General features: G+C 38.5%; 4 protein-coding genes and 1 pseudogene across 10 annotated transcripts; 2 read left to right on the forward strand and 3 right to left on the reverse strand.

Moving 5' to 3' along the window:
- The first annotated feature begins 4,520 nt into the window (after positions 1-4,520).
- LOC149840360 (LRR receptor-like serine/threonine-protein kinase RPK2 pseudogene) lies at positions 4,521-8,271 on the forward strand (annotated as a pseudogene). Its single transcript, XR_016431548.1, has one exon. The product of XR_016431548.1 is annotated as an LRR receptor-like serine/threonine-protein kinase RPK2 pseudogene (transcript).
- Positions 8,272-10,329: 2,058 nt separating this feature from the next.
- Positions 10,330-11,409, forward strand: LOC149840361 (uncharacterized protein At4g14100-like). Its single transcript, XM_090004409.1, has 2 exons — positions 10,330-10,806; positions 11,085-11,409. The coding sequence occupies exons 1-2, from the start codon at positions 10,338-10,340 to the stop codon at positions 11,285-11,287; spliced, it is 672 nt and encodes a 223-aa protein (XP_089860535.1). The 5' UTR covers positions 10,330-10,337; the 3' UTR covers positions 11,288-11,409.
- Positions 11,410-11,944: 535 nt separating this feature from the next.
- On the reverse strand, positions 11,945-18,388 carry LOC149840362 (uncharacterized). The gene is made up of 15 exons (XM_090005056.1): positions 18,292-18,388; positions 17,986-18,080; positions 17,757-17,870; positions 15,402-15,506; positions 15,202-15,273; positions 14,358-14,470; positions 14,115-14,249; positions 13,907-13,975; positions 13,588-13,675; positions 13,407-13,478; positions 13,204-13,304; positions 12,616-12,733; positions 12,431-12,490; positions 12,222-12,332; positions 11,945-12,037 (listed from the first exon to the last, which is right to left on the reverse strand). Exons 1-15 carry the CDS (start codon positions 18,386-18,388, stop codon positions 11,945-11,947), a joined length of 1,443 nt encoding a protein of 480 aa, XP_089861182.1.
- Positions 18,389-23,304: 4,916 nt separating this feature from the next.
- On the reverse strand, positions 23,305-45,569 carry LOC149840363 (uncharacterized). 6 transcript variants are annotated; one of them, XM_090003115.1, is made up of 10 exons: positions 45,448-45,569; positions 42,686-43,109; positions 42,428-42,564; positions 41,487-41,600; positions 41,303-41,380; positions 40,487-40,648; positions 26,443-26,569; positions 25,689-25,846; positions 25,476-25,602; positions 23,305-25,221 (listed from the first exon to the last, which is right to left on the reverse strand). In XM_090003115.1, exons 2-10 carry the CDS (start codon positions 43,010-43,012, stop codon positions 23,566-23,568), a joined length of 2,886 nt encoding a protein of 961 aa, XP_089859241.1. In that variant the 5' UTR covers positions 43,013-43,109; positions 45,448-45,569; the 3' UTR covers positions 23,305-23,565. The 6 variants fall into 6 exon arrangements, with proteins under 6 accessions (XP_089859241.1, XP_089859242.1, XP_089859247.1 ...); XM_090003116.1 differs by having other exon boundaries at positions 42,686-43,133; positions 45,448-45,553; XM_090003121.1 differs by having other exon boundaries at positions 41,483-41,600; positions 45,448-45,538.
- A 15,241-nt stretch (positions 45,570-60,810) lies between these two features.
- Positions 60,811-66,220, reverse strand: LOC149840364 (protein NRT1/ PTR FAMILY 6.1-like). The gene is made up of 4 exons (XM_090003122.1): positions 65,779-66,220; positions 65,469-65,686; positions 62,143-62,723; positions 60,811-61,862 (listed from the first exon to the last, which is right to left on the reverse strand). Exons 1-4 carry the CDS (start codon positions 66,026-66,028, stop codon positions 61,004-61,006), a joined length of 1,908 nt encoding a protein of 635 aa, XP_089859248.1. The 5' UTR covers positions 66,029-66,220; the 3' UTR covers positions 60,811-61,003.
- Between the last annotated feature and the right edge of the window lie 5,577 nt (positions 66,221-71,797).

The following is a 71,797-nucleotide window of genomic DNA, read 5'->3' on the forward strand; positions in this document are numbered from 1 at the left end:
CGAGAGCCGACGGGCGGCGGGAGGGAGCAATACAGCGAAACAGGGAAAAGAGAAAGATGGATGGGATTAGGGATTTACGCGACATTTAGCGACGGCTTAGCGACGGCAAAATTCCGTCGCGAAGCCGTCGCGAAACCCAAATACCAAAAAAGCGACGGAAAATATTCTGTCGCTACTCCGTCGCTAATTAGCGACGGAGTAGCGACGACAGAGTTCCCTCTCTAAATCCGTCGCTAAAATGGTGTTCTTGTAATCAAAAGTAGCGACAAAAACATGCAGTCGCTAATCCGTCGCTAAGTAGCGACAGATTAGCGATAAAAGTCGTTTCCTCGCTAATCCGTCGCAAATTAGCGACAGATTCTATCTCTAGCTAATCTGTCGCTAAGTAGCGACGGGAAAAATCCGTCGCTAATTTCCGTCGCTAATTAACAATTTTCTTGTAGTGGTATCCTACAAAAACTTAAAAATTGCTAAGCTGATAGAGGACAAAGCAGGGATTTACTAAATGCCAAAGAAACTTCACCAAGCAGGTCTCATTCTGCCTTAGTAGTATTATTAGATATGTGTGTAGTTCAACTTTTTTTCGTTTATAACTCAAAGGTAGCACACCTGAGCATAGAGACATAGTCGCCATTTCAATAGTGTAAAACTCTAAGGTAGGACCCTCGCCTCTGGGACATATGCTGGGTGTTGGCTTATGCGAGAGGGTAGCATCCGCAAGAATTGAACCCTAACTGGTTGTATGACAGCCGAGGCCTGCTCTAACTACACTAATAACTGTACTTTGAACCCTTTATATTAGCGTTAGCATGTTCAACTGATTGAGATCACTAAAACCCTCTCAAAAGCATTGGCTTTGTTAAAAAAGATCTAATTATTAGAGTAAGAAAAGATAATGTTTTAACTTTTAAATTAAAATTACAATATCTTTTAGGTATCCCTTTCTTTTATTGTTTTTTAGAAATTATGTTTGATTTTTTAAATAAATGACTTAATTTATCTTTAAAAGAATTTTATAATTTTAAAATTGTTATCACTTTTAAGTAGGGGTGGCAATTTCTGACACGACCCGCCAACCCGCTTCTTAGGCGGGGTTCAGGTTCGGCTTAAATGAGTTCGCGTCGTAAACGGGTCGACCCGCCTAACCCATTTATTAAATGGGTCAGGTTCATGTTAGGGGTATGCCAACCCGCCAACCCGTCTGACGCGTTTAATAAACGAGTTAGGCGGGCAGGTCAACCCGTTTACCCGAAACCGACCCGCCAACCCTTTTACCCATTTACCTTTGGGTCCTTTTTTCTTTTGAATACTTGATTAGGGATTTAGGGTTTCTCTCGGAGAACGGAGGCTAATCCGGCGATGATCTTGCCTTCCTTGTGGGCACTCTTTGGCTTGATCGTCGGCGGCATCCACTCCGTCACCACCACCCTCATCTGACCACCACCACTGGTGGCGTCCTTTCCCTGGCCGAGATTGTCGCTAAAGCGCAACTCGAACTCGTCGGAAAATCTGGTGGTAGAGAGGCCAAAGGGTTTCACAGCGATGGTGGTGGCGGCCTTCTTCTCCTCTTTGCCCTGGCTCGGCTTCGTCCGCTCGTAGGGGGAGAGCCATTTGGCGCACATGTACTCAGGCTTCCGCCAGGGTGGGAAGTGGAGCCCCTTCCTCTTCAGCGACTGCTTCGCGACCTCGAAGACAATGGTGACGATCTGGTGGAGCTGGTCTGCTTTCCCGACGAAGATGGACGGTAGGGACTGAAGCACTGTTCGGTAGTGGCTCGTCGACCCATTTACTCATTTACCTGAACCCGACCTGACCCGTTAACCTGCCTGCCAACCCGTTTACCCGACCCTGACCTAGTCGCCAACCAGTTTACCCGCTTACCCAAAACCTACCCGCCAACCCGTTTACCCAACCAGACCCATTTATTAAACGGGTTAACCATGTCGTGTCGGGTTACCCGTTTAATAAATGGGTTGGGTTCGTGTTTGCCACAGCCGACCCGTTTAATAAACAAGTCGGGTTCGTGTTGAGGTATGCTGACCCGCCAACCCATCGTGTCGACCCGCCAACCCAACCCGATTGCCACCCCTACTTTTAAGCATGTTTTGATCATTTCAATTAGTTGAATGCTACTAAGGTTAATATAAAAGGATTTTATATATACACGAGAGAAAAATAGAACGAGAGAAAAAGAGAAAGAGAGGTGTTCTACTTCTTAGGGCACGTTTGGAAGCCAGAAAAATGGTATGAAAAAACTTCTATTGGGGCCTCTTTAACATGCCAAAGAAGAGGCTAAAAGCGAAGCCACTTTCTCTTGTGGATTATGATGGCCTCAATCCCACCGGGTCCCCAGCTTGCCTATCCTAAAAACGGAAAAAAGGGGTGCCCTCCAACCAAAAGGACACGCATGAAATAGCTAAGAAATTGCAGACATTCCTCGCACAAATACACTTTCAATTCAAGACGATGTCAAAGATCACGACTCTTGTTTGTTTATTCAATAAGCAATTCAAGAAGCACTGAGGCAGTTTTCAATTCCAAACTAATGAGGACCTATTCAAGCGAGAGAGAGAGAGAGAGAGAGAGAGAGAGAGAGAGAGAGACCTGTCAAAATGAAAGCCCATTTGAATAGTGAAAATATTTTCTAAAAGCCCATTTCTTGAGAGACCAACTTTATTATATTGATCCTAACTGTAGGATAATGCTTTAAAGTGTGATCCCATGTGGGTCATAGCCCCATAATTTGAATTACCTATTGACCATTGTAGCTAATGGGAGTAGTTGGAAACCCATCCTTGATTCACAACTATGAAGCCCTCATGTGATCCAATCCACCCATTGTCGTAAACCCCCCTCTTTACCTAGGGACCATGAAAAACAAGGTGTCATTGAAAGTATAAAGTTGCGTTTATCAAGATTGTCAGTATAAGCTAATTCCAATGAGGAATCCCTCAATCCAGCAACCTTTGTGTTCCAATTGTTTTATTCAATGTTGTTGAGTATGTATGGTATCGGCAGAAAATCGATATGCTTCACTCACTCATTATCGGCTATTTTTAATAAATATAAAAAATGCTTAATCTTTTAATATTAATTTAATATAGCACCAAATTAAAGTTTGTTATATTTACACATTTTCAACGCCAACTTCCAAGAGAGAGAGAGAGCGTGTCTCTCTCTAGCCACTGCCTTTCTTTGTATCCAATCAAACATTGTGACATTTGCGCACTTTTAACACCAAACCAAACTTTGTTAAATTACACATTTTTAACACCAACTTCCAAGAGAGAGGAAGAGAAACTCTCTCTCTCTCTCTCTAGCCACTTCCTTTCTCTGTGTCCAATCAAACTTTGTGATTTTTACACTTTTTTTTAATGTAAAAAAAAAAACTTGGCTGATATTTACACATTTTTAACACGAAGACATTTTTAACACCAACTCCAAAGAGAGAGAGATGCAAAATCAACCAAATTTTGAGTTTTTAAGCATCGGTTGTTAGTGGTAGGTACACCCCCCAAAACTATATATATATATATATATATATATATATATATATATAGAGAGAGAGAGAGAGAGAGAGAGAGAGAGAGAGAGAGAGAGAGAATTATCAAAGTACTAGTTGAACAAACTGAAAGAGACAAACAATCATCAAAGCAAACCAATCCCAACTCCAAGATGGTAAACACCACATACTTTGATCGTTGATCATGATCATGATAGATCATTGTCATGATCAAGAGGCATTAATGAGTGCCAACCACACTGACAAGCACATGTAGGTGGTGATGACTAACGACGATAACGTTGATGATGATGACGACCATGATGACGATGTGTGCCCTTGTCTTTGGATCACATGAGCACTTACATAGCTGTCCTGTCCCAATCACTGCCTGTCATTTTGCCCAGTACTAGTACTAGTTGTGCCAAACATGACTCCTTTAACACTTTAACACCCAAGGACACATGATCTCTCTCTCCAACTCCACAAAAAAATAAAAATAAAAATAAGGTCACATGCAAGAAGGATCAAATCTTGTGGCACAATAGGAGCCCGGATCGGGTGCAATCACATGCACAAAATTTGTGCATTAAGCACCTGATTGTCCTCCATCAGGCCTTGACAGGGCTGTCCTTAACATGGAGGGTGATCAGGTGCTTAGTGCACAAATATTTGTGCAGTCATATTGCACCTGTTCTTTTCACACACAATGGACAACACCATTAAGGATACATCAATCAATGTACCTCAAGAATACCAACCAAATTATTAAAAAAAAACCCATTGAGGATACATCAATGGTCAATCAATGCACCTAAATTTACAAAAAACAGAAAAAAAAAATATCCAGAAAAGAGAAAAACATCCCTCCCTTTCTCAAAAGCCCCATTACATTGAAAATCGAAACTCTAATTAAAAACGGAAAGATTCAAAAGGATTGGTTTTCTGATTTTCTTTTTTAATGTGGGTGTTCATAACTTTATATACTTCGAAGCTCTCAATTCTGTTGTTTGGATTCGCTGACCGTCCCTATTTTTGTAGTTTTTTTGAAGTCTGCGTCATGTGAGAGGGAAGGTTTTAATTTTACTTTCCCGGAATTCTAATATTCGCTGGGAATTGGTTTTCTGGCCGACGGAAAACCACGTCGATCGTGATGCATCCGCAAGTGAATCTCTGCTGGTGATGGATTCAATTAAGTAAAGATACAAAGAGGAGAAAAGGGAAAAAATTCCGCTCACAGAACCCAAACGCCAACCTCTCTCCTCCGGCGAGAATGCACCACCTCCGCCTCCTTCCGGCGTATTTCCCCGCCGTCCTCCTCCTCCTTCCCCTCGTTGGGTCGTTGCTAGGGCTTTGCGATTCACTATCGACCGACGGTGCTTCCCTTCTTGGGTTCAAGGAATCCGTTACCAGAGACCCGCTGAACCTCCTTTCCGGCTGGAATCCGACCGACGAGTCGCCGTGTGGCTGGTACGGCGTTGCTTGCTACCGGCTGTCCGGACGAGTCACGGTGTTGAACATCACCGGCGCGCGGTTTTCCGGCGGGTTTCTGTCTCTCTTACCGCCAGACTCCGGCGGGAACTCGTTCTCGCTTGCCGGAACCTTATCGGCTTCAATCGGGAACCTCACGAGGCTCCGGGTGCTCTCCCTCCCGTACAATGCGTTCTCCGGCGGGGTTCCGGTGGAGATCGGTCGCCTCCGTGCGCTTGAGGTCCTGGAGCTGCAGGGGAATAACTTCTCCGGCGTGATTCCCGGCCAGATAAGTGATCTTCCTTACCTCAGGGTGCTTAATCTTGCTTACAACTCGTTTTCCGGGGAAATTCCGGCGAGGATCGCGCAATGTACTAGCCTGAGAAGGCTGAATTTGGAAGGGAACTTCCTGAACGGAAGCTTGCCGGAGAATCTGATAGGATTCTCCAGTCTTGTGTCGATTGAGTTGTCTTACAACCAGCTCTCTGGCGGCATCGCCAGGAAGCACTTCGGCCATTGTGGGTCGCTCCAGCGCCTTCATCTCTCCGGCAATTCGTTCTTGAACTCAATCCCTCGGGAGATTGGGAATTGCTCGAAACTCCGGTCGCTTATACTGTCCGGGAACATCTTCGAGGGAGCAATTCCTGCCGAGTTTGGCCGGCTTCTGGACCTCCGGCTTCTGGACCTCTCTAGGAATAGTTTCACTGGTAGGATTCCTAGGGAACTAGCCAACTGTGTAAATCTCTCTGTTCTCGTTCTCACCAATTTAGTAGATGTCTCTTCTTTCAGCAATAGTCTGTCTTACTATGATCTCTCTTCGAGTTTCAGAGACGAATTCAATGCCTTTGATGGTGGGATTCCTTATGAGATTTTTCTTCTTCCACATCTTCGAATTTTTTGGGCTCCTAGAGCCAATCTCAATGGAAGATTGCCTTACTATTGGAGGGATTCGTGTGAACTCCAACTCCTCAATTTGGGTCTTAATTACATTGATGGAATCATACCCAGTGGATTGAGCAAGTGTAAGAATCTTTCATTGGTTGATCTAAGTTCGAACAGCTTGCATGGACAGATTCCAGCTGGTTTACCTGTTAGGTGTATGGTTTACTTTAATGTGAGTAGAAATTCATTGTCCAGTTTGATGCCTGAATTTGCTGAAACAGGCTGTCATGGTGGTGTTGGAATGCCATACATTGTTTCTGTTAATTGGTATAATGATTCGATGAACTCTCAGAAACTAGATCAAAATCTTGAGTACCTGTACTCTGTTCTTCTTTCTCAGTCTGTGAATATGACCAATCCTTTCTATTTGTTTTCGACCAATGGCTTCGTCATTCTACATGACCTTAGTTGGAATAACCTTTCTGGTCCAGTGCATTTCTCTTCGATTGCTGATGGGTTATTAGTTGATAAACCATCTTATGGATTGTTACTTAGTAACAATCAGTTTGATGAATCACTTCCTGGATCAATTGGTTCAACATGCCGAGATTTGCAAGGCTTTGCTGTGAATGCAGGTTTTAATCAAATCTCTGGTGAGATACCTCTCGGGTTCTTCCTGAGCTGCCCTCAGATGGTGGATTTTGTCGCAGCCTATAATCAGCTAAGCGGTCCAATCCCTACTGATATTGGTCATTTGTTCTCAATTTCAAATCTGGACTTGAGAGGTAACCATTTGAATGGAACTATTCCTGATCAGTTGGTGAATTTGAAGAGCCTACAATCAGTTCTTCTAGGTGAAAACCAATTAACGGGAGAGATTCCTGCACGGTTTGGTCAATCTGGTTCTCTTGTGACACTTGATCTTTCCAACAACTCTCTCACTGGCACAGTTCCTGCAACCCTGGCAAATGCCTCGAATCTCCGAATTTTGCTGCTTGATCACAATAGACTTACAGGAGAGATTCCTTCGTCTTTCTCAGGGTTGGCCAAACTCCTTGAACTTGATGTTTCTTACAATAACCTCTCTGGATATGTGCCAATTCTTCAACACCAGATCAATTGTGATAACTTCAATGGTAATATCTACTTGCACCCATGCACATATCATTCTTTACCATCACCAACTGAACCCCCAACGAGTCCTCCAGACAAAAGCGATACACATATGAAACTGAACATAGGTGGTGTAGCAGCGATTACTTCAGCTTCTGCTGTAGTATTCACTCTTCTAGTGCTGCTCTTGGTCCTGTACTTTGGCAGAAAGGGATATATCAAGCTTCCAAGTCAAAGAAGAAAGCTGGTTGTCACATTTACCAGCACCTCTGTCGATCTCAATTACGACAATGTTGTTGGAGCAACAGGGAATTTTAGTGTTGCTAACTTGATTGGGACAGGAGGATTTGGGGCGACCTACAAGGCTGAACTAGCCCCTGGTTTTCTGGTTGCAGTGAAGAGGCTTTCATTTGGTAGGTTCCAGGGGCTGAAACAGTTTGATGCAGAGATTCGAACCCTTGGAAGAATTCGGCATGAGAATCTTGTAACTCTAATCGGGTACCATACAGGTGAGAGGGAGACTTTCCTTATCTACAATTACCTGCCAGGAGGCAACTTAGATAGCTTCATTCACAAAAGATCAAGAATGAACCTCCGCTGGCCTCTAATTCGCAAGATAGCTCTTGATGTTGCACATGCGTTGGTTTATCTTCACTATGATTGTGTCCCTCGCATTGTTCATCGTGACATCAAGCCAAGCAACATCCTGCTGGATAATGAGCTCAATGCATTTTTATCCGATTTTGGACTTGCGAGGTTGCTTGAAGTATCAGAAACACATGCTACCACTGATGTTGCTGGTACATTTGGGTATGTAGCACCTGAATATGCCACCACATGCAGGGTCTCAGATAAGGCAGATGTATACAGCTTCGGGGTGGTACTTTTGGAGATGTTATCAGGAAAAAGGTCACTAGATCCTTCATTTTCAGAATATGGAAATTGTTTTAACATAGTTGGATGGGGAAACATGCTACTCAAGGATGGGCGTCTGTCAGAGTTCTTCTCTGCAGGGATTTGGGAAGCTGGGCCACAGGAAAAATTGGTAGGGATGCTCAAGGTTGCAAATATGTGCACGGTCGAGCTGCTTACTGTTAGACCATCAATGAAGCAGGTTCTGGAAAAATTGAAACTGTTGTAGCTGTTCTCATTGATATTTGATGTTGAGCTTCTGCTACTGCAAATTGCAGCCTATGTTCTTCAGCAAAGGGCGTTGATATCGTCATGTAGAAAGATTGGTGCTTAGAGCTGATGTATGAAACTTCTTTTATGCATCATATGAAAATTCTATTTTTCTCCGTCTCCTGGTGATGATGATATTTGCTTCTCTTTTCTCATTCAGGTTAGTCTAAGCTGCAGTTACTGAGGAAGCACAAATTCACCAATGATGGTTCATGGAGGATTTTGGTTCCATCTACTGCTTCAAAACTTTCGAGTCATGGGCGCTGGGTACTGAATAAGTACCACTTCTAGCTTCATTTATATGTTTCAAAGGTTATAGGATGTGGAGTTGATCGATTTTGGCTTCGTTTGCAGTACATGCCATATGCGACCATCACAATTACATGCATTCTGCTGTTTGATTAGTTGATTTATGTGCAACCAACTGTTCCAAAGCCGTGTTGTTGTGGCATCATTATCTTACCCTGCTGCAGTCGTTTTACAGAGGCCCTATGCTTCTTTGAAAATTGAAAGTTTGAGAGAGAGTTAGTGGGGCTGCAATTCATGTATTATATGATAATATTGCTCATTTGTAGAACTGGAATCAGAATTATACCATTTCTTTATTTTATCTGACAAAAATGTACTACAAAATTTGTAGGAATCTCCTTGTATTATGAAATTTTGATTTTGGGCCATCCAATTGATCCTCATAGAAGGCCACAATCCTGTGCGCAGTTTGTAGACAGTCCAGAGGGACAATGAACAAATATATACAATTAGCGCAAAGGCACAAGCTCAATGGGACACTCCGCTGCGTATTGCTAAAGGCAGCAAAGCTGCCGATATGAGAGCTTCTCCACAGGGATTGTGTGGTTCCATGAGTATTTTTGTTTATGGTTCCTTCTTATGGTATCCAATATGCCTATTGGGCAAGGGTTAGAACTTTTTGCGTGCTGTACATTTGAGCAGGACCGCAGGGTACACAACAAGGCTGTGTAATGGGTGGCCCGTCCGATATAGTCTTTGTCACAGAGATACGTATGTCTGACACGAGTTGTAAATTTATAGGTAAGAGGGGGGGGGGTGAATTTTTTTTTATAAATTTATGCTCAGCGCAGCTAGGTTTCTGATACTGAGAGTGATTTCTTCGTGTAAATATTAAAATAGGCAAGACTTACTGGGTTTTATCGAACGAAAGCTGCCAATGTACGGTTGGTGATCGGGGCTTTTCCCTTGGTTCAGGCAAAAGAGAAAAAAAGCACACTTGTGAACGCACACACAGAGGAACCTTTGAATTAAGGATGGGCTGTGGGCATCATTTTGCCCCACCCCTAGGCCCGTTCTTTTAAGCCTCATGCAGCCGGCCTAAATCAGAACTAGGTTAGGCCTAGCCTGGCTGTCAGTGGGTCGGACATGGGCCTGCTCCAATGTATAATTTTATATAATATAATAATGGGAAAAACATATTGGTGGTTTTGTACATGATACATAGAGTGGTATACATTTTTTTTTTAAGGTTATTTGAGAAACCGCTCTAAGCGCAGAGACCTAGCTGCGCTGGCTTAACCTGCCGTACTTACAAGCTTCGCCCATGGGATTTGAACCTAGATAGGCCGTCTAGCCCCCCCACTAAGCCAAATCGCTTGGGTCCAGGTGGTACACACTCTTGTTTGTGTGGATCTAGCAACCAAATCGTGAATCTAACCATAGATATGTGTTTAGCATGGTTTAATTACAATGACAGAAAGCTCTATCATGTTTGATACACCATAAGATTTCATTTTGAAACTGCAAAAAATTAGCTGCTTACAATTCAAAAATAAAAGGTAATTTAGAAATTATATAAAACATTATATTTCAGTCAACTTGAAAACTTAGGATAAACTACTAAACATGATCCAAAACTTAGTTTTTTGCAGTAGTTATGGTGGTACAGTACCACCATAGAAGTACGAGAGCTGATCGTATGAAACGCTGGGTGACATTAACAAACAGAACCGCTAATCCCGTCTTGGCTGGGTCTCGCTTGAGCTGAGCTACAACGGGGCGGGATTAACGGTTCTGGCTGCTGGGTGATACGATCCGCACTCGTAGAAAGTACCCATAGTATATTGCTCAATATTATACTATAGAATATAATATATTTATCGAGTGCGATCGCTCGAAGACAGCCACACAACCCCCCCCCTCTCTCTCTCTCTCAACAATGGGTGCGACTAACATCGTCGGAATAAGGGCAGTTGCCCTCTCCTTTGCTCTCCTCGTCCTCATATCACATGGGAAGGCACAAGACCCAACCCCAATTCCATGGCCTGAGCAATTCCACTCCTTGCTCTACATGAACTCCACCGGCAAACTCCAAATCGTTGACCTATGGTATGATTGGCCCAACGGCAGGAACTTCAACATCATCCAGAACCAGCTCGGTAAGCTCCTCTATGACCTCGAGTGGACCAATGGCACCTCCTTCTACTACACCTTGGACGCCAACAAGGAGTGCAGAACCATGCACTTTGAGGTAGGGATCCTCCCAACCAACTGGCTTGATGGCGCAACCTATTTAGGTCAAGAGCATGTAGATGGGTTCCTGTGCAATGTGTGGACCAAGGTTGATTTCATTTGGTATTTTGAGGATGTTGTCACCAACAGGCCTGTTCATTGGATTTTCTTCACAGGTAGTGATCATATAATTCTTGTTATCTTTACTCTTTTTTCTTCTCTATCAATGACTTCTGATTGTTGGTATTCTGGTTTGCCATCTTATAATCCTTGTTATCTTTTTTTTTTGTGTGTGTGTTCTTTTAATTACGTCTGATTGTTGGTATTCTGGTTTGCCATCTTATAATTCTTGTTATGTTTTTTTTTGTGTGTGTGTGTTCTTTTAATTACGTCTGATTGTTGGTATTCTGGTTTGGCCTTTGTTTTGAAAATGGTGGTGGTGTAATCTTCTCAGGCATGTCTGCTCATGTGATGACATTTGAGGTTGGGGCTGTGCTGGAAGATGCAAAGTGGCAGGCCCCTGTTTATTGTTTTGATAAGGAGAGGGAAGAAATGGAAGTAAAAACGAGCCTGCACTCTGTGATCGATGAAGTTTCTATGAAGAATTTGGCACAGAAAAGTGGTGTCAAAGGCCTGTTGAATTACTCTGTTCTGTAAATGCACGGTCACCCTTTGTGGGGTTCCCTAAAATTCCATAAATGATCAGTGTAGCTTCGTTTTTTTCCCCATTTCTGTTGATGAAATACTCTTTCTTTCCCTCATGGCTTTGTGTGTGTGTTTGTCCTTCTATCAGAACAAGTTTTAGTAATCCTTGTAGTAAGGCGTAATGCTCTTCAGATAAGGGATGGAACATGATACATGTTCATCACAGGGGATAATCACTCTGAAGTGCTTTTGATTACTTTTTCAACTACCCAATGGTACGGTTGTATAACTGGTGGGGGTCTGCCTAACCTAGCTTGCCTATCACAAAAAAAGTACTTTTTCAACTATAGATACAACTGTGAAGCTCGTCCATGAAAGAATGTGCAACAATGGTTTTGCAGTTTTGGAAAACAGATAGATCCAAAGCACATATATACACTCATACGGCAGGAAAACAGACCATTGACAAATAAACAAATTGCAAAGAGAGAAAAAAGATCATCTCCTGTCCATAGAAGATGGTGGTTGACTTGATTCTTGAAACTCTTTGGAGCTACACCTGCAATTCGGTTTATAGGTTCAAGTTAGATGATTTTATGAACACAAGTGCCCAGAACTGAAAGAACTGCTTAACAGAGAACATTCCTTTTGGAGTAATCAGGAGGAAACCTACCTTGCTTTCATTACCAGTTCTTCTGTCGTAGTTCCAATGATCTCATTGGCACGCTGAAGTCCGACAGAATAAATTTTTCCAACTGAATCCTGAAATGTGCAGAATTTTCAATTGTTAGGAAGCCAAAGCAGACAAAACCCAGCATACCATCATATGAAAATAGGCTAATATCGTAAAATATCAAGTCAGATGCATCTCAGAAGATCTAAAACAGTGAATTTTAGTTTAATATGCTGCTTTCTTTTCTTTTTGGGCTGCTAATGTGAAACTCACCCGACCAACAATCCCAAGCTTCTCTAACTTCTTAACCGCATCATCCACTTCAAAATTACATTTAAGACCAAACTCTGAATCGATGAGTTCTTCACACCGCATATCAAGACCCTAGGAATAAATAATTCAAGTTGTAAGAAAACATGACCTGGGGAGATAAGGTTTGTCAAGAAAACATGCAAAAGACTAGTATCATTAGCCTGAGATACCTGTTTTGTTGCTTTACCCTGTTCCATCAAAATAAAGAATGCTATAATCACCTCCTTCACCTAATTAAACATCACAAAAAAAGTTATTACAAAATTAGATTTCCTTGTAAATGAAAAACAAGACAGTTGTTTCCTTTGTGAAAAAGATACAGTACAGCGATAAAAGTAACAAATATAATACTTACTTCCTGCTGTATAACATCATCACACAAATGCAGAAGGGTTCCTCTCCCACTATCTAACTGTTTGTCATACATTGATTTTGTGATCAAGTTCTGGTATGTTGCCATATTTTGTTGGAACCTGAAAGGGTGTATGGATACTCAAAATATCCACAAAATGAAAAACTGACTAATGCAAAATGAACTTTTAATCACACACACACACACACACACACACACACACACACACACACACACACACACACACACACACACACACACACACACACACAGAGAGAGAGAGAGAGAGAGAGAGAGAGAGAGAGAGAGAGAGAGAGATGTTACATCGAAGGTACATCTTAAAATATGCATGATGGTACATGATTAGCTTATGATTCAGCAAATTGTTTCACTTTATGTATGATAAAACAATTATTCCAGTAACAATGTGATCTCTCAATCCTTTGGAGCTCCCAAGTATAACAAATAAAACAGGAAATTCATCTGAAAGAGATAAAGAAGCTGAAAGACAATTCAAAGATCAACTAATATTGGTTCCACAGAACACACTAAAGACTAGATCAAAACCCATTTTGTCAATGGAAAACTTACGTGAAGTATATCTTGGCACAGTAACCCACAAGTCCAGAAAAAATAGCAATTATAACCCAAATATCAGCTTTAGGCATTTCAAGTGAGCTAACAAGGGCAACCTGAAGGGAAACAGCAAATTAGTTCACACTAAGAAATGCAGGGAAAAAAAGATGCAAAATCAAAACAGAAACTAATCTGCCTGATTATATGAAAAGACTGACCAGACCCAAGACCGCAGAAATGATAAACTTGACCCAGTCCATAGGGGTCAAGCTTGGATTTTTTTTCTCTGGCTGCAAAAAAGATTCTACTCGTTTACAGCTATAGAATCAAATACAGAATATTTAAGGTTATGCCTTGAAGAACAATCCTCTTTTCATAATATCACTTGCTGAAACTCACCAGAACCAGCTCCATATCAGCCATAGGGATATTTTTAAAATGCTTGATGTGAATTCCACGATCATCATGGCCCCTCTTACTTGCAGGCCTAATAACAAGAACATTCAGATTAAACTAACCTGCACTTAATCGTGCCTGTGTATCTTACCTACAGATAAGAATATATATCAACGGAACTGATTTACAGCCATCATCAAATAGACTAGCTGACCGTCTGAGAAGAAATATTCTCCAGCATGGAAATATTGTACCTCATACATGAAAAGTTGGAACACATTTTGTTGTTGGAAACACACTAATGAGATAATACAGTAATCACCTGTAGACTACAATCATCCTATCAAAAGTTGGCTCTTGAATAGTGATCTTGCTCAGCAAGTTTTTGAAGCTGAAAATGCACATAACAGAGTTCAAATAAGTGAACTGAAAATGAATTGCTGAAATATGTGCTTTATTAGCAAATTAAAATTACTTGATAACACGAAACAACAAGAACATAGATGGAACATCACTGTTTAGAATCATACCTCAGTTCCATGTTCTCAATTCGAATTCGTTCAACATACAGGTCATCATTCTCTGATTGCCCGCTTATTTCATCAGTTTTCTTCAGATCTTTTGGTAATCCTTGCCTAGGCCTTCCAGATAGTAACCTTTGTAATCTATAAACATGAGACAAATAATACACCATATAAAGCTTGAATCTCTCTTTTAAAGATAACAAGTACTTAAATGGACTGTCAGGAATCTTACTATGACAGACAGCTTACCTAGTAACGCCCAGGAGCCAAGCCCATATACGGGAAATGATCATATCCAATTTCTCCATGACAAAGTAGTCACTTGTGCGATCAATCCCAATTCCCCGATGAAAAACTATATACTTCAGACAAGAACACAGGCAATACAGAAAACAATATTATATCAAACTTACCATCACAAAAACAAAGACTATTACTACATCATTGCAGATGAAGAGCATAGATAGGTAGATTATAAAGTTACAGCTATCTCATGTAGAGGTGGCTGATAACTACAGAAAAAGAATGCACTTGTTTCCCATATCAAAACTACGTAAAAATGCAAGTGACAAGATTAGCTTATTCTACAATTTTGAAAAAAATAAATTAGGAAATAAAATCTCTACAGTCAAATATGAAATGCTATTATGTCGAATTTTACTTTTTACTTTGGCATCATATGCAATTCCTTTTTTCTCAGTGAAGTTGAGCCTATAGCACGACTGCACATTTAGTTGGAATAAATTCGAATAAACTGTATGTCAAAGAGATGGCATTAGACTATTATATACAGTGCAGAATTTGAAAAACAATTAAAAAAAAAATCTAAACGCCATTAACTGATCCCAGGCCGTATATAAATTCAAGACTTGACTATGAAAAAAATGTACACTGAACATCAAGTGGGTCAAAATTATAAGGCCTAAGGTGTCACCCTGGAAAATAGACATAGATGTTGTAGATATAGAGAATATACTAATCAGACAGAATGGTGTATTCAATTAACCAAGAAAGGATTTGACTGCAGACTATTCAAATTTCAAGGGGCAAAAGGCAGAAAATCTGTAGACTACTTGAGGTGAAACATTACTACCTTGTTTGAAAACTCTGGAAGGTTATCATGAGGATGCTCAGCAAAAAACCTTGATAAAAGCTTGCTGTCCAGCTGCATACCCAAAAGATCCAGCAAAATCTCAACATTGAGAAAATGGAAGGGACACAAGAGAGAGAGAGATGATTAAAAAAACAACGGTATAGATATATAGGCAATGCAAATGGACAGGAAGTAAGAACCTTTGATTTATCAACTGAAATGGGAAGATTCAGAAGATATTGCCCCGACTGGGCAATCTCTATTTCCTCATCAGTAACAATCTTGAAATTACTTTTGTCCATGACCTGCAAAACAACATCTACAAGTTGACATAAGTCAACTCCATAACTAGGATAACATGAGCAATAAAAAATCCATTACTTTAATTAGACATGGCTCCAAAATAATCAAAAGCAACTTACTAAACATAGCTACTGACTTTTGATTTTTGACAAATGAAAAAATCTGGACTCTAAAGAAAATAAAGGCTGATTAATGACTGGGACTTGGCACAGATCGAAGGGGCTGAGCCAACTAAGCCCATGAAACTCAAGTCTTATGTGGCTTGGCCAAGCAAAGCTACAGACGTGATCAAATCACCTGAGGCTTGGCTACTTGCCCAACCAGATCAAAACTCAAACCAAGACTCAGGTGACTAGGCTGTGTACTGGAAGGCCTAAATGAGTCTACAATCCCAAGTCTGCAGAAAAAAAATTAAATGGGCCAATGAAGTCTGCAGGTTAAGTTCCAAGTCAATTGCAACTCTAGATTCTGGAACCAAAATTCAAATTAGACACCATGAACTTCTAGCTCTCAAACCAAATTACAATAAGTAACATGATACAAATCAAAGATCTCTAATAAATGATAAAAATCACAGAGCAATTAGAGACATAGTCAACTAGGAAGGGGAGCTGGTAATCCCTGTAGTCTAAATTTCATGATGTATTACTTTAGAAAAGCCTACTAATGTATACAAAAACTACAAGAGCTCAACCACACCTACCACAATGGAGAAATGCAAGTCTCCTGTAGCTCACACAGTCTAGCAAATTCAATTCATGACCATACAAAGTATCAAATAGCAAAATATCAGGGATATCAACTTCAGTGTGAATTATATTATCAAGAAAAGCTAGAAGAGCCTTCAAGTACATGCAAAAGATCAAAACTAACACCAGCTAACACCAACATTTGTCCTAAGTGAAATTCCAACACTGAAGCTTTTCTCATCCTGCATTTATATATCAAGGTCACCTGCAAGTCATAAAATTTTCATATCATTGTAGCTAGAACATCCTTAAGGAAGCATGACAGATTAAAACCATTCTGAGCAAAGAGACAGATACACTACAACAAGGTAACCTGAGGTTTGAAGGATGTTGGTGTGTGAGGATTTTATTATTTTCTTCCTTTTATTGGCTGGGGAATTGAGAGAGGGAAGGTGGAGCAAACACCTTATGAAGTTATGAAGCAAGCCTTGCAAAAATAGTTGCTTGCGGCATTGACATCCTTACCCAAACTGCCTTTCAGGTAACAGAGAGACCAAAGAACTCAACTGCGCATACTTCAAACTACAAGATCCCCATCTTAAGCAATTTTTCAAACTAAAGTATCACCTGGATCTAGGATCGACATCACAATGCAGCTGATGCCAGGTACGTTGCACTTTTTGCCCAATACACAGACTGCAATTCAGACATGATGGGCCAACATATTTTATCTAAAATATTTTTAATTTTTATATTATTTTATCTAAAATATTTTAATTTTTATATCCAGAAAATATTTTTAATGTTATTACATAAAGAGCTTTTTCATGATCGTCAAGCCAAAACCAAACCTTTCCTTATCCCATTTTCCAAAATCTTCCCTGCCTTTTTGTCAGCCATGGCAAAACCATCCTTAAGGCAACTACACGTCACATGAAGGAAAAGTGCATTTGTCCTAACATTTTCAAATGTAAGGATGATTTTGGAAAATCAAATAAGGTAGGGATGTTTTGGGGTATAGTCCATAAGGTAGGGACGATTATGAAAAAAACTCTTTACAATAAAACACATGCACCAATCATATACTGCAATGGATTGTTGACATAGACCAACTAACTAAGCACCAAATTCTTCTATTTTTTCCTAATTCTATGTTAGTGGGTACCATAAACTTGTTGGGATCATAATTGTACATAGCTGATGGTTGGTTATATTCAATCTCCACAGCGCAACTCACTTGGAAACAATGAGATTTCTGAGAGTGGAACCCATGCACATCTACATCAAGTGAGATGGTGATAGAATATAACATCGTATATACAATCATGATGAAGCTTTCCAGGTGCAGGCATAGCAAAGCTGTTGAATTCAACCAAATAAACTACTCACAACCCTCATATGCCATTTAGGCACAACATTAATAATTTAACATAGTAAATCATTAGATTCAGTCCTTTGCAGATGCAAATTTATTCGAGACAACAATTCAAACATATCATAACTTGTTGCATCCCAATTCAAATATAAATTGTCAAAAAAATGTCACAAATATAAGAAGCTAACCTGAAACAGATAGTTCAAGAATTTCAGTTCAAGTTCATCAATCTCTTTGGGGGATAAATTCTGCTGCTCCAATTTCTGAGCTCCGTGCAGGGGATCGAACAGAGAGTGCAGTTGCTGCAAGATCACCGAAAACCCCCCATCAAATGCTCTTAATCAAGAGAGAAATCCCCATCAAACAACCCCAGAAAAAAAGAATAAATTATAATTCGTTGAAAATGAAGATGATCACCATCAAATCCTCGAATTGCAGAAAATACCAAGCACGAATCATATACTCAACCCTCTTGCAGAGCTTCAAGAACTCCACGCGATCATCGCAACGTTCTGCAAGAGAAAACTGAGATCCTAAGACCCTCTGGAGATAGAAAAAATGTCAATTCCAAATTTCCAATACAAACTACAAAAAAACAATTTGCATTCATTGGAAAAGAAACCACAGAGGCATCCACATTCTGATCTTTAAAAAGCAAAAAAAATCCGAGTTGAAAAGGAGGGAAAGAAGAAATTCTCACGAAAACGCGAAAACGAATCATACCCAAGAGATTAGCCAACGTCATGATAAGGTTGGGCTTGAGAATAGGAACGACGGATTCCCGCTTGAGACAGATGACGTCCTTCACCTTGCTCGCCATGAGAGAGATTAACGAAGCCTAAACTTCTCACAGAGAAGAATACGAAGAAAAAAAGGAGGAAGGAATCGTAGGAATTTCCATCCCGGGAGAGGAATCGAAGCGTTTGCTTTGCTTAGGGAGAGGGTGGCGGACAAGATTCTCTCTCTCTCTCTCTCTCTCTCTCTCTCTCTCTCTTAGTGGTGTCGGACCTGTCGGTTGGTCTTTTAACGGATCTTTGAAAAAGTAACGGCTCATGATCTTGAAAAGAATTCAGGTTATAATGGGTATTGTGTATCGGGTCGGATACGATCTGGATCCGGATATGATCTTCAAAAGGGTTGCCTCCTTCTACTTTGGGTTCGGACACTACAGGTGTGAATCATCCAATTTGAGTAAGTCATGAACATCTGATGGGAAAGTGTTGGCTGATGTTGATTGGCTCTTGGATAAGGACCCAAACATGATCCAGATAAAATTTATAGGATGAAGATTCGGCTTTTGTATAATCAGCACATATTTGGGTCAATTATATGTAGGATCCACAGTGTTTTTTGTTTTTTATTTTTTAATTCTTGATAATCTGACTCTATGAATGTGATATGCATGATTTGTTTGGCCACTAAGGGTGTTTAGATTGTTGTATCCTAATGTATGAGCAGGTTTTTCTGGCAACTTGAAAAGTGATGTCAATAAACGCACTAAAACTTTTTCAATTTAAAGAACATATTTTTTGCTTGTAAAAATATTATCTTAAAGGTCAACCCCTATCAAATCAACGATGTTGAACACATCTATCGCATCAGATTGAGTCGAAACAACTTGCATCCATCAGACTGAGTTGATTCTCTCTCTCTCTCTCTCTCTCTCTCTCTCTCTCTATATATATATATATATATATATATATATATAGAGAGAGAGAGAGAGAGAGAGAGAGAGAGAGAGGGTAGTAGCTGCCTACCACATATTTAGCTTACTGTCAGCCTACCATGGCTTTTGAAGGTTTTTTCTTAAATCAGTTCGTACAAATGTGTTCTACATGCTTGATTTTATAGAAATCAACTCTTGAATGGTTTGATTCCAACATGCAGGAAGGTTTTTATAAGGTTTAAAAATCAACGGTCTAAGATTTTCATTAACAGTAAAGGCTTAAACAATTATATTTTTTATCAAAAAAATATAATTCAAGTGTAGTTCCTTTGCAAATCGACCACCAAACACATATGCAAGGTCAGATAAAAAACAACGCTCCAGGTAGGCTGGTGGTAGGCAGCTGCCACTTTTCATATATATATATATATATATATATATATATATATATATATATATATATATATATATATAGAGAGAGAGAGAGAGAGAGAGAGAGAGAGAGAGAGAGGCACACCTGTAGAAAAAGATAAGGTGATTTTGTATCATGACATCATCCGATGATATACACTCTTGTTTGTACGAATCTAACCACCAAATGGTAGATCTAATTGTAGAGATGTATTTAGCATGGTTTATTTACTATGATAAAAGATTTTATCATGTCTAATACATTATAAGATCCTATTTTGAAATAGTGAAAACCAAAGGCTCACAATTCAAGAAAAAAAGGTAGTTGAGAAATGTTATAAAACATCATATTTCAGTTAACTTTAATACATAAAATCAATAAATATATCATATTAAACATAATCCAAAGGTTAGATTTTGCATTTGGAGCTTAGATCTAAATCAAGTGTGGACCACCACAAGTTATATATGTGCATGTATATATGAATAATGGGTACGTGCTAAATGAAACATGCTAAATGAGGTTTTTTGCTCTTCCAATGTTTTTTTTTCAGTTCCAACCCCATAAATGTGTTGGGCATGGTTGATTTACAAGGAATCCACACCTGGATCTTGTATTTTTGATGAAAAAAATGATATTTGGAACCTAAAAAGTTTACAAAGATTTTGGACCGTTGATTTTTCAAAAACATTATAAAAACCCACTCATGTGTCTGAATCAAAAACTTCAAGAGCTGATCCCTATAAAATAAAGTACATAGATCACATCAGTAAGGTCAGAATTTAAAAATAAAACAAAAAAACCTGCAAAACTCATTTAGCATATTGCATTTATCACTACCCATTATATATATATATAGGTGGTAAAGGCCTACTGCCAGCCTACCATTCTTTGAAAGGCTTTTTCTATTTTTTTCCTAAAATCTGACCATATAGATGTTATCTACATGCTGGATTTTGTAAGAATCTACTCTTGGATCATCCTTTCCAACATGCAGATAGTTTTTTATAAGATTTAAAAATTGATGGTTTATAAATTTTAAAAATATTAAATGCTTAAAAATCATGGTTTTTATAAAAAAAAAACATGATCCTGAAAACACCTATTTAATAGTGGTAGGCTGCCGGTAGGCTCAAAACGTACTAGGTAGCTACCACTTTTCATATATATATATATATATATATATATATATATATATATATATATATATATATATATATATATATATATATATATATATTTTACACTCTTATTTGCATGAGTAAATAGCTGCCAAATATGGGAACTAACCATGGAGATGTGTTCATCATAATGCATTTACCATCTTATTGTGTTTAATCATCTCTAATGCATCATTAGATTCAGTTTTCCAAGTGGCATAAAAAATAATGGCTCATACTGTGTATCAAAATATCACCAATTTTTTCTCACTGATTCAAACAGAAAGCTAGCTATACGGAAAAAAGCTGAATTGCATTATTAACCACCTCCTTTTAACAAAACAGGTCTCAATTATATATATATATAAAAGGCAAGCTGGGGTTAGGCAGACCCTACAAGATATCTCTTAAGCCCCGTGTTGCAGAGGGAATCGAACCTGGGCTTCAGCTTGGCACAGGACCCCGCTTACCACATGGGATAACACCTCAGTGGTAAACAGGTCTCAACCCGCGGGCTGACCACTTGTTTATAAAGACACACCCACGGGATGGGACAGCCTGGCCCGTGCCAAGTCTATTTTGAACCGAGCTACCCAGCCCTATCGTGATGTGCGGCCCTGCATGTCTGCCATGGTTGCTGCATGACAGCTTTGAAGCTAATTATCCCCAAGTTTTTGGATCTCCTTATCCAACCGAAGAATCGTGATTACTTGGGTGTTCGAAAGTGAGACAAAATCTCACACGAAAGGAAACATTTACATGCGAGAAGTTCTCATATGAAAAGTTTACATATGAAAATTTTTTCTTTTGTTTGTATCGAATTGAGAGAGAGAGCAGTTTTTTCTTTCACGGGGAATTGGAAAAAGACCCTCATGATCAATGACCTAGCTGTGCTGGCTATTGCATGCCGTACCGAAAGTTGCTGTCCCAACGGTGTAAACCTGTGGTGAACCCCTCTAGCAACCAAGGCACCCTCCCACTACACCAAACCCACCCCTTGGGGCTGAGAGAGAGAGAAGCTTGTCATGTGAAAAATGTTCATCTCTTGAGATGGAGATTTTATATGAAAAACTTTGGTTTTCAGTTATGATAATAAGTAGAGGTGTCAACAGGCCTGGTTTACCCAGACCAGGCCCGAACCACACCCTATAGGATCCGGGTATGGTGATAAATAAGAATACCTGATTAAGACCTGGGTCTGGACCCAAAGGTTCGATTAATACATTGATCCAGGTATAGTTTGTAAAATTTTATACCAGACTTGGACCCGACCCAAGTTCCGATTAAGACCAGCAATTTTTCAATGTAAAATTGCTAAAAAAAATATGATTTACCGGGTTTGGTTTATGTAATTCTTATCAGGTCCAGGTATGGTTTTCCTTATAGTGGACCTGATTAAACCCAAGTTCAGACCCAATACCATACTCAAAAATCCGATCCAAGTTTGGTTTGACCTGGTTCCGAACCAAACCTGACCCGTTGTCACCCCTAATAATAAGGCAATGTCAGCAACTCCATGTCATAAGCATCACTTTTAGAAACAAAAAAAAAAAAAGACTGTTCCCAGCAAAAGAAATAGCGAGTGTCAATCTCCCCCGATCCCCACCACCTGAACCAGGGTATCCCCTCGTTAAATATAAAAATGATAATAATAATAATAACAAACAAAAGGAATGCTAGAAGCAGGTTCACTAAACTTGACCTCTTAAGGCAAGTTAAGACTTGATCTGTGTTCACCCAAAAATCTGACAATAAATCCAACAAATTACAAGGACAGATAAAGACAAACCACCAGTATAAAGTTTCTTGCATGAATATAGCATACATATAGTAAAAGGAACAAGAATGAACGCACTGTGCAAAAGCGGTCCTAGGCTAAGTCAGACCTGGGGTAATCAGGGCCAGTTTGGCCTGCTAAGTTATCAGGAAGATATTAGATAGGATTAGGCTCCAAAACCATTCAATTTACGTATCTTGTGGGACCAGTCTCAGGTAATAGCTGGTCTGGCCAGGACTTCTACACCAAACTCAGAACAACAGGGTTTATATACCACAGACTGGGCCTTGGCCCTGGTCCCATGAGATAGGGCTCTAAAAAGCACACCGAACCAAGTCCGCAGTCCTCACTAATTTGCAGACTCACCAACTCAAATGATGACTATCGTCTGCAGTAAAAAGGTAAAGAAAAATTCAATGGTTTGAGGGCAAGGAGATCAATATTGTTAATGTTATCAGCCACAACTAACAGCAAACAGAAATTAGTAAAATTACAACTCAAAAAGTTTCCCCATATCACAATTCTATAGCAGACAATTCCCATCCAAGGACCACAATTGTAAGAACGGATATAAACATGTAAGCTTTACTATTTAGAGTCCTTCAAAAAATATATGTTTATTCCTTCAAAAAAAGTTTTATTAATTTAGAGGCTGCAAAATTCATAGGACCCACTAAAATCTTCATCTAACCAAAAAGAAAATGACCACAAATGGCACTGGTTAGCTTAAATATTGAAGAGCTTTTCTTCAGATATATGTACAGAAAGGAATTTAAGGTGTCATTCTGTACCTGCTAATATTTACAAAATTTTCTTATGTTTTGATCAGCCCCCTCGTTGGGTCTTTTTTCCATGGGCTTCAATGGTGCAAGCAGGCATCACTGTGGCCCAAGCACAAAAAAGACAAGTAATGTGATCTTTGAGGAAAAGAACACCACCATATTATCTTTGAGGAAAAGACCATCACCCATAAGATGAAAGACTACCGGTTCCAAGGACCCAAAAATGGCTTACCTATTGAATCATGCATCACAGAATTCTGATGCATCAGCTCAGAGTTCACACTGGCAGCTAAAGGCATGTTCATCCATGCCATGCTGACACTCTTCTTCTGGGGGATGGTAGAATTATGCTGATTCACATAGTTGTAATGCTGATTATGACACTGGATCCCATTACCAACTGTAGTTGCCCCACCAGCATATGAACTAGAAGGAACATACTGATCAGAGCTGAGAGAGTCATAAGAGGACCGTGCCAGTCCAGTCCACTGCGGTGGAAAGCCAAACAAGGCCCCATGCCCACCACCACTTGCATCACCTCGGTGACCTTGAGAGGAAACTGTAATGTCCAAGCCAGACAAGTTAGAGTGTGCCCGGCTCTCACAGGAACCCCAGTGGTGATCCAACATCTCTCTGGTAGCAGGTGACTGGAAAGGCAACACACGTGAAGAATCAGTTTCCCAGTCAAGGGAGCTTGTTGGTGCTGGAAAGACTTCACGATTTGGATGCTTGTCAGCAAAACCATACATGTTCTTCTGCATGAGGTCAAGCATGTAGAACTCTTTCTCTTGGGCCTGCCTCTGCTCAAGCATCTGCTGATGTTGCTCCTGGAGATGCTGAGAGTAATGAAAACCCTCTGACAGATTGTTGCTCGTCAACGAGAACTGCAGTTCTTGTTGTTTCATCCCCTCTATATTGTGATGTGGATATGACTGCTGCCCCTTGAGAACAAGGGCCGTACCTACCAGCTGACTATGTGCTTCATCTGCATATGTATCAAAAAAAGATGGCACATTACCCATTTGCACTGCCAAACTCACATCATCAGGTCTACATAGGATCTGCCCTTCATCTTCCTCTCTTAGAATGTCTTCCTCCAGATTAATCACACGAGCAGGTTGCTCTTCAACTAGTTGATGGTGTTTGATTGATAAATTATTTACAGATGAGTAATTATGGCTTGCTCTAGTATCATAGTATGTTGTGTTCGTCGTGCTCACTACTGACCAGAAACCATTAGTGGCATCTCTTCCTTGAATCATACTCTCATTTGATTTGCCATTTTCTATAAATTCAGAAAAAACAGGTGGAGTCAGAGGCTCATCCCCAGTACTCCGATCAGTTTCCATGCTCACAACCGATGATTCAACATTTTCCTCACAATTTTCAACCACAATCTCATCTGAGTTCCTGATACCCTCTCCAGGTTCTTCATAGACAAGTTCAGGCTCACAATGGTTTAGTGAAAGAGTCCCTTCCAAAGTCTGATGATCAGTGGAACAAGGAACAGATTCATGATTCTCAGCAGTCATCTCATTCGGGTCATAAATATCATCCAACTCCTCAGAGGCAACATCAGATTCATCATGGCTGTTGAGTGAAGGAATCCGCTCAAAAGCTTGATGATTGCTGGTACAGGGGACAGACTCTTCTTGCCTACAATTCTGGATAGCAACATCAGTCTCCTCAGCATCTGAAGCATAGTCTTCTGACTCTTTCTGGATAGCAACATCAGGCTCCTCAGTATCTGAAGCATAGTCTTCTGACACACACATTTTATGGATAACAACATCCGGCTCCTCAGCATCTGAAGTATAGTCTTCTGACACACACTTGTTACTCTCTCTCTCCTCATCCTGAACATAGAACCGTTGAACAATTATTCAAGTACCATATTTTGAAATAGTATTTCTTATGGCTTTCATTGACATGGATAGCATTTATTTTCAGAACTAGCCAACAGCAAGCAGAATCCCAGAAAGCATTCAAAAGAATTTACCCAACTTGGCAATTTCAAAGTGCTAAGCAGATAATAGCCTTTCTAAAGAACCACTGGCAAGTCGAGCAATCATAAAGAATTCCACAACTTCTTAACAGGATATCAACAAACCTCATTGACTGTAGGCCTATAATCTGCGATTTCTTGACACAGCAACATCATCAATTGTTTTTTCAGCAACTGTTTTTCTATGCGAGCCACATGAGCCTTCAGTATTTCAGTGCAGGCAATTTGCAACCTATGTAAACAGGTTTGCAGCAGTAAGATTAACAAAAAAACACAGGTAATAATAGTTCAATATTACAAATGCAAATCTTCACTGACCAATGGTCATGCAACTTCTTTTTCTCCTCCTCAAAAGCACCATGTGGTTGTACTTCAAGCTTTTTGATGTCACCCAACACATGGTTAAGAGATTTGAACTTAAGTGATCCACCTGTCTGCTTTAGTTTTTCGTCCATTTGATGATGTGTCTTGCTGATCTGCATTCCCCAAGGCAGCTGTAATCAGTTAGAACCTCCAATGATATAACCAAGGACTAACCAATCAAGTACAATTATAAATTTTCTAAGGATAAACAAGGAACATGGTTATAAGCTCCAAACAAGCAACACCTGCCCACATTTCCTTATATCCTTAAAGAAGAAAAAGGAAATGAAACGTATGTTTTTCAGCAGAAACTTAGCTTTTAACAAGTGTGTGCACTTTAAGGAAACACACCCTGACAAAAAAGTACAGCTAATGAATGACCACTGACGGAAAAAACACAAAGCATTTATCAGCTTATACATGGTAAGATTGGTGGATTTTAAAATCTACAACGCTATTGGGAAAAAAAACTTGCTTTACAAAAACCAAAATTCAGTTTCATCTAGCAATGCTGTTAAACTTTGTCTCTGCACACACACCCAATTGTTGTGGTTCAGCGTGCATGCATGTTGTGTGTGTGTGTGTGTGTTCTAAAAAGAACACAATTATAACAAAAACCGACCGAGACAACTTAGCCAGCAAAGGCGGGGTGACAGGTTTCAGGCTTCTGAGTTCTGACCCAAATAAAATATGAGAAATTAGGTCATACCTTATATGAATCAGGATCACGGGAATCAAATGACATTTTAACCCGTCTATCCTCTTTTCCCAGATTGCTATCCAGTTTCTTCTTTGCCGAAATGCTTATGGATCTCCCACCTTTAGGCTTTAATAACCTATTCCAACACAACCAAAAGAGACCATCTGGTTATGCTTTATTCCAAAAATGTGAGGCATCCAATTAGAATGACTCCTCATACATATCCAAGTATGATGTTCATGCTGCAAACAAAGGCATCGAGTAATATCCACACGCATTGTCCAGAGGGAGAGGAAGCCACAGGTGCTGAATGACACATCCTAGGTTGGTGAAGTACGCAGGGGCGGCATGGAAGCCACAGGTGCTGAATGACACATCCTAGGTTGGTGAAGTACGCAGGGGCGGCTCAAGAGAAGTTGAGGCCCTAGGCCAAGCTTCCAAATGAGGCCCTAAATTGTTTTTTCATTGTACATAAAAATTCTATTATTTATTAAAAGGGTTGCACCTTTTTTTTCTTAAATTCTTAATATATGGGACACTGCAGGCCAAGAACGTTTCAGGGCAGTCACCTCGGTATACTATCGAGGTGCTGTTGGTGCTTTAGTTGTATATGACATTAGTAGACGGCAGACTTTCGACAGCATGGTAGATGGCTGAATGAACTTCAAAGTGAGTCTCTCTCTTCTGTTGTGTGTTGCATTTTATAGCAAGAAATGCACTCATTATTTCTTTTATAATTTGAACAGCTCATTCAGATATGAATGTTGTTACAATACTTGTTGGGAACAAGTCTGATCTCAAGGATACAAGAGAGGTAAGTACAGAGGAAAGTAGGGCTGTAGCAGAGGCTCAAGGTATGTTCTTTATTGAAACATCGGCACTTGATTCATCCAATGCAGAGGCTGTTAAAATGTAATCTCTAATATATATATATATATATATATATATATATATATATCAAACCCGATAAGGGTATTTATGTAATTTTACAGCTTTTACGCATATTCTCACTTGAGAATATGATTGTACATTTTCCCTTTTTCTTTTGTTGTATTTTTTCTCTTTTTTCTTTTTCTTCTTTTTGGTTTGATGTGACATGGGGGGCTCTCAATGCACATGTTGGAGCCCCCTCCAACGGTTAGAATTCTAACCATTGGAGGGGCTCCAACATGTGTATTGGAACCCCCCCCCCCCTCCCGCATTTGCTTCATTCTCTTATAAATAGGGGTGATCCCCTTTAGGTTTTTCTATCCTTTTGTAAAGCCCCTCTTGGGACCCAATATATTAAAGTTGATATTTTTTATGCTCTTGAGCATTTGTATTCATGCCTTTGTGCACACTTCGTGTTTTAAGCATTGTGTTTATACACAAAATCTCTTTTTAGAGAGATTTTCACAAGGTATCAAAGCAAGGTCGCTCGGAGGAAGAAAGTGGTGCGGTTCTTAACAAATATTGAGTGCCTCAAAAAGCATGCCTTCAACATTTTCGAAATTGGCATGAATACTTCTCTTCATTCAATATTTTACAAGGGTTTTTCATCAAGTAAGACTTATAAGTCTTGTTGTGGTACGCATTTCTTCTTTCATCTTTCCTCTCTAATGGGTGAAAAAGATTCCCATTTTTCTCTTGGTTTCAAGTTAAATGGCTCTAATTATCACGTGTGGGTCGGAAATATGAAAGCTCACATTAAAGGAAAAGGGCTTTGGGGTTACGTTCAAGGCTCGATTCCAGAACCGGAGCCTAAAATCACTTTGGTTGAAAGAGGGGAAATAAAAATTCTTGAGAGAGATGAAGAATATAGCAAAAAACACGAGGGGTGGAAAATGAAGAACTTTAAAATCTTGTCATGAATTTTCTCTTTCGTTGAGACAACAATCAATGTCAATATCATAAAGTTCAAAAAGGCATCTCAAGCATGAGAGTATCTTGAAAAGATGTACACCTCTAGGGACTTGTCCCATAAGTATTATCTTCAAAAGAGGGCATTAACTCTCCTCCAAGGGGAAATGACTATAAGGAAGTATTTTGTCAAACTCTCTTCTGTTTGGGATAAGCATGCTATGCTCGAACCAAAGTGGAGTGGATAAGCCATAGAACTTCGTCATAACCAATTAGAACAAGATCAAATTTTTTATTTTTTGAATGGGCTAAGGCCCGAGTTTGAGCAAATTAGATCCTCTCCATTTATCCTCCTTCACCTCTCCATCTCTAGAAGACGTCATTACAAAGTTAAGTGGAGAGGAAACTCGTATAGGCATTTGCAAGCAAAGTCCAAGTGTTCTTGCAATGCCCATAAATAAAGAAGAATGTGATGAAGTGAATGTCGTTTCTAGGCCCGGGAACAACTCGAAAACATATAAGCCTCCTCAGTTTAAAAATCAAAATCAAGGATCCAATGGAGGACAAGGCGGAAGAAGGGACTATAGCAAAATCTTGTGTCACTTTTGCAAGAAACTGGAACACATCAAACTGGTTTGTCCCAAATGGAAGAAATTATTGGTTATGACAACCACATCCCAACCACAAAAGGAAGAAGGTACATCTACTTCCATAAATGAAGCTCTCTCTCTCTAAATCAAATTATGGAAGCTCTTCAACTACTTCTTAAGAGAGCCATTTCCAGTGCTGCCGTATCTACTCCTTCCCCTCCAGGGGAAACTTATTGGCTTCTAGACTCGAGTGTTTCATTTCATATGTCTCTAAACATTTCTTTTCTTTTTGAATATTCTAAAAGTTTGTCACCATCTTTTGTTTCAATCGCGGATAGCACTTCTCTTGAAATTAAGGAGATTGAAAACTTTGAAACTCAAAATTTCTTTATTCCCCAAATTAGATTTATACCTAAATTGAATTTGAACTTACTTTTTGTCTCTCAACTCTCAGACCTTGGATGTGACATTCAATTTTTATCTAATAAATGTTTAATACATGATCACTGGTCCAAGAAGTTGATTAGGGAAGGCTCTAAGAAGGGAGACTTATACTATGTAGATTCCCTTCAAATTCCTAAAACCCCTTTTTGTAATGTGGCCCAACATAAAGACAAATGTTTGGCACAAAAGACTTGGTCATCCCAACATCACCAAATTATCCTATTTGCATTTTATTAAAAATCCTTGTAAAAGTACTTTTTTTGTAATAATTGTATTCTTGGAAAAAATGAGAAGTATGTCTTTTGAACAAAGATCTATGTTTACCATAAAACCTTTTGAAATTGTTCATTCGGATGTTTGGGGACCAACACCCGTCATATCCAAGGGAGGGTTTGTCTATTATATGATTTTTGTGGATGATTATTCTAAATGTTGTTGGATATATTTTCTTAAACATAAGCATGAAGTGTTTTCATGTTTTAAAATATATCATATGATAATTAAGAATCAATTTAATAGTAATTTGAAAATATTTAGGACCGATTCCGGAGGCAAATATCTTTCCAATGATTTTAAAAAATAGCTTGATAAATATGGTATTGTCCATCAAAGATCGTGTCCTAAGACCCCACAATAAAATGGGTTAGCCGAAAGGAAGCATAGGCATATCGTTGAAACCACTAGAACCCTTCTTATTTCCCAAAGTATTCCAAATTTTTTTTGGGCCGAAGCGGCTCTTGCTTCAGTTTATCTTATTAATCGTCTTCTATCCAAAAATTTAGATAAAATCTTTCCTTTCAAAACTCTATATGAAAAAGAACCCGATTATAATAGATTGAGAGTTTTTTGTTGTAAGTGTTTTGTCCTATAAACTCTCACCAAAAGCCATTCTTTGTGCTTTTCTTGGCCACTCCGAAACCCAAAAAGGGTTTCGATGTTATGATACTAAAAATGATAAGTTATATGTCTCAAGGAATGTAACCTTTTTGAAAAATGATAATGGTTTTGAAAAAAATAAATTTCACTTAGAAAATGTCGATTATTCCTTTCTTTTTGATCTATTATCTAAAGATGATTTCTTTAGTGATGATGAATCAACATATAACAGTGACAATGAAGTGGTTGAAATCAACAATAACTCTAACCCTTCTACCTCTCAAGAAGAAAATATAACTAAGATCCTATCACCTATACTCATAGAGATAGACGCACCTTTAGAAGTGCTATTGAACAATATAGTGAACCTAGTGAATCTATCTCCCCACATGATTCAAACCCTAGAAGAACCGAAAGAACTAGAACTCCCTCTAGATTTGTATCTTTTGATTCTTTCTTTCCTAAATATCGGGCTTGCTTAAGTGTCATTTACTCATATTTTGAACCAAATTTTTTTTAAGATGTCAAACGATATGTTGAATGGAGAGAAGCCATGGAAAGTGAACTCAAAGCGCTTAGGAAAGCCAACAATTGAGAATTTCAAATGTTTCCCAGTGGAAATAAAACTATAGGATGTCGATGGGTGTTCAAAGTCAAAACCAAGAGTGATGGATCTCTTGATAGATATAAAGCTCGTCTAGTTGCTAAAGGGTATAGTCAAGAATACGGGATTGACTATGAAGAGACATTTGCTCCAATAGCTCGTATGATTACTGTCAGATGTCTCATCATCATTGCTTCAATTAAAAAATGAATATTTATCAAATGGATGTCAAAAATGCCTTTCTAAATAGTGATCTTAATGAAGAAGTCTACATGGATGCTCCACCTGGTATGGAAATTCCTAAAAATAAAGTCATTCGTCTTCGTAAGGCTCTTTATGGCTTGAAACAAGCTCCCAAGGCTTGGCACGATAGGTTTAACAATGTAATGACTGAAAATGGTTTCACTTCATGCTATACTGACACTGCATTGTTTGTTAATAAATCGGATGCAGAGATTGTTATATTACTATTATATGTTGATGATATGTTAATAACAGGTGATGATGTCAAAGGAATCAAAAACATTAAATCTATCTTGACCTCAAGATTTGAAATGTCAGACTTAGGATTTCTGATATATTTTTGGGGAATTGAGGTTGTCTATTCTCACAGAGGCTATTTTTTATCTCAAACTAAGCTTGCTTGTGAGATTATTGACAGATCAGAAATCACAAATGACAAGGTCTGTGAAACTCCTGAAATAGTAAGTTCAAAGATGAAGATTGATGATGGGATTCTCCTAAAAGATCTGACACCTTACCGGCAACTGGTTGAATCGTTAACGTATCTCAGCATTACAAGGTCTGATATTTCTCATGCAGTGCATGTTGCTAGTCAGTTTCAACATGCACCTACTACAGTTCATATGAGCGTCATTCTCCGCATCATCAAATACATAAAGGGTACAATAAACAAGGGGGTATTTCTATCTTTTTCTTCTTAATTGAATTTAATTGCTTATACTGACTTTGATTGGAGAGGTGATCCAAATAACCATCACCCCATCACTGGTTTTTGTATTTTTTTAAGAAAATTATTAATTTCTTGGAGATGCAAGAAGCAACAAAAAGTATCGATTTCATCCACCGAAGTTGAGTATAAAGCCATGACATCTACTACCATGGAGGTTGTTTAGATTCGCAGCTTGTTGGAAGATATGAATATTCAAGTTCTAGGGCCCACAAAATTATGTTGTGATAATAAAAGTGCAATCTATATTGCCAAAAATTACACATTTCATGAGTTCACGAAGCATATCGAGATGGACTGCCACTATGTTCGTGAAGAATATTTAAGAAGAACCATTGACCTTCCTTATGTTACATCGAAATATCAACTGACAGACTTCTTCACCAAGGCGCTGTGCTCTCCAAGATTTAACTTCCTTCTTGGCAAACTTTCGGTTGTAACACCCTAAGTTGGAGGAGGGTGTTAAAATGTAATCTCTTATATATATATATATATATATATATATCAAACCCGATAAGGGTATTTATGTAATTTTACAGCTTTTATGCATATTCTCACTTGAAAATATGATTGTACATTTCCCCTTTTTCTTTTATTGTATTTTTTCTCTTTTCTCTTTTTTCTTTTTTACTTTTTCTTCTTTTTGGTTTGATGTGACATGGGGGCTCTCAATGCACATGTTGGAGCCCCCTCCAACGGTTAGAATTCTAACCGTTGGAGGGGCTCCAACATGTGTATTGGAGCCCCCCCATTGCTTCATTCTCTTATAAATAGGGGTGATCCCCTTTAGGTTTTTCTATCCTTTTGTAAAGCCCCTCTTGGGACCCCATATATTGAAGTTGATATTTTTTATGCTCTTGAGCATTTGTATCTGTGCTTTGTGCACTTGTGAGAGTTCTCCTTTGTGCATACTTCGTGTTTTGAGCATTGTGTTTATACACAAAATCTCTTTTTAGAGAGATTTTCACATATGCTGCATTTTGGACTGTCGTCAAAGAGATCTATAGCATATTGAATAGGAAAGTTTTCCAGTCGCAAGAGCTGAAGAAGCTAGATAATAGGCTAAGAAATGGGAAGACTGTGGTCTTACAAGGAAACGAGAATGAACCTAGAGCCAAGGGATCATGGTGTTGTTCTTCCTAGTACAATATTATTTTATTTTGTTTCTTCACATTCTTTTTGTGCTTCATTGTTGGTTGTTTTGTTGCAATGTTGGTCCAAACCCCTCACTAATGTGTGTTAAAATATAATAATATTATAATAATAATAATATTATATATATTATATATTTTTTCTGTTTTTATTTTTATTTTTATTTCATTTTTTATGTAATATATATTATCTAGTTCATATTGAACTAGATAATACAGTTTGGTTAAGTTCCAACCGGAACTTAACCAAACTGTCTAGTCGTTGGAACTAGTCCAACAGCTAGATTTCTACCGTTGGACTAGTCCAACGACTAGAAGGGCTCCCCTTTGCTCTTGTATAAATAGGGGTACAACCCCCTCTTGTATAATCACTTCTTGTAATGCTTTTCAAGCATCCCCTTACATAAATAAAAATATTTATTTATGTGTGTGTTGTTCCTATTTTACCCTTTTTAAGGGCTTTGCTTAAAGTGTCTTTTAAACACTTCTTTTGAATATTCCAAGGGCGATCGTGGACAACTACCATTTCATTACATGGTATCAGAGCTACAGGAATATTAGATCTTGGAGAAAAGTTGTATCCGTTTCCATGCCCTTTGCAAAAGCATTTCGCCACTTGAAGAGAAGTGTTTTATCACTTCATTGGAAGTCTCTACATCTTGTATCTCTTTCTTTTTTGTTCTTTTATTGTTCTCTTCTATCCCTATTCTTTCTCTTCCTTTGTAATTGATGGATGACAATGATAAAGTCACCATCATTCCCATGAAACTAAGTGATACGAACTATGTAACATGGGCTTCAATCATGAAGCACCATATATGGGGAAAAGGTCTTTGGGAAATTGTGGATGGTTCCGAGTCGGAACCTAAACTATCGCTTACCAAAAAAGAGGGAGATAAAGAGATTCCTCTACTGGAAGAGGAGAAAATCAAGGCCCTAGCCTCTTATGAGAAAAAATGGAAGAAGTGGAGAATGGCTCATGCAAAAATAATGTCATAGCTTATCAATAGCGTTGACATTAAAAAGTGTTGAAGTCTTGCCAAGTTTGATCATGCCGATAAGGCATGAGAATACCTTAAAAATATGTATTCCCTCAAAGATATTGCACATGTGTGCAACCTCCAAGAAAAGGTTCGAATAATGACCCAAGGAGATAAAACGATTCGTGAATACTACAACGGGTTGTCGGAACTTTGAGAGGAACTTTCTCTCTTAGAACCAAAGTGGCATTGTGTCGAAGACATTGAGATTCGTCAAAAGCAACTAGATGCTGAACACTTTTACCAGTTTATAACTGGATTAACGCCGGAATTTGAAACCACCAAATCGGCCCTTTTTCACCGGGGAAAAATTCCGTCCATTGTTGAAACTATTGAAGAATTAACAATGGAGGAAAATCGTCTCAGGAAAGGTTCCTCTAAAGTTGGTGATGATTCTATCCTAGTTGTGTCTAGGCTTGGGAATCATACTCGCACTTACAGGCCACCTCATTTTGGGAGGCAAAATGACGAGTTTGATAAAAGAAAAGTGATTTGTCATCATTGTCATGAACTGGGGCACTATAGGCCTCAATGTCCAAAATTAAAGAAAAGAGATGAAAAGGTCGCATCATTTGAAGAATCAAAAGACCAAGATCCACCTGTTTCTATGACTCAACTCTTGAAGATTCTTCAGCCTCTTCTTCAAAAGGCCTCTTCTTCCGCTGAAGCCTCAACTGGAGCGGCAGTTACATCTGTTTCCGATCCAGGTAATTTTCCTTGGCTTTTAGATTCTGGTGCCTCATTTCATATGACCCTGCATTATAAATGCTTATCTGAATGTTTTAAAAATAACTCAAGTATTTCAAAAGTTTTTACAGCAGATGAAACATCTCTTGAAATAAAGGGAATTGGGTGTTTTGAAAAAACCAAAACTTTTTGTGTTCCAGAAGTTAGATATATCCCAAAACTTAATTTGAATCTCTTATCTGTTTTTCAAATTTCTGATTATGGATGTAATATATCCTTCTCCTCTAATGGTTGCTGGATACAGGATCGTCAGTCAAGGAAGCTGATTGGGGAAGGCCATAGAGAAAGAGGATTGTATTACATGGACTTTTTAGAACTACCCAAGAATGTTTTTTGTTTAAATGCTCAGAAATTGGAAACATGCTTATGTCACAAAAGACTTGGCCATCCTCATATGTCTAAAATCCAATATTTTCCAAGTTTGGGAAAGTTTTGTAAATCTGAAAATTTTGCTTGTAAAGACTGCATTCTGGGAAAAATGAAAAGATTACATTTCTCTAGTAGAATTTTTGTCTCTTCAAAACCTCTTGAGTTAATACATTCGGACATTTAGGGACCCGCACCAGTGATTTCTAAAGGTGGTTTCTCATATTATGTCATTTTTATAGATGATTTTACTAGACATACTTGAATTTATTTTCTTAAACATAAATCCAAAGTTTTTACTCACTTTCAAATATTTCCTAAAATGGTCACAAACAAATTTCAAAGTAATGTCTCCATTTTTCGCATTGATTCAGGGAAACAATTTATGTCTAGAGAGTTTAAAAACTATCTTAATTTATATGGCATTATTCATCAACGATCTTGCCCAAATACCCCGCAACAGAATGATCTTGCAGAACGCAAACATCGTCACATTATGGAGACCACTCGGACCTTGCTAATAGCAAGTCAAGTGCCAAAAAGATTTTGGGCTGAAGCAGATTTAACTGCTACTTATCTTATAAGTCGAATGCCATCTTCTTCTTTAGAAAACATATCTCCGATTGAAAAACTTTATACCTCGGCTCCAGACTACTCCAAGTTAAGAGTATTTGGTTGCAAATGTTTTGTATTTACAGACAAAATGATAAGTTCACTCCTCGTGCTATTCAATGTGCCTTTTTAGGATATGCCGAAAATAAAAAAAGGTACAAATGTTACGATGTTCAAAATAATAAGCTATATATGTCAAGGAATGTGACCTTCCTTAAAAAAGATTTTTTTTTTAAAAGTAAAAAACCCAAGGATATTACTGAATATTCCTTTTTAATTGACTTAACCTCCAAATCCGATGAAGAGGATTTTGAATGTATTTTTGACAATGATCAAATCCCTACTAGCTATGAAAATGATATCGAAGATCAAACTAGTAGGGATGTTAGTCTTCAGTATTCAAGACGAAAAATTGGAGAGCAACGCCCTCCATGTGTTAGAAAGATTTTTCTGAAGCTCCTCCTCGTAGGACTTCTAGAATCGCTAGACCCCCAGGGAAGTTTGTCTTATGAGTCCTTTTCACCCTCATATAGGGCAGCTCTTGCTTTAATTCAATCCTATGTTGAACCTTCCTCGTATCTTGAAGCCAAAAATCATGCAGAATGGATTGAAGCTATGAAATTAGAGCTAGATGCTTTAGAAAAGGCCAATACTTGGTCCATCCAAGATCTACCTCTTGGAAAGAAACCTATAGCTCAAGAGTATGACATTGATTACGAAGAAACCTTTGCTCCTGTGGCTCGAATGAACACAGTTCAAACTTTAATTGCCTTAGCCTCTATTAAGAAATGACCTATATTTCAAATGGACGTTAAAAATGCTTTCTTAAATGGGAGTCGTGTTGAAGAAGTGAAGCTCCTCCTGGTATTAGTCTTCCTAAGGGTAAAATTCTTCGTCTTGAGAAAGCTCTTTATGGTCTTAAACAGACACCAAAAGCCTGGTATGATAGGTGAAGTCATGTTACGATTGATATTGGTTTTCGTTCTTGTTTGACTGACACTGCTTTGTTTATTAAGCAATCTGATGCAGATATCATCATTCTTCTTCTTTATGTGGATGATATGATCATCACTGGAGGTGACAAACAGGGAGTTGCTAATATCAAAACTCTTCTTAAAACTCATTTTGAAATGCCTGATCTAGGACTATTACAATATTTCCTAAGAATAGAAGTTTCTTATTCCCCCAGAGGGTATTTGATATCTCAATCTAAATTTGCTTCTGACATTGTTTTCAGGTCTGACATCTCAGATGAAAAGAAAGTAGATACTCCAAAAATAGTTAATCTTAAGATGAAAATTGATGATGGAGAACGACTTGAAGATCCTACTCCATTTAGACAACTTGTTGGAGCTCTTTCCTACCTTTCTATCACTTGGTCAGACGTTGCACATGTCATCCACACGGCTAGTCAATTTCAACATGCCCCCAACTCTGTTCACATGGGAGCAGTCTTACGCATTATTAGATATTTAACGAGTTCTATTTCACGAGGACTCTTCTTGTCTGCATCATCCTCTTTAAATTTAATTGCTTATACTGATGCTGATTGAGGGGTGATCCTAATAATAGACACTCAACCACTGGGTTTTGAGTGTTTTTAGCAAGGTTTTAAAACTCGTGACTCAGGACTCGACTCGTTCTTTATTGACTCGTGACTCGGCGGGTCAACTCGGTGACTCGGACCGGGTTTTGTTAACTTTTGATTTTAAAAGAAAATAATATATAATTTGTCTCAAACCATGTTTTTCAGTAAACAAGAGATGATAAACTCATATACAGGGGCTCATGTTAAGCAAAATATGTCTGTAGTTGGGACTTTTTAAACTCATGTTAAGCAAAATATGTTTGTAGTTGGGACTTTTTAAAATGGTCCATGCATGGTTTGTACTGAAGTTGATGAGACTTGACCAACTCATAAATGTTGTAATGGCAAGTTCACCAGGTTCTACCTTTTGTAGGCCCAATCCACTTTAAAATCAGAGTTTGATCCCGGCTCATAAAATATTGGACTTGTGCTTTATGAAACATGCCCACATATCAAAAGTAACCATGTACAATATAGAATTACACTTTTAAGCTACACTAGGATGACTGCCAGAAAAAATTAGCCACAGTATCTGATTATACAGAATAGACTCACAAGGAAATCATCTAATAAAAGACAATATTGAACAGCAGAATGAGGGGCCGAGGCTTATAGTTTTTGAGATGAAACTATGAAGGATATCCAATGTGCTTTGTAAGAGAAATTCAGCCATACTATAGGCTCAAGAATCACAGTCATAACAAGCACATGAAACTTGCTCATGTAGTGTACACTTCCAACTACACATAGCTAAAGACAAGTTCTTTTCAAAGTCATGATCCTATTCAGTCATAAAAAATAAATTAACATTATAGCCATTTCAGTAATTTGAAAAATAGAAAGATATTTGAAAGTATGGGTTACATACTATGTGTGAGAAAATCCATAACAAAATCAAAGAAGAAATTCTCAAGACAATTGATCAAATTATACAAGCCAATTAATTATTCCCTATTGATGCAAGAAACAAATTTTTTTTATTCTGAAATACCCAAAAAAATCAAATTTCAAACATCCCAGAACTCGCTCGAGTCAGGCTGAGTCAGCCCGAGTCAAGCCCGAGTTTTGGCAAACCGAGTTTGCCTTGCCGGGTTGACTCGTTGGAGGGTCGAGCCAAGCCGAGTCAGCCGAGTCAACGAGTTGACTCGACGAGTTTTAAAACACTGTTTTTAGGTGAATCTCTCATATCATGGAGGTGCAAGAAGCAGCAAAAGGTTTCTCTTTCCTCCACTGAAGCCAAATATAGAGTCATGGCAACTACCACAATAGAGGTTGTTTGGCTCTGAAGACTCTTAGCTAACATGGGAGTTGAAGCAACACAAGTCTCGGGCATGTGTTGTGACAATAAGAGTGCAATCTACATCGCAAGCAACCAAACCTTTCATGAACGCACCAAACACATAGAGATGGATTGTCACTATGTCCGAGAGGAGTTCCTGCATGACACCATTGATATGCCATATGTTACATCAAAATACCAATTAGCAGATTTCTTCACCAAACCTCTTGGAGCTCCCAGATTCCACTTCCTTTTAGACAAACTTTCGCTCATTGTACAGTAAGTTTGAGGGGAAGTGTTAAAATGTAACATATATATAATAATATTATATATATTATATATTTTTTCTATTTTTTATTTTTATTTTTATTTTTCTTTCATTTTTTATGTAATATATATTATCTAGTTCATATTGAACTAGATAATATAGTTTGGTTAAGTTCCAACCGAAACTTAACCAAACTGTCTAGTCGTTGAAACTAGTCCAACGGCTAGATTTCTAGTCGTCGGACTAGTCCAACGACTAGAAGGGAGAGCTTCTTATGAGTTCTCCCCTTTGCTCTTGTATAAATAGGGGTGCAGCCCCCTCTTGTATAATCACTTCTTGTAATGCTTTTCAAGCATCCCTTTACATAAATAAAATTATTTATTTATGTGTGTATTGTTCCTATTTTACCCTTTTTAAGGGCTTTGCTTAAAGTGTCTTTTAGACACTTCTTTTGAGTATTCCAAGGGCGATCATGGACGACCACCATTTCATTACATAGAAATTTGTGAGACGCCTGCTATTATCAAGTTTTGGTGTCGTTGGCTGAATAACATATGAAGGTTCTCTGTTTGCATCTTATCACTGGATTCCAAAATTTGGAGCCCCCCTCAAATCACAGAGGCCAGCCGGCCATGGAAGTACGTGAACAAACACCGTTATCTTTCTTGGCTCTCCTACACTAGTGTATAGCAATATTTATCTAATTGAGAAGATCTTAGATATTTCATATTTGAATTCAATATGAGAGTTGCAACTTATTGAAGGTGAATTTTAGTGTTCCTGCATAACTGAATTACACATTTTTGAATAAGATGAGTGAATTATATGTATCAAGTATCAACTATGAAAATCACATCCTACAAGTCAATGGTATTAGAATTACGATGTGATATCAACAATACCATGATGGAAATTGTTGCTGGCATTGACTTGCCAAAACTAGGATTGTGCTTAAACCAAACTCAAGAACAAGAACTGACAAAATTTCAAAATAAATATAAACAAAGCCCTGCAAAAATATAAAAAAGCTCAATACATCAAAGAAGTACATGCACATAAATGGGAGTTATTTGAACTAAATCTGTTTTTAGCCTCTTTGATTGCATGGAAGCAGTCCCTGGATGGAACCAATAAGTCCACAAATTATGAGAGGAAATGTTTAAATACAAATCAAAACTAAATCAACAAGTAAAACAATGGATTTCTGAAGTTCCATCTGTAGTAATTTTTGCTATACATGGACCATCTGTGAGTCACCAAATCAAAAACACATTGGCAATCAAGTTAATTACACATTGTTACCCAAGTTTCTAACTGAATAATCTTAAAATTCTCTGACACAGCTCATTTGAATTTAGCATCTTTCATTTATAGGGGCAAGCTGGGTCATAACAATCACAAGAATAAAGTCACTCCTGGCAAGAATCACACACACACATGCATGCACACACACACATGCAAACTACATAATGCATATGAAGATATACTAAAATATTAAGATTGCTCTATTCAATAAATAGCACAAAGATGCTACACAGAAGAATCTATTATGCTCTCCAGCTCAAACAGGTGCATGAACATCCATAACACATTTCCTGATGATCTTCAATTCATAAAAGGTATAATGACTTGAAAATTGAAGAATAAAAAATTAATTCAGTTCATAGAAGTATAACTACCTTTCTTGAGAATATTCACATTTTTTATCCAAAACATCATTTTCTTCATCTCCAATTGAGGAACAGGAATCACTAGTCCCTCCAAGATTCTCTCTCATGTTCAACTGTGTTGATTCTTTTGCATGAGATGATGCACTGTTCTCCGGACGTTTCCTCCCACATCTGGTTTTGTAGAAAAGAAATTGTAATTATGATAGTGTGGCATTATAATAACAAAAAATAGAAAACATGGCCAAGAAGATGAAAACATCAATCATTTTGACCATTTGTATCCTTTTTGGGCAAAAGATGTAAAAACAATCAAACATCATGTTACTTGCAAGTTGAAAAAGAATTTTTTTTATGTTCGCCAAGAACTTCACATGAGGTTTAATTGTTTTCTGATACTCAAAAGCTGCCCTTGTCCAGAGGAACAGGTCTTACTGACAAAATCAGACATGCAACAGATGGAAACATAATAGTTGTGAGCACAATCAATCATCATGTTACTTGAAAAAGAAAACTTTTTATGTTCATCATGAAGTTCACATGAGGTTTAATTGTTTTCTGATATTCAAAAACCCCCTTTCTCCAAAGGAACAGGTCTTACAGACCAAAGACATGCTACAGATGGAAAATAAAAGTTGTTAAACAATCAAGCAGCATGTTACTTGGAACTTGAGAAAGAAAACTTTTTATGTTCATCATGAACTTCACATGAGGTTTAATTGTTTTCTAATATTCAAAACTTCCCTTCTCCAGAGGAGCATATCTTACAGATCAAACCAGACATTTAGAAACATAAAGAAAAATGCCTTTCATGGTAAAATAAAAAACCTTAGTATCTTCTGGATATTTGTTGGATCATTGCAACTTATCCATCTCTCCTTCAACCTCTGCAATTCTGATAACATACTGAATTGAAAAAAAAATCAAACAATTTAAAATCACAAACTGCACCACCACTGCATCAGATAAGGACAAAATTATAGCAATATAATATGGATAATTAGGCACCTACTCATTGTGATATTTCTGCAACTCTGAATAGTAACCCTTCTTGTTGGCCTTGAAGCTTAGCTCTCTCTGAACCACAGCATCTGGATGAACACTACCAGAACAAAGCAAAGAACCCCTGCAAACAGCAATCTTTCTTTCTATTAATAACTTCACACACACAAAAGAAACACAGAAGAAATTAGAAAATTATTTATCTTTTAAAGGTTTGTCATGCCAGGTGTAAGCATTCATAATTTCATATTTCAGGATTCAGTGTGACAAGGAGAAATTGTAAAGCTATACAACAGGATTTGTAAGAAAACAATGTGTTTTCAGCATAACCATGGCTAAATGGAAAATATAGTGAATTTGTAACTCTGTTTACTTTGCAAAGGCAAGAAAGATATAATTTTAGCATGTTGACAGCTGACAGAAGGGTGAAGTTTTCTTAAACAATGAAGTAAATAAGAAAAGCTATTATGAAGCGAAGAAAAATATAATCCACAGAGAAATTGACTGCACTCAAAGAACAGCGAACAGTTGAAACCAAAGAACAGTAAGGTTAAGATTTCTCAAATAAGAATGAGTATATGATTAAGCATCACAACATGCAGAGCTGCACAAAGTACTCAGGCATATTGCCGCATATGGTGCATTACACAGTGATGTACAAACTAATATATGAAAAAATGGAAACCTAGACAAAATTACAAAGCACATCTTCCTTGGTAGACATATAAATTCATTCAATCTATTTCACACTTTTCTGGATATATTAACCATTTTTCCCACTGCACCTTACAGTAACAAACACCAAGAAATGCACAATGCCCAAGTTTGGACTGAAAGACTTCATGTTTAGGCACCATGTCTCAATTTACTGAACTATAAGAAAAGCTAGCAAATTATATTTACCACAAATGATGGTAAAAAGATATAGTTATTGAAGAGAATTATACTAACCATTCAAGGAAAGGATTACCAAAGTGAAAATTTTCCCCCTCAAGCAATAATTCCACTGTTTGATCTACATCAATTCCTTTAGGAAGAAACTGAGACAGAAGCGTCCTCTCTGACTCGGAAAGGAAGGTTCTCCAACCCTGTAATTTTATAGAGGACCGAGTAAAATATGCACAATGGATGCGAATTACCAAATGCTCTACAAGCACATAAACTTAAAATATACTGAAAGGATGACACAACAGATCATCGAGTAATTACCTCATAAGAAAGTAGGCCTTTCAGATTGTCCAACCCAACGATTTCATGAGGAATGGTGAAAACATCAGCCAACCCAGTGCTAGAAAGAGACAAGGAGGCTGCCTCAATAAAAGGAGATAAGTGTCTTCGTGAAATTCCAATCTGATCCTTCCTTGCAACAACTCTTTTTTTATTCTCTTTCCACTCAAGGGAAATGTGAGGATTCAATCTCAATATGGAGGGAGATAACTCCACATCCCGCCTCCTTTTTTCTCTATGTTGCTCTGGTATATTGCAACTTGCAAGATTTACTGCATTCAGGCGCCTTTTTGGGTGACCAGCTGCCATTCTGCAGCTAATACAAAGTTCACTCAAACAAACTCAGCATATCTTGAAGCAGATACTTTGACTGCCTCTGCGTGTAGCTTTTCTTTGAGGCAACAAGCTGCATCCATGAGGCAAATGGTACCTGATCAGCTCACCTTTTGCATATTAGTTTTCTATTATTCATTTAAAAAAAATCCATCAATGTCTTTTGACAAGTGCAACCAATTACTCATGATATTAAAAAAAAAATCATTTTTCTTGCATGAAGATTCAGAGTAACCTTTTCTGACATAACTACCATATATCCATCCAAGGGTGGTACTATCCAATAAAAGTAGTGGAAAGAAACAACACAACCAGGTGATATAGGAACTTCATTTCAGGTTAATTATGCTTAGTCTATATTTAGATAACCAATTGTTGACTTACCAATCCATTGTCTTAATATACCTCTCTCGATCCCCCACCCCCAAATGTTTTGTTCAACATTCACAACCTCACTGATCATTTCCACTGATGCAGTTAGGAAGATGAGAGGAGTTAGGTGGGTGACCTCCATCAAGGAACACCACAAAGAAATGAATGGGAAATAAATTGTCCAAGAAATATTTATCAGCTCAACTTATATCTAGTGATCACTTTCCGAACATGAGATGACCAGAAATAGAAGTCGAAATTTGCCAGTCAGTCAGGCAGGCAATCCATCAATGTCGGTTCTCTCTGCTCTCATGTCAGGAAAGCTATGAAAAAAAAATGAACAATGAAAGGAAAAGCTTAGCTATTTAGCATTATTTTGGATTTTGTCCATAAATTTTCCACAAAGGCTATGAGTAGTGACATTTCTCACAAGACAAACAACAGAAAAGACATTCAAGGCATTCCTTACCTTCCATGCAATTCCTTGTATGAAATGATGAAAGTACATAATGGAATCCTGCCCAACCAAACAGCCCCTTAAAATATTCAATAGCAACAACATAAGGACAGTTCTGAAAGCTTTGGAGTGCTTTTCATAAGAAAGGTAGTTGTCTTTTCAATGCTTACCCAGAGATGAGGCTGGTATAAGTTGCTTATAGAATAAACAGAAGCAGAATGGACACATAGAGATAGACTCCATTTCTTTCCCGTATCCATTATGTGTTACTAATAAAGAGGGGCAAGATATACTTTCTGTGAGAAATTCAATGTGGGAAGAGTAATTGACATAACAATTCTACAGATTCCTTTCTAAAGATTAAGCATATAAAGGAACTAAGGGAAAGGTTTACATGAAAAGGTTGCCAGAAGTCTAATCGATGAGAGTTAGTAAAAGGAACAGAGATTGGTCATGTAGTGAATTTTCAGGTCCTAGAAACCAGAAATTCTGGATCCTTTAGCCTCAAAGACATTCTTAGAGCATTGCTTTTTATATGGCTTTTGGAGGTAAAACCACGTTGACATCTTCCATACTCAGAATTTAACTGATGAAGTTCCCCAAAGTGCAGCCCCATATAACGCTGCTAATTCTAAATCAAGACTCCTTCTATAACCTTCAAGAATGCACACGTCCAGAACTAACAGAACTAAGAACTTTTTCTCGGATTAGAATGCATTACTGAATTACCAACAAAATTTAAAGCCTCAATTAGGCTGCATGGAGCAATATTCCGAACACGGACAACTCAACATCCAATAATAGAACGGGTCCAATCAAAACTAGTTAACAGCTTTAGAAGACACGATAACTGAAAACATTATCGAGGGCAATGGCTCAATTCTGAGGCGAACACCATGACCAGGATTGGCCTTCACTGTACACTCTTCCAAGTTTCAATATTCTTAAGTTAGTTGAAGTCGACCTACTCGGCACAACTAAATCCGCCCACTGAAAGAACCCCTTCCGGTTATCCTTTTCCATCTAGCATGATTCATTAACTTCCCAATTGGGTCTAGATAGAATGCCTAAAACTATTAAAACAAAAGACGACAACGAAACCATGATGACGCTCTATAGCTCATTCGCCTCAAAACCTGCATAAAAGCCGAACGAAAAAACAGTCTTTTCGAAACATAACCTACTCCCCTGAATGCCGCCAATTATTCGATCCAGCAATCCCAAACCAGCGCAACGAAAAAACTCCACGCCGTAAAGAAAACAACATGAACCAAACAGAAAACTTCGAATTAATCCAAATATTCCACAAGAAAACTCAAACCAACAATCCCAACGATACTGAATCTCAATTTCCACAGAAACCGCGGATCCCCTCCATCACAGTCGATTTAAAAACGAGACCTTCAACCCGAAAAAGAGCTCCCTCGAAACCACCAATCCCTTCCATGCAAACAGGACCCAAAATCCATAAAAAAAAACGATAGATTTCAACCGAAACTCGATCAAAAGGAATAGAAAAACGAATCGAGAAGAGTTGGGAGCGCTAAAACTGGGTCAAGAAGGAATCGTGAAGAACACTCACCGGCATCTCCGTCGTCCTTGGCGGCGAAGGAAAAAAGCGAGGCCTTCCCAGAAGAAGGCGAGAGATTAGGGTTTCCACAATTCTTTACCTCGGGGGGAAGAAGGAGTCCTCAGAAGCAATTTATGGGTCGTCGAGCAGGGGATTCCTTTTATCGCAGGCAGCGAATAATATCGTATTCATTAGAAAATATCGAGTTTTTGTCATGATATTTTTAGAATGCGATATTTCATAAACGCGATATTCTTCAATATATCATTATATCCAGTTGTTTTAAAAATCTGCGATAGTTAATTTTTATATTTTGTAAAATTTTCACCTTCCTTTTTCCGTTATGTATTGTTAATAGTTTAAAAAACTGCGATATTTTCAAAATATCACCCTTTTTGGAAGCACCGATAAGTCATCTTTGTTATTTTTCATTTTGTTATCATTTTTATAGTATTTTGTATATATATATATATATATATATATGTGTTTTTATATATGACGATGTTTTTCAGATATTTTGGGAAAAAAAAGCTTTTTAGATCTATCGTGATATTTTGGTTCCCGATATTTTCCCGATAAAGAAATCTGTTTATCCGAGCCATCAAATAAACCATAAAAGAAAAAAAAAAGGAAAATCATAGAGCGAGACGCTTGTCTTCGCAGAACCGTTATGCTCGGTCCCAAATTTCGATTACACCCTCGGGATTGACAACAATTGCATATATGAGCGAGAAGAGCGTCATGTAAATATCTGAAATGCCCTTGAAGTTATCTTGTATTGGCACTCAGGGCCTTTTCGCTGGGCCCCCACGCACCCAAGTTGCTAATCTTGTACCTCAAAAAGTTAAGGCTCCGAATAGATGGGGCCCACTCGATACGGACCAAGGTTGGGTTGGTAAGGTTGGTGGGTGGACGGACCTAGCCGCCCTTTGGCTGGGACCAGTTTTGAGTTAGTTGGCTTAGTTCTTTACTTGGCCCCCACTGCAAGGCTAGGGTTGGGGGTTGGGTCTGGATCAGGTATCTGACCCGACACCGACCGAAGCTATTTCCAATGGATATGTTAGATAGAATAATAGTGTTTTATATACAGATCAGATTCAAAAAAACAGGGAGCGTTTGATTGCATGGATGGCAGACAGGACGGGACACTCCATCCTGCGCATCTCAATGGGATGCATTCTACTGTCAGGGACAGTTCTTCCCTCCCCCATGAAACAGGGGAGGACAGGACACCCCTGAACACCTTTCCAAAAACTATGTTTTGAGTGTCCTTTTACAGGGCGGTCTGCAAACATGACATGACATGGTGTCCTTGTCCTCCCCTGTTCTCGAATCAAACGCTCTCAGAGTGTCAAATTTAATCGAGGTTGCAATGTGGTGGGACAAAATCGAATTTGGTTCAGATGTTGATCTGAAACGAGACTTGCACATTGATAGTCGGATTTGGTTCAGTTCAACCCTGACCTTATCCATTTGCAGCCTTATAAAGTTCATGGATCTGAGCTAGGGCTTGAATAGGGTTGGGGGGGAAAACCCGAATTTGACCAAGGTACATTCCTCAAAAAAAAAAAAAAAAGTTAATAATTGGGCAGGAGATGCAATGTGCAAAACGTGAAGCAAAAATGGGATTTTTCGAAATCCAAGTACAATCATGCAATCACATTGGCAAGTCGAAGGGTGACAACTTCCTACATTGTCAGAACAGCGACCCTAAGTCGGGCAGGCAAAGCCAGTGCTGCTAGGTCTCAGATCTCCAGGATGGTTTCTCTGTGTAAATAAAAAAAAAAAAGGTACAATAATGCAGCCAGTGAGAGGTAAAATAAAGCTGGGATGACCAACCTCATCAGCTAGAAGGACAAGCTTGTCATCTTCAGGTAGATTTAAAGTTCACAATTGAAATTGAAATTAAAATTATAAAAAAAAATAAAAAAATTCCAACGTATTATTTATTTACTAAACCAACTTCATTAAAAGTTCAAATGGTTTACCTTTTCTCTTTTTCATGAGGATGAATGAATACTTTTCAAATTTTCAAAGGACAATACAAGAAACAAAAATGATCCACATTTTACAAGATGATAGATGTTGACCTGGGGTCCTATTTGATTGTTTTCAGGAAAAGTTTGCCCTATATTTGAAATTAGAATCAAAAGGTTGGCCCTTAAATGGATTTTTCCTTTAGTTTTATGTTGTTTTCTCATTCTCTAATATATATATATATGAGGCACTAGGTTATGGAGGTACATTCTACATTCAAGCAGATTTAACCTCCAAAGCCAAAATTTAAACTTTGAATCATGATTAACAAGCTTTTACTACATTCATGTGTTAATGTTGGCTTTGACACTTCTCATTTTCTCACAATGACTTTGTTCTCCAATTGGCAGATGACCAATCCATGGGCGTGGTCAATACCCAGTTATTTTCTCTACAATCAAATAATAGTGGATCACATACAGTACACTATCTTCATCTACAAATGGATAATACTTTGATGTCAGTGTATAAGAGTCGTTAAAGAAACAATGCCCAACCTCTTGGTTGGGTATTGTTTGGTTCTACTAAACTAATATGTCAGGCCAGGCCAGGCCCTTTAGACCCCGCTCAGTTAGCACGTGGGGCCTACCGGGTGCTGTTACACAGGCTCAATCAGCCCGAGTCTGACTTCGTAACGGGCCTAATACCCAACAGCGCATTAGGCACCCGAACATATGGCCACCTCTACACACGATTTAAGTGTATGGTAGCAACATATATGAAAACCTGCTCAATAGAAAACCTCTCAAACTTATCCAATAAGAAACATTTGTAAAGTGACAAACGTGAAGATGAGAATGAATGATCAAAAGGTAATACTTTGTATTAGTATAGACAATATTAAAGGGAATAAGGAATTTTAAAAAATACAATGACTTTCCAAATGTAGCTAATCTTCAAATCTCTTTGTTGTCAATGTTATCCCTAATTTATCGTATTTACTTGCCAGAGGTAAATCGAATAACTCCTACCATTTACTTTTACATATTTACTTTTACATTACCCCCTCAAGTTGGCGCCTCTATACTTAGCAGACCCAACTTGCTAACAAGGTGCTTGAAGCTTTCTTTACTTAGTGCCTTGGTCAGAATGTCTGCTCTTTGATCTTTGCTTGGAACATACGAGGTACTGACAGCCTCTATTTTTCTTGAACGAAGTAACAATCTAATTCTATATGTTTTGTTCGTTTGTGGAATACTAGATTGACCGCTATATCCATTGCGTCTTGATTGTCACAATATAAGATTGTTGGACTTTCTTGTTTACAACCAAGATCTTCAAAAAGATATGTCAACCATACAACTTCACTTGTTCCTGCTGTCATACTTTTGAATTCCGCTTCTACCGAGGATCTAAAAACGATGGCATGTTTCTTTGTTTTTCAAGATATGATGTTGTCACCTAAGAAGGTGCAATATCTTGATGTTGACTTCCTTGATATCGGATAGCTTGCCCAGTTTGAGTTTACGTAATAGCTTAATTTGAGATCATTTTCTGCTTTTAGCATGAACTCTTGCCCAGGCGTTCTCTTTAGATATCGTAATAATTTAATAGTTGCTTCCCAATGTTGCACTTGTGGCTCATGCATGAATTGACTCAGTATATACAAGATAGATGAGTCGACCAACTAACCTCTTAAAAGTAGCTGCATTTGTGATTAAATTTCCACTATAATCAAACTTCTTTTGAGGTTCCATTGGTATTTCTGAAGGCTTTGTTTCTAGAACACCTGCTTCCTTTAACAAATCAAGCATATATTTTCTTTGATTGAGGAATATCCCCTCTCATGATCATGCTACTTTGATGCCTAGAAAATATCTTAATTTTTTTAGGTTTTTAATGTGGAAGGTTTTGTCAAGGTGATCTTTCAATTTTTCAATAGCCCTATTATCACTTCCTGTTATAATCACGTCATCTACATAAACCAAAATAAATATTTCATGTTCACCATGTTTCTTGAAAAATAAAGAATAATCTGCACGAGATTGAGTGAAATCAAACTTAATAAGAGTTTTTGAAAACTTGGCGAACCATTGTCTGGATGCTTGTTTCAGCCTGTATAAGGATTTATTGAGTCGACATACTCGATTTTTCCCCTGTCAACGATATCCGGGTGGTAATTGCATGTAAATCTCTTCATCAAGATCCCCATGCAAAAATGCACTATTAATGTCCAATTGATGAAGAGACCAATGGCGTTTGACAACAATGGATAATGAGCATCACATGGTGGCTAACTTGGCAACTGGGGCAAGCATGTCATGATAATCCAAACCTTTCTGTTGAGTATAGCCTTGTGCGACGAGTAGAGCCTTGTATCATTCTATGCTTTCATCGGATTTGTATTTAATTTTATATACCTATTTTGATCCAATCGCACACTTCCCTGGTGGCAAAGGCATAAATGTCCACGTGTTATTGTCTCTAAAGGCTTGTAGCTCTGTCTCCATGGCAGATTTTCATCCTTCATCCTTCAGAGTAGTGAGATAGTCCTTAGGTTCTTCATAAGTAGAAATAGCGGCTAAAAAAACATGGTAGGAGCGAGAGAGTTTGAAAAATCTAGGAAAGAGGATATGGGATAAATGGTAGAGTTGGTGGAGATAGGCAACGAATGGCCATAGAGAAGAGCTTGATTACATTTATAATTTGATAGATAAGTGGGTCTGAATCATTGTCGTGTAGAGCGTCGAACCTCAAAATTAGTGTTAAGACCTGGAGGATAGTTGTCACTAGACTTTGGACATGGATTCTGATATGGAAGAATATGTTCAAGAAGACAATTGAAATGAGACGTGTCCGCAATGACATTTGGTAAAATAATATCATTATAAAAGTTATTTTTTTTTTCAAAAAATGTGTCTCCTGGAAAGGAAAAACACGTTCATGAAAAATAACATCTCGACTAACAAAAATGGTATTTGTTTCTAGATCATATACCTTATACCCTTTTTGGCCAAAAGGATATCCGACAAACACGCATTTCATGGCTCGAGAATCAAATTTATTTTAGAGCTATGACGGGCAAAACACAAACAACCAAAAATTTTGAGATGGTCATGTTTTGTCTTGGTGCCATAAAGAAGCTCATAAGGTATATGATTAGTTGATAAAGTAATAGTGGGAGTGCGATTAGCCATTTATGCAGTGGTAAGAATATATTCACTCTAAAATTTTGTCGGCATATGGGCTTGAAATTTAATTGCTCAGGCGATTTCTAACAAGTGACGATGTTTCCTTTCGACAATGCCATTTTTTGGGGGAGTTTCGACACAAGAATGTTGGTGCAAAATCCCATTTTTACGCAGAAAAGTTTGTATTTCATGTTCACATGTTTGTTGAATTGAACTTTTATCATTTGAATGAAATTTCTTAAAATTTCTTGCGTTTGAGATTTGTGTCATCAAATAAACCCACGTAGCTTTGCTAAATTCATCAACAATAGATAAAAAAAATTGGGCTCCCATGAACGACACCATATTATAAGCACCCCAAATGTCAAAATGGACAAGTTCAAAAATACCTTGAGAACGACTTTCACTGATGAGAAAAGGCAGTCGTATGAATTTAGCTAGAGGGCAAATTTTACACCTGACTTGGTTATTTTGCATCAAATCATAATATTTAAACAAATGTTTTAAATGTAAATCAGAAACATGCCCTAAACACATGTGCCATATGTTCATATGATCTTTATTTACTGAAGTGGCGGCTACCAGACTTCCACCATCGTCAAGAATATAAAGTCCCAAACATTTTCTATCTGATCCAATCGTCTGCTTCGTCTATAGGTCCTGAATTTTGCAAGAGGAAGAAGAAAAAATAACATTATAATTATAGGATTGACAAAGTTGCGATGTGGATAGGAGATTTAACTTGAAGGAGGGAACATGTAAAACATTATAAAGAATAAGTTTTGGAGACTAAATGACTTGACCAATGTGAGACACTGGAGTAGTCTATCTATTTGGAAGTTGGATAGGTTTAAGATTAGTATACTGTTTGACATTGGTCATTAATGACAAAGAGCAACTCATGTAATTTGTGGCTCTAGTATCCAAAATCCAACTAGAAGAATAAAAATAAGAACTTTTATTACGTGACATGTTTACCATCAGACTATCTTTACCTGCTGCAAGAAGAGATAAAAGTTTGTTGTACTGATCCATAGTCAAATAAGGACCAATGGATTCCTTTGAAACAAATCGGCAAGTGATGCATTTGCAGCGAATTGAGTATTGGAGCATGGTGGAAAACTATGCAAATTATAACATATCTTGTAAGACCTGCAAACTTTTTGAGAAATTATTCAATATAAGATAGAATTTCATAATTTCAATTATCGATGTATTCATATATACATATGTATATGCATATGTAGGTGTGTGCATTCGTATATATATATAATTCATAATTATACCTAAGTTTTGTTTAAAAGCATTTAATTAATTGAATTTCATCAACGAGACCTCTAAATGATTTAAAACCCTTCCATTTTACGTAATTTGGCAAGGAAGGTGTTTTTAAAAGATTATGGGTTTTACCGGAATGAAACATGAGCAATTCAAAAAAAAAATTATCTATACAATATTTTTCAAAGTGTCAAATTGTGATAAACCAAAAATTGGTTTGTGGAATGTTTGGGCTCGACTTAGGGAGCTCAAACATGGACCTAGTTGGGCATGTTTGACCAACTAGAAGGTTTGACCAGCTGGGCGGTGGCTCAGTTGTAAATAACACAAGGATTTTAAGAAGAATTAATACTCATTGGCCATAGGGGCGAAAGCCCATGGCACTCTTGAAAGGAATTAAAAGTAGCATAAAGGATGCATTTTCATTGACCACAAGAGGGCGACAACCCTGGGGCACCTTTTGAAGTTTTTTAAAAGCCAAGAGGGCATTAAAGACCAAATGCAATGGATTTTTTAAAAGAGTTTTAAGAAAATTTGACTACTTGAATCTCATAGGGAGCATGGGAGGTGTGTTTGAGAAACCACAATTATGCCATGTCCTAGATGGGTGTGCAACTCATCTCAGCCCTTCCTTTTTTTAGAATTAATCACAGTCACTCATTGATCTAACCCTACCTACTTAAGGTTTTGAGAAGAAAGAGAGAGAAAAAGGCGATTTTCTCTTCCCTCTCTCTCTACTCTCTTCTCTCTCTCCCAGTCGTGGCCTCCATTAAAGATTCCTTGTGCTCTAGTGTAGGGTGTGGTACCGAAAGAGACTCTCCCCTACACTACCAGTCAAGTGAAGAACATGTTCCTCCTCTTTTTTGGAAGAATCAATGTGAGTATATACCTTTTACTTCCATTTTTGTTTGAATTAAAAGAGAAATGTATGTTCTTATTTGTTTTGACCAAGCATGTAACCGATTTCCTACTATGCATGTTATGACATGCATAATGGATTTCGGTGGACTAGGAGAACGATATCAGTTATTTTCGTGGTTTACTATCTCACAATTTTGACTCACACACGTTCACGTTATATTTTTGTGTGCCTTCAAACTGGTTCTTCATTTTTCGTTTAGCTCAAGCTCAATAAAATCTTGTTCTGGCCGTTTGGCCATGTGATGAAGTCTAGCAACATGGGGAGTAGGCTGGCTGGGTTTTGGCAATGTCCTTGCAGCCTTGGGTGCAGGAGAGGTCGGTTCCAACATCCCCATCCTGCTGCCATGCATGACCGAGCAAGCTTTCTTTTTTTGTTTAGCCTTTCTTCTTTTTTTGCCCACAGTTTCAGTTGTTGTTAGAGGGCTTGGACCAGAGTCTGAACCATGTGGTTTAGACCTAGATTCTTTGCTCAGATCAGAGAAACCTTGGTCTGGTCCAGTCAGATCAGACCTGGGTATTTTTTTTTGCCCAATCGCACCTCACATAGCTGCCAGACGGCTGGCGCCTAGTGGGTGCGCCCAATCGGCTGGACCGAGTTGGGTGTAGACTAGTTGAGGTCCCTAGCTGCCTAGCACTCTAGGGTTGGCTCAGATGCGGAGGTACCTGCACACAAAAAAATAATAAAAATAAATACATAATAATGCACAACATGCTCGAATCATATTGTATTTAAAAAAAATAGAGATGGGCTTACGCTTTCGGTTGTTTCTTTCCCATTGTTTCCAGACCATAGGATTCAATTGGGATGTTCAGACCAGGGTCTAAACCATGTGGTTCAAACCCAGTCAGTTGGTTTGAACTAGCCTAATCCTGGTCTGAATCCATTCATTTCAGACCAGGGCACTTAGTGGTTTTGATTTAGGTGGTTATCGCATGGCAGATGCACCACTCGGCTGGGCTGAGTTGGGTGCACCAACATGCTGGTCCTAGGCTAGCCCAATAGTCTGAGAACGAGCTTAGTACGTAGGTCTACCAGTGTAGTAGGTTGTAACCTATTGTTTCAAAAAAAAAATAACATATAGTCAGCATGTCCTGAATCGCTACTCAAAAAAAATAGAAAGGGACCCATATGCATTTGGTGTGTCATTCTTCTCGCGTTCCCATACCTTGAGTCTTAGCTGGGAGACTCAGACCAGGGTCTGAACCATGTGGTTCAGACCTGGTCAGTCCATTGGACCAGCACAGGACTAGTCTGAACCCATTCGGTTAAGACCAGGGCGTTTTGACAACCAGTTTGGGCAGCTGTCGCATGGCAGGTGCACCACTCGGCTGGGCCGAGTTGGGTGCACCAACATGTTGTCCCTAGGGCAGTTCAACACCTACGGGATGTGCTCAGTCCTTAGGTCTACCTGTAAGTATAGACTGAAATCGAAGTTAAAAAAAAAAATAGATGTATATTATTATGAAATGCAGTGACAAGGGAGAATCGGGTAGGCTTAGGCAAATTGGTTGCATGCAAACCGATTTGTAGTGTTCAACTCTTGGTATTTTGATTGTGTTGCTGAGCGGGTGAGCTTAGACCAAGTGGAGGTCTACCCCTACTTGTTGCAACCATTAGGTTATGTGGTACCAAACTGTCCTAGTGCGAGCTACGTAGGTGAAGGATTCGGTTGACCCTCCTTCCAATCGTCGTGGTAGCACCTTGCGTGCTCCCATACTTTGGCATCTCACTTTAGCATGTGAGATATGCATTGTAATATGTGTCAAAGATCTTATTCAAGGAAATTTTATAGTTATTCGTGCAACAAGGTGGTTGCTAAGTTACGCTCCACATTGTGGTACGATCTGGATGCGAAACACTTATGGCATGCTTAGTTGACACAATTCATGTTGAATACATTTAAGAGATGGTCAAAAGCATGTCTATGGAATCAAGAGACTTACGCGAGCACTTGGTTCATGAATGGTGTGAATGGAATTAATGCGCTTTTTGCATCGCACGTGATTATGCCATATCACTTGTCGCACATTCCGACACGATTGCAAGTATATAAATAAACATGATGTAACATGAAAATATCAATGTTATGGCACAAATGAATACTTTTCACTTGCACATCATGTCACCAAGCTTAGATGAATTGAATGAATTATGTTTATAATTCAAGTGTCTTATATTCAATAACCTTTCTTAGCATTTAATGAATGCTTGAATGTTTTCGTGTACGTTTACATTGGACACACGATTCATTCTTGACACTTGATTCGTCCCGTAAGTACAAAGGAGACTCGATGCACATTATAGGGGTATACTTGTCTTTGAGACTTGGTTGAATGTTAAAAACTGTGGTGAGTAAAGCATAGTCGACAGACCCACCTCGTGAGTCAAGCTCACTTGTTTAAGTATGTCATACACCCCTGAATGTTAATTGATTGTTATCGCCTTCACCGGCGAAGTACTCATATTGGCTTGTTGTGCTAAAGCATGTAAATGTACGAGCATGACCTTGACATGTTGATCGTGTTGCCCTACGGAAAACACAAGGCCGGATGAGCCTAAGTACCTCAGAAGGAGGGAATGTTGCTAGATATGCCCAATTAAGATTAACCGTTGACTTATGAATTTGATGATTTTCATCATAGTAATTGTTTAATGGCTTACTTGCTCAATTGATTAGTTATTTGATTGTTTAATAGTTAAATTGTTTAACTGCTTAAATGCTTAAGCACACTGAGTTATGTATCTAGATGCACAATGATGTTATTCATTATTTAGTATTAACTTTGTGATTTAAGGTTGTATGTCCCTGCTCTTAGTGATAATTAATGAAATGCTCATTGTTGCCATTGAATGCTAATGTTAATTACATAATCATGCTAGTCGCTTGATAAGGACTCTTACTGCTTATCTTCGATCATGTTGCTTGAGTTGTATCATTCCTGCTTAGTTGTGACTCTTGACTGCATATATGTTATGAGAATGCTTACATACCCAATTTCACTGTCAAAAGTATGCTATTACTTGTTATCACTTATTGCTCAGTATTCATTCTGCTTATTGCCTTTGTACTTGCTTATAATTGTACTTATTTAATCATTTTGAATTAATGATAATGATAGTTGCATTATGTTAACGTTGTTTCTATTTTTTTATATAAATAAATATTGTGGATATTCTCTCACCAACTCGCAAGAGTACTAACCTCGTTTTATGGGGATACAGGTGATTGACAGGTTGTGCGATGGGGCTCGATGTGCTGCAAGGATTGAATCCCACACTTCTAAACCTCTCATGATTCTGACAGTTATTTGGAGAAATGTCCCATCCTTTCTAGAGACATTTTGTAAAGAAATAAATTATAGATTTTCTATCTCATTTTGTAAAATAATGGCAATGTGTTGTTTTCCTTTTATTGATTCCTTCTGTAACCCACTCAGAATTTCCAATCGATTTCCTTATGTTTTTTCGCTTTGCACAACATTTTTAATGCTTTAAAAAAAAGTTTACTCTAAAAATCTAAGGATTTTCCAAGTTGGGATTTGGGGGCATTACATTTCTCTTTTATGTGGCCTATTTTTTCACAGTGATCACATGCAAGTCGTTCTTTTCCTTTGAATGGAATCATGTTATTCTTTGGAAATCAAACATTTTTCTCAGCAACTGCGACTACATTTCCTTCAATGAGTGAATGAATATGAATATCCCTTTGACGCTCTTCTTGAAGAAGAAGGTTACATGCTCTATTAACAGTCGACATGGGATCCATAACAAAGATATTACTTCGAACCCCATCATATGACTCATTTAATCCCATGAAAAATTGAATTAAGTTCTCATTTTTCCTATAATTAGACAAGGCTTTTGCGGCTCTGCATGCACAAGTCGGCAAAGTGAGTTGAGTACTAAGCTCATCCCAATATGTTTTGGCCTTATATAATAGGCCAAAAATGGACAAATTATCCTCATGAAAGGTAACAATGGACCTTTGTAATTGAAACATACGAGGTCTATTTATTTGAGCAAAACGTTCACGAAGGTCGCACCATACTTTTGCTGCGGTTTTGGCATACAACACACTTTATACAACTTCTTTGGTGAGAAAGTTGAAGAGCCATGAGAGAACCATATTATTACATCTAATCCCTGCCAGAGCATTTAGAGGAGATATATCTGGTTCAGGTAGGCTACCATCAACGAAGCACATATTATTTTTTGCTGTCAAGGTGACAGTCATGGCCTGAGTCTAAGATGTGTGGTTATCGCCTGTGAGGAAGCTTGAAACCAAAATTTGTCTTGGGTTGTCAGAATGATGGAGATAGTAGGAATTGTTGGTATTATCAACAGACATGACATTACTGGGCATTTGGTTCATTTGAGAAGATGACGCCGAGTCGCTGCTCATGGTGACAACAAACGAAAAAAGCAAATTCCGTTCTTGTTCGGCAAATGCAAAACGAAAAATAAAGACAACAATGTTGTTGTCAACCAACTACAAATGAGATGCAGAGATCGTCGACTACTTGTGCTGCAATTATTTTATGCAGAATATAAGTCGTGATCAACAAAAAAATTCTGTAAAAAAAAATGCAGATGTAGCAACAAATTAGAAGACCCAACAGGAATCAAGTATGATCTTGATCTACACAAACTGAAGCACTGGATGGACATACACACAAGGTAATAGGAACAAACAGACCAAACTTGCCTATGATCTTACTAGTAGCCCGACGACAAAATAAAAAAAACAAAAAAGAGCTCAGTGAGCAATTTCTGCGATAACCAGAAATGAACTGCAGACGGAATGCTCAATGAGAAGGATGCCAAGACGGAATGCTCAGTGAGAAGGATGCCAAACAAAAATGTATGCTCCTGCTTTGATACCATGTAAAACGACAGACGTGAAGATGAGAATAAATGATCTAAAGGTAATACTTTGCATTAGAATGTACATGATGTATATACAACATTAAAGGGAATAACAAATTCAAAAAGATACAATGAGTTTTCAAATATAGCTAATCTTCAAATCTCTTTGCTCTTAATCGTATCCCTAATTTACCGTATTTACTTGCTGGAGGTAAATTGGATAACTCCTACCATTTACTTTCACATATTTACTTTTACAACATTTATCATATTTTCGATGTTTTTTCAAAATTTTAACCTTACATATGTGATGATCTATGTTCTTGTTTTTATAGCGATCGGTTTTTAGAGCATTTGATTCAAATGCATGGATATGTTTTTATAAGGTTTCAAAAATCAACAACGTACAATTTCATAAATTTTAGAGGCTCCAAATATCATTTTTTACATTCAAAATGCATGATCCAAGTGTTGATTTAGTAAATCAATCATGCTAAACACATTTGTAAGGTTAGAATTTTAAAAAAAATACTGAAAATCCCATAAATGTTTCTTATTGGGAGGTTTTCTATTGGGTAGATTTTTATTTTCATATATATATATATATATATATATATATATATATATATATATATATATATATATATATATAGAGAGAGAGAGAGAGAGAGAGAGAGAGAGAGAGAGTCCATCCTGACACATAATTCCTAAAAACCGTTTAGTCTCACCTAATTTATTTATCACTTTGTCTGGTGTCCGATTAAGAAAACGAAAATGTTGCTTTCTATGTTACTAACCCCTTAAACTCCGGAAGCAGATCAGGTCATGCTGAACATGAGCGTTTTTGCTCATGCTGACATCGTGGCCATCCGATTTGCATTTTAAAAAGCTCAAAAAGTCAACAAAACCACGTGGCAGACGGCCACGATGTCCTCGTGAGCAAAAACGCTCATGTTCAGCATGACCTGATCTGCTTCCTTAAACTCCTAGTCGGATTATTCAAAAAAACCATAGGTAAAGACCAAAAAGCCCTAGAACCTTATGATTTTATCAAGTTGTTTTTTATAATCCATGGAAAAACCCTCATCATTGACCGCATATTGGATGGCCTCTGGTTGGTAAAACCCTTGAGGTCCTTCCTGCCCACCTGGAAGTAATACCCAACTTCAACCTTGGGGCAAGAAACACCAACTGTGGGTTTCGAACTTGTGATGTCCTGACAACTTTATGACTCCCACAAGTCGCCCCTACCAGATGAGCGAAGCCCTTGTCGGTTGTTTATTAAACTATTGATTTGAACTCTATATGACTTGTAATTATCAAATTCACTCATGTTATTGGTCAACCCATATCTGGATTATTGTGGATACAGGTAACATAAAATTCATATATTTCAAATGAATACTTAAGCAAAAAAATGATTTGGTTGGATATGGATTCAAATAAAATAATGATTGAGCATGATGTATCCAACTAAATCTGACATATCCATGTTTGCTAAATGGTCTTACTAATCTCAAACCAAACTACTCTTTAAAAAAAAAACTATATCTGACATGTATTGGACTTCTATTACTTTAGGTTTGGTCTGTTAACCCCTAACCTAGGCTTGAGTTCATTTTCAATTCATCAAGGGCAGACTCAAGTTCAGCTCAATTAAGTTCATTAAGATTTTTATTTAATTATTAAAAATTAACAGCAATGTCCCGCTTTCAAATTTAGTGATTTACATTAAAAGTTGTTTATGTTATAAAGCCATTAGTCCTTTTTCTTTAGATTGGGGGTGTCAGACTCCATTAACACTGGCACGCAAGAAATCTGTGGGAGAGTAGGTTTTGTTTAAGGTATCCTTCCCTACAAACTTTGTAGGGCTAGCTTGTTTCAATCTCATGGATGGAAAGGGGCTTTCGTGGGGAAGGACACAAAGATCTAACAAATCTTGTTAAATCAGCCTTTCCATGAAAATGCTTTCATAGGGGAGAGGTATGGAAGGATTTGGCATGTTTGGTAACATCCTCATGAGATTCAGACTCATGCAAATAAGCGGACGAATCTCATTTTGCACAGCTAGTTAAACATCAGAAAACGAGTTACGAGAAAATCACATTTGGGGTGAAATTTCTCACATCTCATATGATTTTAAATCACATATTCCACCTTATGATTTGGAATCATATAACTCCAAACTACATGAAATGCAACCAAACATATCCTAAAAGTGATAGGTGGTGTAAAAAAACTAAGGCTCAGTTGTACTGACATGACACTTTCCTGCCATGATGATTTGATGTTTGTTTCGGTTATGGTGAGAAAGGGATGTCAGCTTAGCAACTTCTTTATGAAAATTGCATGAAACAATCAGGCCCTTGAGCTTAGACAAAGGCCAACACCCAAAGGTCAGAGAGAAAATAATGTCAAACTACCCAACAGAGGCCTGGCTCAGCAGAACTGAGGAGCAGCAACTTATAGCTAGAGTGAAACCATCTAGTGAGTGGGTGCTCAAGAAAGTTAGCGCCATAGACGTTGAGGCAGGATCAGGTGCAATCACATTGCACAAATGCAATGTGCCATTGCACCTGATCACCCTCTATCTTCTGTCATACAGCCTGTCAGAGTGGAAACCAGCAGAAGATGGATGGTGATCAAGTGCAGCGGCACATTGCATTTGTGCATTGTGATTGCACCTGATCTCAACACAAACGTCATGCCCTGTCCGCTAATGAAATCAATCAACATGAGACAGGCAACCTGGATTGCAAACAGGGTTGTGGCAACAGGATGTCAAAATAGTTGCCAGCACTTGCCACCCATCCGGGTCACCCCAGTGGTAGCAGGCCTGGGGAGAAGGTGCTGACCCCTTCTTCCCAGGTTTGACTCCCACCGATAACTGGTGGGCTCCGTAAGGAGCTCGAGTATCAGTGACCCCATCCGGAGATTACCTGCTTCAGCAGGGAACTTTGACATTAAAAAAAAAGGCATTTAGGCAGGATGACAGTATCCAAAGCCAGCTCCCACCAACAGTAGTTCTTTCCACAAACAAACATATCATTGCCCAGTGACAAGAGGGTTAGCTGCATTACATGGTGGCATCCTGTCTAGCACTACCACATATTGTAAATTCAATTGTAAACATCACAATGATTCAATAAATCAATGCATTGGCCTCCCCATTGAAAGATATAACATATGCTCTCGTGAGATTTACATACAAGACCAAATTCAATCAATTCCCAAGTGACCAACAACCTTGAAATGATCAAACACTTATCAAATATCTCCTCGTCTACAGATGATCCACATCTACTATGCTCACATTCAACATCTTTGGAATCTTCTACTGTCCGTTCGTTCCAAATCTTTCCACCTCTAGCTCTGGTCGATCCCGGTATTTGTATCTCCGTGACACATATACGAAAATAACAAAATTAATGAAGCTCAGAACAGCAAGGAACCAGTAAAAGTAGTCAAATCTTCCCATGTTTATGTTCTGAGATATCCACTGCTGATGAGACCCTATCTTTGGAGTAACAGACTCAATGATGTTGTTTATTATAGTGGCTAAGAAACAGCCCAAGCCCCCAGCTACAGCAGCATATGCAGAAGCTACGCTCCTCATGGCATCAGGAGCCTCCTGATAAAGAAATTCAAGAAGACCGACAATGCAAAACACTTCGGCAAAGCCTATCAAGCAATACTGGATCAACAACCAGTACGCACTTAGATGAGGCATTGGGGTCAAGAAATTAAACTCATAACCGTTCTTGATAGCATAGTTCCTCCTGTAGCTCTCGAAAAATCCACCCAATGCAACAGATAAAATTGATAGAAACAAACCTATTCCAACCCTTTGGAGCTGTGAGACGCCATGTGGGTGACCTGTGATTCTGCGTGATAGGGGCACAATGACAGAATAGTATAGAGACAAAAGAGCAAATATGCTTAGACCAGGAAAAACAGGCATGCAAGTGACCGGGAGCTTCAGACCTCCCAAGTCTGTATTCATGGTGTATGCTTGCTGGACTGATAATGTAAGGAACTCTGTTAGGACTGCACTAAGCATTATGGTGCAGGATGGTACTGGGATGATTTTAATTAGTATCTTGACCTCTTCCACTTGGGTAACAGTGCAAAGCCTCCAGGGACTCGGATCTGTTCCATCTTCCTTTGTTTTGAGGGCTGCCTTGTCCAGAAACCTAGCATCCAAGAGAAACAAAGATTGAACTGAGGCATGCCAAATGCAAGGTAATAATAAGCACCATGTTAATCGGGCATAATAATTACAAACAATACAAAAGAAAACAAAAATGAGCCGTAATCAGGAAATGGTGATTGGAGCCACTGATATGAAAAGCATGGGCACAGAAAGTTTTATAAAGCAAGCACACATTCTGTGCTATAAGCAGAAGGAATAGTGACCAAATCCAACTAGAGAAAGAGAGGTTTAAAATGTTATTTGTCAAGCCAAGTAGTTACCTGAAATCATCGGTATGAGGTACCTTGCAACTGCCCTTGATAGTGGATCGTTTGCCAGGAATTTCATAAAGGCCAACTGATTCACTACTGGAGAATGGAACATTTCTTTTGTGAAAGGCAGCAACTAGCACTTGAGCAACACGTGTCAAAGGGCTGCCTCCTGCTAGCCTGTGTCTGTATAGAGGTGTGCCTATGAAGAAAATCACATTCGAAATGCCCATAGCTATTGCAAGCAAGCCAAATGCAGCTCCCCAGCCATGGTGAATCTGGGTATAGACAACCATAGTGAAAGCAGCAACTGCTCCAACTGTAACAGCAAGGTAGAAGAAGTTGAAGAATCTATCCAGGTGTTTCTTGTAATTCTTACTCCTTTCATCAAACTGATCAGCTCCAAAAGACGAAACACATGGCCTTATGCCTGCTGCTCCAAAGGCAGTTATATATAGTATTGTGCAAAGGTACACCATCTGCCAGTGCTTTGCAGGTGTGCAGGCGCCCAAAATTTGAGATAATTGATCACAATCAGCCTGGCTGGGCACAAATATACTCATTGTGGCACACAAAGTTATTCCAGTCAGGCCCTGCATGTGCAACAATGATTCCAGTGAGAGAGTCTTAATTATCCGAACTAACAGATGGAAGCAGATGTTTCATTTTACGGTGAAAAATATGGTATTATGGATATCATACATAAGCTGACATTAATAAAACCAGTAGTATGCTATCATTTCACACTAATATTACAATGTCTTCAGAACAAGTTCCAAAGTCACAGAACAAAGCTTAACCATAAAAGTTTGCAGAATTCAATAATGCCAATTGCTACCAGAAGCCTTTATTTTTTTTTTTTTTGTGTGTGTGTGTGTGTGTGTGTGTGTGTGAGAGAGAGAGAGAGAGAGAGAGAGAGAGAGAGAGAGAGAGAGAGAGAGAGAGAGAGAGAGAGAGAGAGAGAGAGAGAGATGATCCAGTTGTTGACCATGGGAAAATCTCACAACCATCAAGTACCAGTATAGAGCTGTCTGAAATACTTCATTATTCAACAGAACAAACAAGCTACTTCCTTTCTCAAGGTTTCATATCAGAATGATTGTATACCAGAGCTCTTGCTTTCTCATGTTCCATGTGTTGTTAAAAATATAGGATAACAAACAAAATTTAGGATGCCTTTCAGGTTTCGTAAAGCAAGGATATATGATTATATTCATAATTCAATATGGTGATGACAAAGCATATATTGCATCATTTATTTATTGTGACAATACCATATATATATATGAGTAATTTGGGAAAAGAAGAGGGAAAGATATGGTGAAGAAAGTTTCTGGACAGATTTTGGGGAAAAGGGAGGACTTATTTTTTGGATACTATCTAAAGAAATCGAGTGGAGGCAGGTAGGTGCCTACTTTTAATCAAAATCCAATTTTTACAGATTCTAATATGCCATTACTCACTGATGACAAGAAGTTTAGTCGATCAACAAAGAAAACCAATTTCATCCATTCAACATCAGTTCACATTTGGCAAGAACCCCTACTCCACCAATCATTTGCACTTCAAACATGAAAAAAGCAAGAAAAAGAGAAGCCTTTGATATCCCTAAAAGGACCACAGTTCAAAATAAGACCTTGTTCAAATATTTGAGATGGAAACTCCGGCCCATCTTCTACAGAAAATCCGGTTCCCAAGAGATGTGTTTGAATGTATGGAATTGTACAGCAGAGACTAGCTGTTTTTGTTAGTCAAAGAAGCCTAGCCCCATTCCCTTCAGTAGATCCTCCGGAAATGAGAGGGCCTTCTGGAAAATCATATAGTATGCTTGCTCTAAACAAAGTCATTCACAAGTGAAACAATTCTCAACTAATCTCTGAAACCACCTTTACCAGGATGCCCTCCTGAAACTTGAGAGATTCGTTTAGGCCCATTCCACTTTATGCCAGCATATAAACCATGTTGCGTGCCACTAAAAAACTGCCACTCCAGCAAAAGCCCAACATCCAAGTGATGAAGACTAGGGAGAATGACAAAAATAAACCATGGAAAAAAAGCCTCTTTGTTAATTTGGTTAGCAACTTATCATTAATTCATTATGTTTGGATAAACATATTTAACTTTTGAAACTCTTTCAGAGGGTGAAAAGCAGGGTAACACATGATGTTTGGTGTCTTTGGGGTGTAAAGAAGCAGAGTGTGGTAGCTAAGGTTCAAACAAAAATTATTACATCATGTAGAGGTATTCTTCCATGCAATTTCTTTGAATCCTACTGCAAGCTTCTTGTCACAAATTGGAGCTTCTAAGTTGGCCTAAAGCAATGTACAAAAGCATACTCCTGAAGTAAAATAATAATACATAGAAAAACTCCTGTGTGTTCCCAATATTTCAAGGACATGTCTCTTTTATTTTCCTTTTGTATTTCCAGAGTTTATCCTTGCGATGGTGCCCCTGTAAAATAAATACTCTGAAGTTCGGAGCTAAAATTTAAAATCCATTTGAGTAAGCTCAGGAGGTGTCGAGATGTGCCTATTTTTATCCAGATAAACGAAACAAGTTGAGACACTATATTGACAGAAAGAGCAGAGTATCCCCATTAATCCTATTTATCCAGATAAGTGGGTATATGTAATCCAACACGTGATTAAAATTCTTTAAGAATCACGATAAACACGACCAATGCAACAGAACGATGGAGAGGGAGAAGCAATGTGAAGACTCATACAGGCTACAGCCAACACTGCATTAACCGTATAATAATAGCATGTAATATCAACACCAGAAAACTTTACTTCAAGTACATCTATTAACTACCGACACTTCATTTACACTATTGTGCCGTACATCCACATATAATATGAGTACTATTCAGTACTCAGGATGGAAAATTACAACCCACGTACTATTCTTGGGATGCGTTTGGATCCCCCAGAATTTAGGCTTCTGAATAATTTTCCATTGTTATTAGTCCAAATTCCAACTTTTAAATCCCATGAAAACTCAGAATTCTGGACTACCCAAGACAAACAACACCATAATTCAAGTATGAGAAGTCCCGAAATCTAACAAACCACGTATTCTCCCTTAACAAAAATTACACAAAAACAGTTACGTTCCTAAAACACGTATCCCCACATATATACTAATCCTCAATGAAAACCTCCATGGAGATAAGCCTTACATTTTACTAGTTTACTGAGCTACCCATTCATATGAATGACTCAAGATTACCGAAAAACATAGCCACGTACTAAACAGTAAAGAAATATTAGTGAAGAAGAACTATAGTGAACTCTAGTAAAGAACCATAGGCAGAAAATCAACTTGAAAGAACCTACAGCAAGGTACAGGGTGGTGAAGATGGCGATCGTCCAGTATCGGCCCAAATACGCGTCGGCGACGAACCCGCCGACGATCGACGACGCCTGCGAGATCCCCAGGAAGTTGTTCACGATGTTCGCCGAGCTCGCGAAGGGCCGGTGCATCACCTTGAACATGAACAACACCATGTTCACCGCAAGCCCGAAGTATGCCATCCTCTCCGTCATCTCATTACCTGAAAAGCACAAAAACAAGAAACACACCCACCACTGAATCAAACACTTGTCAAATTCCATCGAGAAAAATAAAAAAATCGACGGTGGGTACCGAAGATGAAGAACGCGGCGATCCATCCGCCGGTCTTGGATAGGTCGGCGATGGGCCTGCCGTGGACGTCCACCGGCGTGGTCCCGCCGACGAACCCGTCGAAGTACTGCCGCTCATCGCTCTGCTTGAAGCACACGCCGAGCTTCATCCTCCTGGCCTCCTCCTCCTCCGCCGCCGTCGGCGTCGCCTGAAAACCACCCGCCGGCCTGGAATCGGAAGAAGATGAGCACCCCAATTCCATACTCCCCATCCTCTGTCTCCAGAGAGACAGATCCGACGGTGGTGGTACTTAAAAAAGCCGAGAGTCCCCCACTCTACTCGTTGGCAATTGCGACGTAGGGAGAGAATTACAACAATTAAGAGCTCAACCAACCGGGGAGATCTCGCAACTACTCAACCAGCGACGCGAAATGAATGCGAGAAGGCGAAGCATTGAATGCGCACCTGCTGGGGATAGGGGGTCCTTCTTGGGAGGGATCTTTTTTTTTTTTTTTTTGCGAGAATTTTCGGGAATTCGTCGATTTCGATCCCTTGACGTTTTTCTCACCGTGAATTGATGACCGGTGGGAGGGAGGGAGATTTTTTGACGTTGACGTTGACGTTGACGTTGAGAGGTGGATGGAACCGTAGGATTTTTTTTTTTGGCTAAAAAAAATCCATCTAAGGATCAGATACCTAATGGCGCTAGCTTTGCCTGCCGTACTTACAATTACTGTTGCGAACCTCTTGACTACAGTGTAAAATTCCGTGAGCTTTGCTAGGCTTCCATCCCACTATGCCACTAATTAAAAGGCGGTCGGTGGGACCGCCGGACTTAAGAGTAGGACCAACGCTGATGCTCTTTTTTAATGTTCAATGTAGACAGATGATGGGTCTCCCGGGAGAGGAGGGTGACTGCTGACTAGCAGTAGTCTACTACTGCAGTCTTAGCGTGCAAATGAATCCGATATGGGTCTGGCTAAGTTTGACCCGATGTATAAGTCCAATTCAAAGGTTGGATTTGGTTGGTATCCACATCCGAAACTCTAATATAGTTAGGGATGCAAAATGGGCAAGTGCTCTATCTAACCTAGCCCTTTTTTTTCATCATTTTTTTTTCAGATAACCCAAAGAAAACCGCTTTGCTCACTAAGTACATCGCTGTGACAATGACACGCCATTTAGGAGGCGTGTCATAAAGACATGACTCAGACACTCTATGACACGTTGGGATGACCATGGCACGTATACACATTTATTTAATATTTTTAAGTATTATTTTATTACTTTTTAATGATATTTAAGTAAAAAATGTATCTTTATATTTTAAAACATCAAAAAATATTTTTATTGATTAAAATATTCATCCATAACGTATTGGGTCATACCGCTATCTTGGTGACAGAGATTTATCGACGTGAAACATCATCTCTTTGCCGATCAGAAATTTCACCCAACTTAGGCGTAGTTGGAAAGGATTACGCTTAGGGCACGTTTTGAAGAGAAAAAGATTTAGAAAAAGTCATGCAAATTGAAAACCCTTCCAAATGAGAGAGACTTTTTCTCTATAAAGTATACTTTTTGATAGGAAACATTTATATGTAAGGAGTGGTGGAGGAATGTTTCCTACCAAGAAAAATTTTATTTTTACACTCCCCACCACCCATCTCACCACCACCACCCACCCACCTACCATCACCACCACCACCCTCCATTTTTTTATATTTTCTCATGTTACACAAACAAGCAAAAAAACTTTTTTTTGGAGAACTGATATCAAGAACTCTTATAGGCAAAACTTTATTTTCCTATGAGAGTTTTTCTCTCTACCAAACATGCTCTTTTAAGAATGATTCTAAATCAATGTGATTCAGAATCAAGAGGTTTCAACCAAACATAAAAATGTCACTTTCTAATTTGTGTGAGATTTAGAATTATAATTTTACCCATGTGATTCAGAATCACATGGGGTCTCAACTAAACATAAAAAGGTAACCTGTAAGAAACGGTCACTTTCTATTTTTTGTAAGATTCAGAATCACATTTTCACCCATGGGATCCTCAATCACATTGATTCAGAATCATTATTTAAAGGAGCACGTTTGATTGCTTGTGAGGTACTACGCAAATGAGATTTACTTTCTAAGGCAACTCTAATTTGCAAAGGCAAATGAGATCCACTTTCTCGTAAGGGTACATTTTAAGTTTGGTTGCTTTTGCAAAAAAAGCAATTGCGATTCACTTTTTAAAATTTATGAGAAAGTAAATCTCATGTGATCGAACCAAACGAACTCTTATGGGTTTTTAAATTCTAACTCATGATGTCTCATCAACTTGGTGATGTCCACAAGTCAGGATGACTGAAGCTCTTACGGATATCTGGTTTTACTCTTTTTTTTTTTTTAATAAGCTAAGACTAAGAGACATGAGTGTTATAGGATCTAGCATAATCTGGTATAGGACCATCGGGTCTTGATTCGAGGGAAGTTAGGGTTCCATTTTCAAGCCTTGAGGGTGTAGGTCTCTTAATTGTTGGGATTTGGATATGTAGGGAAGCGAAGCAGGTTATATGTTACCCCCCCCCCGAACAGAGCCGGTAGCTCCATCTCATGTTCGGGGGTTCCCAAAGAGCGCCATGTATAAGATGCAGACCAACATGTATCCTCATGTGTGTCTGCATCACATTGCATCGTAATTTGGTGCTGTCGCAAAGACTTAAGTACCTTTTACCGTCATTCACTTCCTCTTCCTGGAACGGGCATAAATGCCCTCCATCTAGGAAACTGAGTCGGCGGTTCGTGAAAAGGACAAAACTGCCCTCCATCATTATCGTGCCAAAATTTTCAGCAAAGTTTGCGTATGTAGCAAGCTGTATGTTGTAGGATTTAAATAGTTCAAAACAATCCATTCTCACCCTAAGCAGAAAACTCTACCGAAGCATACTTTGCCTTCATCTGTTGTCGTCGGATCATCCGTTGCCTTCTTCTTTTGCCGCCAGAGCATCCATTCCTTTGCTCTGCTACCGTCAGAGCATTTGTTTTCGTCTTACGCACAGTCGCAGCATCGTTGCCACCATCTGTTGCGTATACGTTCTTACTGTTTCTTACTCTACAGTTGGAATATCCAAAATCCTATCATTTTGATGAGTTTCGTGTAAGGTGTCGTTATTCAATCTGAAGGTTGTTTCTTATACAACGATTTGTAAGTTTGAATTGGTGACAATTTATACATTCAAAGCAATAGAAATGTGTGTTTATTAAGATACCTCGATTTGTAATCATGATGATCGTTTAATGTGTTGTGCAGGTTAGCAATGTCTGTGGCTCATCAGAGAAGAGATACCCCGTCGTTTTATGGGTTGTGTATTAGAGAAGTGATTCGCTAGTCCCATCTATCTAAGGTTTTTGAAAGGTACCAAAATATACTTAAGATTGAGAATGATAAAGACAGAGAAAAAGCGTTGGAATTGTATTATGCGGAGGATTATCCATCAGATATCGAGGTTGCAGACCAAAGGAAAAATGCTGAAGAACTAAAGATGCAGAAGAAGGATGACCAAGAGAAGACAAAACAAAGAAATAATGAGAAGAATAAAAAGAAAAGGCAAAGGAAGAAGGCAGAGGAGAGAGAAAGGCAAAAAAAGAATGAAGAGGAAAGTGAAAGAGAATTTAACAATCTAGTGGAGGATGCTAAGACGAAAACGCACAAGCTGTTGTTGGAGCATATAGCAATGTGAAACAGGGTAAAGCTACTGAAAGAGGCGGAGGAGAGGCGAAGGCAATTGAGTAAGGAGGAGGAAGAGAAGGAACAGAATAAGCTTCAGGATGAGGAAGAAAAGAAAAGGCGAAGGAGGGAGAAGGAGTTTGAGGAAGGGAAAGAAATGCAAAGGAAGGAGAAGGAGGATGAGGAAAAGAAGGAAAGGCAACAGAAAAAGAAGGAGGAGGAACAAAAGGAAAGATAAAGGAAGAAGCAGGAGGAGAAAGTGGGGGAAAGAAGAAAACAACATGAAGAAGAGAAAGAAAGGCGGCAGAAGGAAAAGGAGGACGAGAAAAAGAAGGAGAGAGAAAGAAAGGAGAAGGTGGAGGCGGAAGAGAAGGAAAGGGAAAGGCAATGGGAGGCAGTGGACCAACCAGAAAGGCCTAGGTTGAAGGAAGAACATGAGAAAAGAGCGACCAAGGTAAATAAATCCGTCCTGTCTGTGAAGATTTAATAATATGTTTAGCGATCTTGGTATAGCGATTACTATGTTAGGTATTAATATGTATAGCGATTACTATGATAGTGTGTGTGCAACCAATATTATTTATAGCAATTAGTAGAATATTATTTATAAGTACAAATGATACTAATTTATAATTGGTAGGAATAATATATTATTGTGTGTTACAGGGAGGTCACAGGAGAAGTAGAGCACTAAGTGAAAAGCTCGGAGGTCAGTGTCAATGGCCTGTAGTTCTGTCGTGGTATGGTCAGTTGAGTGCATAGCAGAATGACCGATTACAAAATATGCACTTCGGTGGCCTTTTGGACCAACAATATTTTGAAACTTGCTGGAATACCATGACCCACCTGGTAAATAAGTTGAATGATAAGACGAACACATTCCAGTTTGATTCTTTTGAGATCACCATGACTATAGATGATGTAGCGAGGATCACTGGCCTTAAGTGCGATGACAGTGCTGTCCTATTACGGCATTCAAACTATAACGCAAGGGAAAAATGCACGGCCCTTCTAGGAATGTCGATGGACGAATGAAGTCAATGTATTTCTGGTGGAATCAATTCTACATCAATAAAAGTCTCATCTTTTCGTAATAAATGGAAAGGCTGATTCGCTACTTGTGCATCTGAAATAGCTGACCAAGAGTTGTGCGACTTCTTTCTTTATTTTTTTGGTCTTACTTTATTTTCTGATTGTTCTGGTTCGAGAATAAGTTACATGTGGCTGCAGTACCTGGAAGACTTAGACAAAGTTGACAACTATGCATGGGTGCCGCTATGCTCGCACACTTGTACAGTCAACTCTACCGTGCGAGTAAGTGTACGAAAACAGTTGGGGGATTTTGGTCATTTATTCAGGTATTTGTTTATTACATACTTTGTAATTGTAGATTAAGCTCATTGAAAGTTGTAGTGTTACTAATATATTGTTTTTGTTAGGCTTGGGTGTAAGAACATATTATCCCATTGCGTCCACATTGTGGCCCTGCGATCTGTGGTTTTCTAAAGATCGGTCGCTGGGCTAGAATAAACGCCACAGTTCATAATGCTAAGTCCAGTTTAGATGAGCTGCAACTAAATGAGGTAAACGTTCTAAAATTGTTTATAATCGGTTCAACATTTATCATTCAATATTATAAATCTTTGTAATGTTTAGCATTCTTAAGTAATCATTGCTGCAGGATTTTGTCTTCCTTAGTATATATCATTGTCGCCATATCATTCTTAAGTAAATTGTAATATATTTGTCACTCGTTATTAAAAAGAATTACCAATGTGCAGGTTTTGTGGAGACCGTATGGAGATGGGGAGGACGATGACCAAGACGTTGTTGCGGAGGCTGCTAGATTGTCTGACCGCGATTTGTGGTTGTTTTGCAATTACGAAGCCGAGTTGCAGCATGGTAGTCGAGTTCTCCTACAATCTGGCTTGGGACAGAAGATGAATAGTGGTGGGGGCAGGAACGTGAATTGGCGCGAACGCTACAGAGACGAATTATTAATTTGGAACACAGGTGGTGTCTTTGTCATATCGTATGATTATGAAGGACGATAATTTGATCCCTTCTATTTTCAAAGGTATTGTGAACCTATACGGCGAAATCTGGAGATTGAGAAAATTGGGTACCCATGCCTCCCAACTGCCCCCTTTCATGTTGCAGCCCAGCATCTACAACCCATTCGTCGTCTCTCTTCGGTTACAACAACGATTTCTTCAGTAACAAATCGCGATGAAGGACGAACACTTGCTACAAAAGAGAACATTGTCTCCGACGCAAGGTTCGAACTGATGGAGAGGGAGAATAAGAAATTAAGGAC

This window comes from Nuphar pumila, chromosome 4 (genome assembly GCF_984573655.1).
Source record: "Nuphar pumila chromosome 4, dmNupPumi1.hap1.1, whole genome shotgun sequence".
In the NCBI taxonomy this organism is placed as follows: domain Eukaryota; kingdom Viridiplantae; phylum Streptophyta; class Magnoliopsida; order Nymphaeales; family Nymphaeaceae; genus Nuphar; species Nuphar pumila.

What these genes read in the sequence shown, in the direction of transcription:
- LOC149840361 (XM_090004409.1), top strand. Translation starts at nt 10,338, where the DNA reads ATGGGTGCGACTAACATCGTCGGAATAAGGGCAGTTGCCCTCTCCTTT. An exon ending in TCATTGGATTTTCTTCACAG is followed by an intron (nt 10,807 to 11,084) that starts GTAGTGATCATA and finishes TAATCTTCTCAG; the next exon opens with GCATGTCTGCTCATGTGATG.
- LOC149840362 (XM_090005056.1), bottom strand. Translation starts at nt 18,388, where the DNA reads ATGGCGAGCAAGGTGAAGGACGTCATCTGTCTCAAGCGGGAATCCGTC. An exon ending in TTTCAGTTGATAAATCAAAG is followed by an intron (nt 15,274 to 15,401) that starts GTTCTTACTTCC and finishes TTGGGTATGCAG; the next exon opens with CTGGACAGCAAGCTTTTATC. An exon ending in AGGATGATTGTAGTCTACAG is followed by an intron (nt 13,676 to 13,906) that starts GTGATTACTGTA and finishes TCTTGTTATTAG; the next exon opens with GCCTGCAAGTAAGAGGGGCC.
- LOC149840363 (XM_090003115.1), bottom strand. Translation starts at nt 43,012, where the DNA reads ATGGCAGCTGGTCACCCAAAAAGGCGCCTGAATGCAGTAAATCTTGCA. An exon ending in GGTAATCCTTTCCTTGAATG is followed by an intron (nt 41,601 to 42,427) that starts GTTAGTATAATT and finishes TGCTGTTTGCAG; the next exon opens with GGGTTCTTTGCTTTGTTCTG. An exon ending in TTGCAGAAATATCACAATGA is followed by an intron (nt 41,381 to 41,486) that starts GTAGGTGCCTAA and finishes TTTTCAATTCAG; the next exon opens with TATGTTATCAGAATTGCAGA.
- LOC149840364 (XM_090003122.1), bottom strand. Translation starts at nt 66,028, where the DNA reads ATGGGGAGTATGGAATTGGGGTGCTCATCTTCTTCCGATTCCAGGCCG. An exon ending in CGCCGCGTTCTTCATCTTCG is followed by an intron (nt 65,687 to 65,778) that starts GTACCCACCGTC and finishes TGTGCTTTTCAG; the next exon opens with GTAATGAGATGACGGAGAGG. An exon ending in CCTCATACCGATGATTTCAG is followed by an intron (nt 61,863 to 62,142) that starts GTAACTACTTGG and finishes CTTGGATGCTAG; the next exon opens with GTTTCTGGACAAGGCAGCCC.